Source organism: Dermacentor albipictus, chromosome 1 (assembly GCF_038994185.2).
Source record: "Dermacentor albipictus isolate Rhodes 1998 colony chromosome 1, USDA_Dalb.pri_finalv2, whole genome shotgun sequence".
NCBI lineage: Eukaryota > Metazoa > Arthropoda > Arachnida > Ixodida > Ixodidae > Dermacentor > Dermacentor albipictus.
In genome coordinates this window covers 126,572,750-126,644,838 of record NC_091821.1, presented here as the reverse complement: position 1 = coordinate 126,644,838, position 72,089 = coordinate 126,572,750, and the positions used below count along the sequence as shown (strand labels likewise).

Genomic DNA, 72,089 nt, shown 5'->3' with positions numbered 1-72,089 from the left:
ATTCGACATGTCTATAAAAATTTATTGCATCCGTCATGTCTATGGGAACATACCTTGGGAACTGTACATAGAAAATCGTGCATGTGGACAGAAGCAGTTGTAAAACCTCAAATATATGTAGTCGCGAATCTTCATGTAAGGCTGCATAAGCATTTGTACACGAGCACATTGAAGAAATATTACAGTTGCATGCAATGCATCCGCTTGAATGAAATCTGCTAGTTATCTACAAGTTAGTCTACATTTTCGTTTACATATGGCAGCAAAAAAATTTTGAATGTTTATTATGCATGGGCATCTCTTGCTTCTCAACTGCACTTACGCATACATGTCAACAGCTGAATAATGCTCCTGAACCAGCTGCACTCTCATGTGTTGCATAAACAGAAAAAATGTCGAAGCAATTCCACTAGTGCTGAATCATGCAGTGAAAAAAAGAAAACAATTTATTATTTATTATTTTATTTTATTGTACCCTCAAGACCGAAGTATTACAGAGGGGAGTGGGTAAAAAAAAATATACACAAATAAATAAACAAAGCAGCAATAAACAACAAATGTGGTTAGTTAATTGTATCCGGGAGTAATGATGTCTGATAAAGCCGAACGAAACTTTGAATTGTCCTTGATTGCGACAACTGCGCCGGGAAGGTGGTTCCATTCCTGAGAGGTCCTAGGAATGAATGATTCGTTACAGGTTCTGGTGCGGCACTGAATGATTCCAACCTTGTGCACCGATTCCAACCAATTGCACCGATATTGAGTTCACTCTTTTTATTGCGCGATATATTATTTTCTTAAGATGCAGGCTTTACGCTATGGTAGAAAGAGGCTATTTACAGATTTACAAACTACTTGACATATGACACGAAGGCCTTGACCTTCGTATGACCTTTTCATTGTGCAGCTTAATAAATTTGCTCAAACCACCTAAGTCACTAATCAATGCTGTTTAACAAGTCAGTAGTACTATGCATTGTTTAATTTCTTGACATGACGAGCAATTAAACAGTCACAACTGATGCTCATGCTGCAGCAACAGTACGTTGCTTTTATGGCAAGTTTATATTACACATTAGTGTAATTATCCCAAATGATCTCTATATCAATTACTAAATCAAGGTTACCCAGTTGGACTCTGTACGTTTTTAGCTGGTAATTTTTGCGCGTGCAGAATGATATGCTCAGATGAGTGACTGGAGTATTGACAGAGAAAAGACGGGGAATGCGGGAGATGGAAATTCAAGACGATAAGCAAAACGTGAACAAGGTGAATGCAGGAGCCAACGTTTCGGCAAGTGGACTTGTCTTCTTCAAGGCGACGTATGCCTTCCTCGCCACAGTATATATAGGTGGGGTTCTTCTAAAGGGGAGAGGGCGTGAGGCGGGAGGATGCGGAAACGAGGCAAAATGTGTTAGCGTGTCGAATTGAAAGTGAAAGAACCCTGTGTACAAGGTCAAAGCCAGGGCACATATTATTAGGCCTATATTATAAAATTAAAAGAATCATCATGAAAATCTAGGGCCGAAGTTAAAAGGCTTTCAGTTAGTAAGTGTTTTGTGCCATTGTTTGTGCTCACTAATTATATGTCCGACATCACCAATTGGATGAAATTTTCTCCAACCGACATTTCTAGGGTAAGATGCTTTTGTGAATGTGGACCCAAGTTTCGTGTTTTTACATTTCAAAATGGCCCCGCAGATCGAAATAACTGGTGTCAAATTATTCGCTCAATTTACGGGATTACGCACACGGCACCGCGAACCGCGGCTCAGCGTGCAAAGCGGCTGGCGCAAAGTGGAACTGTCGTTGCGCTTCTCTCTTTCTACGACATGAGGCTCAATCCTGACATTCCAGAATTTTCTTGGAGGCATGACGTAAGCTCGACACGTACAAAATGGCACTGATGGCCCCGTTTTGCTTTCATAACATGACGCAACATTGATGTTTTGCAAAACTTCCTTTTCCAGGCAGAAATTTCAAAGCACGCGACCTCTCAACAGCCAATCGGAGAGTTAACATGGTGGATAACGGCAGCCATGCAGCCGCGATGAGTGTCGAGAATACAGCTTCTGATGCCGATTGGCGCGTTGCGCAGCTCCCGGTTGCCCCGCAGAACGGTGAGACGGACCGCTTTATAAGCACGCTATGGCGAAGCTTTATTTTACGCTGTCCCTCTACGTCACAGGAAGGTTACACCTTGAGTCGCACTTGTCGGTTCCGCGTACGTAATACGGTAAATGGAAGCAATAATTTTACGGCAGCAATTTTGTTCTTCATGGCCATTTTGAAATGTGGATACATGAAACTAGATTTATATGACGATCTTGTTCAACTTGCTGGTATAAACATGTGCCGCAAATTTTTTTACGTAAAAAGTTAATTATTGTGATTATTTTATTTACTGAATGGTTTTGGTTTCTTTTTTTGCAAAAGATGTCCAGCTCGGCAGATAGTTCACCTGTAGTGACGTTATTGGGGTGAATTTCGTAGCTATACTAAAAATGTGTTGGAAGTAAAAAAACACAAAGAACACTGCACCCGTTGTGCACGTTTGAGTTTGTTATATGTAGCTAGTTATGTATAGTTGTGTGTTGTGTTATGTTGCTATGTGTAGCTGCGTCAGTCGTCTCGTCTGTCAAATTGTCCATTTATTTGCGTGTTCTGGCGCTTTTTGTATACTCTCGCTTCGTTACTGAACTGTGCATGTCTCTAAGTGTCCTTTTACTCCCTTCTGTGCATTCCTTCACCCACATATGCAACCTCGCAAACTGCTGTTTTGACTGTACTTCCCTGCTTTCAGTGCTTTTAAGTTTTGTTTGCCCTGCGACGAGGAGCAGCCGGCGCCAGTAAAAGCCCAACCTTTTCACTATGTATATATATATGACAAATATCTACGAAACAAAATCGGAGTGCCACCAAATAGAGTTCTTGCTTTTTTTTTTATTTTTCATCACTCCCACGTGTGCGATCGTGTTACCGACGTCTAGCGACATCGCAAACCTTGTTAGACACGTTAAACGGCACTGTGTCACAGAAGTATAGTAAGCAAAACCTTGGCGCAATACATACGTAGCAGTAACAAGGCTGCCGTGACTTGTTTCACTCAAGCGACTCTCTGCAAGCCCCAATGAAGCACGGCGCCCGGCTAGACTTGATGGCTTTAGCAACCCCTGTACTCGGCGTGTGCACACACGCGAGCGCGCTCATGAATAATGATACCTGACACCATTTACCCGCCGAGAGGGCAGCAACATGGAGAGCATCGTTCCAGGCGGCCCAGCCCACAGTGAAAACACCAGCAAACCGTGCGCTCCAGTGGGCGCAGCCGGATCTTGCGAAGCTCTCGGATCGATTGACATTTAGCAAAAAAAAGGTCTGCTGGTAGGCATGTCAGCTCTTGTAACACGCGTTGTTGTCGGCCTATGGCTGATCGAAAGTCGAAGAGCTGCCAATATTGATTGCACAGGTATGGCTTCAACACGGCATCCATACATGGCACCCACTCCTGATGCTAGCATCGCTTCTCCTGGTATTTCAAGCAGAGATGAAACCACACTGCAGGAAACACGGGGCAACTTGGAGCAATGAAAAGGCAACAGGTATTCAACTTGTTCAACTCCCACTCATACACAGAGAGCTGAAACCAAGCAAGTCAACATTAGACTTAATTCATAAGTAAACATTTTGCAGCATGTCTCTAAAGGCGCGTCTATGTCCTGTTATGCAAAAAGTCCATTATTTGGTTACACCGTTGTCTAGATCAAGTGTGTTCACAAATACAACAGCGCCTGGCTCTCTCTTTTAGGCGAAAGAAAAGACGAATGATCAGTAAGTTTTGAAAGCCTGAAATTTACCTGAATAATTTGCAGAAGGCTTCGCTCGCCACTGTGTTTACTCAGCTCAAATTTGCTTAAAATGTTGATGAACCTAAAATAACTTAAGCTAGAAAGATACCACAGATTAAATGTAACAAGTGCTTGATGGACGTCCACTAAGGCAAGGCATGATGCGCTTTCCCGCTTTTGTTTGGCGTCATAATTTTTTAACTACATAAAACGCACTCCGTCTGCTAGGCGCTAACACTGCTAGGTTGGGGGATGGCAAGAGGCGGCGGTTCGCTGCTTCAGGACAGCGTAGAAGCGTTCTTTTAACCAGACATGTGCTTGCGTATTGTGTGGTATGCATGCGTTCTTCTTGACACCTACTCACTTTCATGCAATGAATAAGAAGGGACCTTCCCTTTGTCACAAATTACAAGAAAGTAATAGGAAAATACCTCAACCTTTTTAAGTTACACAAATATTGCAGCAAAGCGAACATTCACTGAACTGTCTGGCAATAACTAGGACTCAGTGATGCGAAGAATACTATAGTGATATTAACGTCGTTTACCTGCATTAAGTGTTTTGTTTCTGGTTCATATACATAACCACATAGGGCATAAATATTTAACTAGGATAACCTAATACATATACCTATACTGCATCACAAATGTGAATATAAGCTTCGAAGTGCTCCTGAGATATTTTTTTTTAAACACTTTCTAAGATACAAGTATGAGTGTCTATTCAAGCTCCACGCTCATGGTTGCCATGTGGTTGCCCATTTTATATTTTACAAATTTACCTTCAGCATGTAGATTCCCCAAAATTCATTTCGTTAAAATTAACGAATACAAAAAAAACTGTATGGAATGTGCTTACGGCTGAAAATAGGTTAGCTCACCTGTACACTAAGAAGGCCTTCAGCTCTCTCTTTTTTTTCTGAAGCTCTGGAAGCAGTTGATTTTTTTGTTCGCTGACCAGAGATATCATTCGCCCATTAAGCTATACGCTTATATCTGCTCTCGTAGTGACGCATGGTGCAGCCGAATAGTGCGAAATGTACATATTCTTTCAAATAGGTGATAAATAAAAAAACTGATGTAATACGTACTTCCTTCCTTCCATTAAATAGTTGTGAGTAGCGCTTGTCTTTGTCCACCTTTCTTGTTTCCGTGCTTTTATTCGCGCTAAGTTACTATTTCAATGATGTAATAAAGCCGGACAAGGTTTAGGAGAACGTAAGGCTTGTGTAGTTGGTCAGCGCTTTCTTTAGCGCAGCCAACAGACGATTAGCACGGATAAGGAATGCACGAGACATGCGATGGGAAACGCTGGCGTAAAGTCCAAGCCTTCCTTGTAAGTATTACTCGCCTGCCGGCAGTGCTCCTACACTCAAAACCTTCGCGTTTTCTCCTAGATGCGGTGGTCACGTGGTCTGCTATGGCGTACTTGAAACGATGTCCCCGTCGTTCGACTTTGGAGAAGATCGGCTATTGGTCAAAGATAAAGGCTTACGTAGTCTGATGTTCTGTTGAAGTCCATTTACAGGCCTTCCAGTAGGTCGTCTCCGGAGCTCTTGATATGATTATTTGCAAAGACACGCGGATCCAGTTTTATGAAATTTCTCTTGTATTCGCAACGAACACGATGAACAAAGCAGTTGTTTCGTACAAAGCAATAAAGTAAACAATTATCACCCAATATGGCAGACCAACTTGCTATATAAGGCACTTACAAAAAAAATACTTCCTTTCAAGAAATACGTTCGTTCCTTTATGAGGACGTGCGCTGGAGCAGAACAGAGTCGTGTTGTGAAAATCTGGTGCGAAGAAAATTAACTATTTTGCAAAAGCGTTTTGTAGTAAGCACGCTATCTTTACGAGTTGTCGAGAACTATGCCACGAGAATGTTGAAGGAAGTGTTCTCGCAGCAGCAGATTTTGACACGCCTTTCACACGTATCAGACTTCTAGAGGTCTATAACTCAAAACTATTCCAATCTATTTTCATTCGAATCTCTTGATGTCAAATTTACGTAACGACCGACGCAAACATCGGGCGGTAATCCGCAGCGTTGTTTGAGAAGCCCAATGAAACAGGCTCCACGTTTAGAGGTGCTTTTTTTTTTGCTTTCAAAGCGAATAGCATTAGTCACATTGAAAAATTTTGTTATCGAATTAACTAACAAGAGGCCAGCAGCCTGCTGAAGTGAAGTGGGTTTCGATGGGGCCAAGCCAGCACAGTAAATGTGGATAACAGCATGAGAAAGGTGGTGCCGGCGTCTGCGATTGGTCCCTTTTTACCTTACTTAGCTTGCGGTGGCTGGTCTAAAATCATGGCGGCGTGCAACGGAGGGCAAAAATGTCACAAGAACGGTTCGTCAGGAAAGAAGACTTGGCAGAACGATGGAGTATACGTGTCGAAAGTGCTCGATGACGTTATACTGCTGCGCAAAAATTTAAAGTATATGCAAATAAGTCCATGCGTCCCGGCAGTTCCGAGTAGCCAATGCCAGATTGATCAGCGAGCAGCCACCTCCTTCTGTTCCTTTCGGAATGGTGCAGTCCCAGGTTATTGAGGAAAGTTTTCTCTTTTGTTCGACATATTATTGCGTCTTTAATGCGCACACGTCATTTTGACGAGCTGAGTTTTCGCTGTTTTCTGACGTCGCGGGGCAGACATGCGAAGTGGGCGCAGCCCGAAAACGTTTAACCAATAGCACACGGCAAATGGCGAAAAAGGCGTCGAATCAGAAATAATTCTCTTTTTTTTGGTATAATCATGCGTAATCAGCGTGCACACATCATACCAGATGGGGCGTTCTCACGGTTTTCGGGCCGTCGCGTGACAGACAGGCGAGGTGGGGGTGGCCTGAAAACTTTTTGACCGATTATGAGGAGCTGATTAGAGAATTGGAATAGAAAAGTTTGGAAAAGCTTTACGGCATAATGCCCCTAGAAGTAGGTACCATTGCCTGTTTCAAGAGTGGTTGTACTTCGGGAGAAGACTGGCGCGCAAAATAATAATAATAATAATAATAATAATAATAATAATAATAATAATAAAGGTGCCACGGGTTTTGTGGAGACGGGATCACGTTTCATGCGGGGAGAACGTGTGTGTACAGACCAGGGCTACTTTGAAGAGTGTGCGAACACAAGCTGTGTGTTTGCTTCCAAGCGCGAGCGCCACAGCAACTATATAAAGTAGACGTTTCCACAGAAGACCTCGCCGAGATCAATAATGTTCTATGCTCAGTAGGTGTAAGTCGCGTAAAGGACAATATAGCGTCTTTAGAGCATCACTAGGAAAACTTGAAAGATCGCCAGCACTTACTTCTTTCTCTTTTCATTGTCACAACGGGATCATGTGTAATGGCGACAACGGCAAGCACTAAAAAGGTTTTTTTTTGCTTTCTTTATGGTGGATCCAGTAGAATCTAGGCCGCGTGAATCCTTCAGTCTATCGTTATGATTTGCATTACTTTCGAGAGTTGGCTCAAACCACTATTGCGGCAAGGGCACACTCAAGCCTCAACTAATGGCACTTCTTTAAACGGCTTCTGTTGCTAGAGGGGCTCCATGAAATTCTAATACATAAGAACCGGTAAAGCGTGGCGTAATAGCCTAAAATCTCAGATTCCATTATCACTACGTGTAGTTTCAAAACCTTTGTTGTCTGTGTTAACAATTCGATGGGTTTGTAAATCCTTGTCATTTCTAAATTAATGTAGTTTATGTTCTGTACGTATCGGCAGTATTTGTGTATGATTATTTAAAGACATTGTAATTGTTCTATTCTAAGCAGCAGACATACGCTTCTGTTGCAGCAACGCAAAAAGCTCTTTAGTCGAGGCAGCAGCGTACATTTATAGATAACGCTGCATGCCGGTGAGGCACACGTCATTCATGGTACAATCTTATAATACCGCCTAGCCGATACAGAACATTCCTTCCTCCCTAATTAAAGCTACACGCGTTTCTTTCCGCACTCATAATTGGAGGTTTGATAGCGATCAGGAAATTCTTCGCAAATCGGCCTCTTCAGGTGATGCCATTGTTGATGCGGTGATACTTGCAGGCTGCGCTGCGGAGTGTCTTTCCTCAGGCTGCGATGCCGGTTCCTTAGTTGAAGCGGAGTCATCTAAGCGAACATCCTCAAGCTTATCCGCAGTAGGACCACTAATCATGGAGTCAGCAGGGGGATTTCCTTCTGAGGGTGTTGATAGAAAATCTCGCTGAATACGGGCACTTGGAGTGGACTCAGGATGCGCTTCTTTTGCGACGTCCCGATGGAATGAAGTCCTTGGTCCCGAAATCCAGCTGGGTCTCAAGTGGTCGATATGCACAAAACGAAAATGGTCACCGACTTTGATTACAAACGTAGAGTCGCTTACGCATTGAACTACGACAGTTTCCCCCCATGACAGGGTTTCCCCTCTTGTAGTCTTGACGAGAACTGTGTCACCGGCTTCCATCTGCGGGACCTTCCTCAGCCCTCGTTATGATGGGTGGTCTGTCTGTCTTGACGGCTGCGCATATCCTGCACAGAACTTGGCTTCAGGAGTGAAAGCTTCACTCGAGGTTGTCGTTTCAGGAGCAGCTCAGCCGGCATTCTTCCTGTTACGGAATTCGGGGTGTTCCTGTAAGCAAGCAAGAAGTCGTTAAGTCGTTGATGCAGAGTTCTGTTTTGGCCTGTTAGGTTATCGTGAAGCACTTGTTTGAGTAGAGTGGCTTTTGTCGTTTGAACTAGCCTTTCTGCTGCCCCGTTCGATGAAGCATGGTACCATGGCGTACGCGTGTGTCGAATCCCGTGAGAAGAGGTGAAATTGGCGAACTCCTGCGCAGTAAATTTAGGTCCGCTTTCGCTGATCTGTTCCTCCGGGTAGCCATACGCTGCAAATATCTCCTTGAGACAGTCGACTGTTTTTGACGTCGTTGTAGTGCGGATGCATTTTGCTTTCATCCACTTTGAGTAAGAGTCTACTAGAAGGAATAAGTTGGAGCCATCCTTCATGGCGAAATCGACATGGACTCTCTGCCAAACACGAGTTGGTTAAGTCCATGGATGCAATGGTCCTTATGCCTTCGCAGGTATGGTCGTTTGGCACACTGTACATCTACGGACAGTGTCTTCAATGTTCTTGTCAATCAATGGCCACTAAACAAACGACCAAGCAAGCATTTTCATTCATTGCATTCCAGGGTGCTCTTCATGCAGTAATGTTAATACTGCTTCTTTAAGTTCGTCCGGAATGATCACTCGCTGGCCCCACGTGACACAGTCTTGCTCGTACGATAGTTTGTTTCGACGAACGTAAAAGGGCTGAAATTTATCATCGTGGTGCGCGGGCCAGCCAGATAAGGTGAACTGCATGACTTTGGAAAGAAAGCGGTCCATTTTAGTCGCAGCAGCAACTTGGCTCACAGTGAGAAGCGTTGCCTCAAATACTGCAAGACATTCTTCAGTGTCGTCTTTATGCTTTACCAGAAGTGGAAGCCTTGAAAGTGCGTCGGCAACTTCCATGTTTTCGCCGTTTCTGTAGCGCAGTATGTACTGATCAGCTGCTAAGATGATAGCCCAACGCTGAATCCTGGCTGCGGCCAAAGAAGGAATTGGTTTATCCGATGCCAAGATCCCCCAACAGCGGTTGGTGGTCTATATAAAGCGTGAATTTGAGCCCGTATAAGTATCTATGAAACCTGCTTAGAGCAAAAATTAGGGCCAGGGCTTCCTTCTCGCCTTGCGCATAGTTGCCCTCCGCTGCATTTAATGTTCTGGAGGCGAATGCGATGAGTCTTTTTGAACCATCGGGTATGTCATGAAAAATTACGGCCCCAAGACCGTAGGCCGACGCGTCGCAGCTTAAACCAAATGTTTTTTTTTTTCACGTCGTAAAAAGTCAGAACTTGACTCTCAATGAGGCGCTGCTTGGCTTCCACGAATGATCTTGAACATGCGTCCGTCCACACCCAATTCATGTCCTTTTTGAGTAGGTTGTACCTTGATGCAGCTACTGTAGCTAACGTTTTGATGAATTTTGCGTAGAAATTCAGCAGGCCCAAGAAGGCTCGCAGTTCAGTTACGTTGCTTGGCTGAGGTACTTCCGCGATTGCTTTTATCTTTGTTGCGGTTCGAAAAAGGCCATCTGATGTCACTTTGTGTCCCAGATAAACGACGGACTGTTTGAAAAATTCACACTTCTGTTGTTTCACGGTAATATGGTGCTTTGACAGTCGTTAAAACACCTTTTCCACGGTTTCCTGACAGTCGTCTATATTGTCGCCTACGACGATGACGTCGTCGATATAGCTACCCACTTTTGGAATCCCTTTTAAGACTTTGTCCATTAACGACTGAAAGATAGCGGGTGCGCTAGAGATACCGAATGGAAGGCGCTGAAACTGAAATAATCCTAGATGAGTGTTCACCGTTAGCAACGCTTTGCTTTCCTCAGCAAGCGGCACTTGTTGATAGGCTTGCGATAGATCCACGACGCGAAAGATCTTGCCTCCCGCGAGCATAGAATACAAATCTTCCGGTAATTGCAAAGGGTAATGGTCCGTATTTAGATCAGGATTAACCGTGACCTTGTAGTCGCCACATAACCTTAATCCTGTGCCCCCTTTCTTCGCGACCACTACCAGAGGCGTTGCCCAGTTGACCCTCTTTAGTATTCCGGCTTGCTCAAGCTTTTCCAAATCCTTTGCAACTTCCTCTTTGATAGAAAATGGTATTGGCCGTGCTTTTGAGAACACTGGTTGAGCCCCTTCCTTAACAAAGATGCATGCTTCGAAGTTTTTGACGACACCCGGGGTGCTCTTGAAAATATCGGGGTACTTCTTCCGTAAAGCTTCTACCCCCTGCTCCAGTGGCCTATCCGTAAACAGACTGTATACTGCTTTCCGGTTTATCTGCAGTTTTTCCAGTCAGTCTCTTCCCATGGGAGCGGGCATCGGCGCTCCGTTTACCTGCACTAATACTATGGGCAAAGAGATCTCACTTCCTTCCCGTTTGACTAATAGGTTGGCTTTTCCAAGTACCTTCAACTTTTCTCCTGTGTAAGTGCGCAACGACACCTTTGATTCCACACATCTGACATGCGGGAAATACTGCTTATACAACTGCTCTGATAGGATCGTGACTGCTGCACCGGTGTCAATTATCCGCGAAACAGTCTTCCCTTCAAAGTTCAGGTCGACGCTGTAGCCCCTTGAACTTTTGCCCGAGTAGAACACAGTTTGACAACTCAAGTCTTCAGATTCGTTGTCCGTGGTGTCGACGTATCTGATAGCTTTTGCTTTGGCTCCTCTTTTGCGGACGGCTTGCAAATGCCATTTTTTGTTACAATTTCTGCTGGTGTGGTCGATACCAACACTTTTCTCCCGCATGACGCTTTCCGCAATGCCTGCAAGCATTTCGTAGCTCCTCCTCTAGCTTATCTTTTGACCATGCAACCATCCTCGATTTCTTTTGCTTATCACGGTGACGTTCGCTCTGAATGATGCTGACGCGGCACGGTTTTGTGTCAAACTCATGCATTTGCTTCGCCTGTTGTGCAGCTAGCTCTTTTTCTACCGCTGTTTTGCACGCCAGCTCGAACGTCAAGTAAGCCTGTGCAAAAAGGAGCCCGTTGCGTTTCTTCGTCACGCAAACCAGCCACTAGTCTGTAGCTTAAGGCATCATTTGAAAACGTGCCGAAATTGCAATCTCTTGCGAGATGCTTCAGTTCAGTGATGAAATCTTTGACACTTTCTTTTTTTTTTGCTGCATTCGGCGATTAAATTTTCAACGCTCTGCGATAATTGAGTGAGCTGGGCTGAAATGAGCTTCAGAAGCTGTTTAATTTTTTCGAAGGTCTTCTGAGAAGGCAAATTAGGCATAGTTATTTTCTTTAGCTCTTCATATGCTTGCGCGCCGAGTACGTCCCGAAACAACTTCAGTTTCTTCTCTGCAGAGACATCATTTATGCCTACGTAGTTGTCGGAGCGTTCAAAATACGAGCGTATGCTGTCAATTTTTTTGGTTGTATTCTGTCATTCTGCCGAGCTTCGGACAATGTCCGGGTTCTGCCATAATGAGCAAATTTCACTTATCTGCCCAGCCGATTTCCTTGATGTGCCTTGTCCGTAGCGTCGGTTCTTGTTCGCTTGCTCCAGCCAGCCGCTGAAGTCCATGCAAGGGCTCCGTGACGCCTTGCGTCTTGATGTTCTTGCGCTGCTCCAGGCCGCCGATAAAGTCGTGGCATCAAGAGCTCCGTGTCGCCTTGCACCGTAGGTGGTTCAGCCTCGTGACTGCTGCTGGCCGATGGCGGTTTGCTGCAAGCCAGATCCCATCCTCATCGCCAGATGGTCTAAGGAGCAGACAGACGCTTCCGTGGCAGCAACGCAGAAAGCTCGTTATTTGAAGCAGCAGCGTACTTTTATAGATAACGCTGCATGCCGGTCAGGCACACGTCATTCATGGTACAACCTTATCATACCAACTGACCGATACAGAACAGTAATCATTTTCAATCAGGATTTCGGCCCAGGTTTATATTGAGTTATTGATTCATTTTAATGCGCAAAGGCTACGCAGGGTGAGGACAAATGCCATAGTGCAGGGCTCCGACCAAAGCTAACTACCAGGGGTTGTACGCAACACATCAGAGCGCCGTACACGTAAGTTTCTGCTTTCCGCCCCCATAAATATGCGGCCATCTCAGCCGGCAGTCGATCCCGTAACCTTGTACCTGTCAGCAGAATGCAATACCCACTGAACCGCCACAGTTGCGACCAAATTTTCGCACAGAAGGTTATGCCCGTAGGGATTTGCCGTGCCAAAACTGCGTGGACAAAACTGCGGGATAATACCCTATACCGCAGCGACCCAAAGCATAGGCTCAAGCGAAGCATAGGCTCAAGTGACCAAGAAGGTCACACCCGTATACCCGTCCGTCTCGTACAACAACACCTGCCCTCACCAGCGAGGCGGTATCAACAAATCATGGCCAGCAAACATAAAAGCGCACTACCACCACCTTCAGGGTGTGTCAATGGTATTGTAGAGAGTACCGAAGGAAGAGGGGTTCCCTCACACAGTTCCTAGCCGCACGTCCTCACCCACAAGACGTTATAGCACTTCAAGAAGTACATTGCACTGCCACACTCACTGGATACAATGCATACACCGACATGCATGACACCACCAAACATAGCTGCCACCCTTGTGTCCAAACAAATCACAGTGATCGAGCACACGCTCGACAGCTCCCATGTTTTGCATGTGCTCTTAGAAATTGTACCTAGGAATCGATATGAAACCAGCTTGTTTTTACTTAATATCTACAATGCACCCCAATCGCGACGAGACGACTTCGGACAACTTTTTTCGGCCGCCAGTAAACAAGCCAAAAAATTGATTATTCTGGGAGATTTCAATGCATCCCACCCAGCCTGAGGTACCAAACAGAAACTCCAAAAGACCGCTGTCTAGTCCACACCATGAACCTTCATCAATTCACTCTGCTGACAGAACCTGACAAACCAACCAGAACGGGCAACAGCGTAAGCAGGGATACCTGCCCTGACCTAACAATGGTCAAGGGGTTGACTCAATGCTCCTGGAACAACCTAATGGAGAATCTGGGCAGCGACCACAGCATTTTAGCCACAGAAGTCCAACTGGTGGCCATACGCACCGCAGAACGCCCAATTAAAATAACGAACTGGGACACTTGCCGGCGCAACAGAACCAATGCTCAACAATACAACCCGCCATCTCTAGACGAGTGGACACAACAGCTACAAGCAGATTTTAAAGCAGCCACTAAGCAACATACTGCAACAACGGAGACACCGGATGTGGACAGACATCTGCTCCATCTCTGGGATGCTCGAAGAGGCCTGACCAAACGATGGAATAGGCAGAGGCACAACCGTAGGCTGAAACACAGAATCGCCCGCATCACAGCAGAAGCTGAAGAATACGCCACCAACCTCACTAATGGCAATTCGCACAACCTCTGCGACCGCCTTAAGGGCACACTAAGTAGTTCCAAAACGTGGTCTCTCCTCAGAGCACTACTCAACCCAACGCGCACAAAAACGCACAAAACGAACACAGTCCGCACTATCATCCACAAAGAACAAATGGATGACGACGCGCTACTCCAAACACTGCAACAGAGATACATTGCTACAGGCCTCCGACCGGAGAGCAAAGACTATCCACACGAGGAAGAAACCCGATTGGATGGCGATATTACAGAGACAGAAGTGAGGGCAGCCCTACACGGCATAAGACGAAACTCGGCGCCCGGAGCAGACGGCATTCACTATGCACCGCTACGCAACCTCGGCGACCAGGCCATACGGCAACTCACTGCATACTACAACGACAATTGGAAAAACGGAACGCTTCCACAGGAATGGCGACACGCCGATATCACCTTAATTCCGAAACCCGGGAAACCACTGTCCCCACCAAAATCTCAGACCCATTTCCCTGACTTCGTGTATTGGCAAACGCTTCGAGCACGTAGTTCTAAATCGCCTCCAGCCTCACCACGAAGTGAGCTAATTCTTCCCCAATGCCTTATTCGGCTATCGACCAGGTCTTTCTGCGCAGGAAATACTCCTACAACTTAAGGAGGATGTTGTGGATAGTCCAAGTAAAGCTAAAACAAGAGCCATTCTGGCATTGAACCTCAAAGGAGCCTTCGATAACGTCTCACATGACCTCATTCTAAACAACCTTGCATTCTCCCGATGCGGAAAACGCATTTATGATTATGTCCGAGCCTTTTTATCTGACCACACAGCCACCATCGGCCTACGTGATATTCGGTCGGATAGCATAAAGCTTTCCGGCTGAGGGACTCCCCAGGGTTCGGTTCCCTCACCCAACCTGTTCAACGTGGCGATGGCAAAGCTACCACCGCTCCTCGACAAACTTCCGAACGTGCCGCACGCCCTGTATGCCGATGATGTTACAATCTGGGTGACCACAGGGTCAGACGGCGCCATTCAAGACGCACTACAGGAAGCCGTAAATATAGTTAAAGAGTATGCAACAGCGAGAGGACTCACATGCGCAGCTGAGAAGTCGGAGCTCCTGCTTGCATTCAAAATACGGAACAAGTCCGATATTCCACCAGCTATCACATTGCATCTCAATGGCAACGTTATTCCAAGGGTAGACAGACTACGTGTACTAGGCCTTCACATACAACACAATGGGAAGGCCACACATACCCTACACTACACGTGCTCCGCCTACAACTTACCCAAATAACGCACATGATAAAGCGCATTACAAACCCCCGACAACGACTGAAAGAAAAAAACGTACTACGAAATGTGCAAGCCCTCATATTTAGCCGATTAACCTACCACCTCCCCTATCATAATGTGACTCAGACTGAGATGCACCAGATGGACAGCCTCCTCCGTACGGCACTAAAGGCAGCGCTGGGACTACCCCAACATGCGTCTACGCAGCTCCTACAACGACTGGGGGTGCATAACACCATCCGCGAACTAGTTGAAGGTCATCTTAACAGCCAATTGGAACGTCTGCAACGAACAATGCAAGGGTGCCACATTCTATCCCGGCTAGGATACCAGACACCAAGAAAACCACAACAGGAAAACCGCACACTTCTTCCGCTTAGCATTCACAACAAAATTCACGTGGTCCCAATTCCCTAGAATATGCATCCTGACCGTCATAAAGGTCGAAGAAAGGCAAGAGCACAAGCCCTGGCTCGACTCTTTGGCGATGACACATCAAACACACCAGTCCTATACACGGACGTGGCCCGCTACCCACAGAAACGTGCCCTATGTCTAGTCGTACTAGATAGTGCAGACGTTCTGAGGGCTTCGGCCACGCTCAACACTGTGGACAGTGACACGGCGGAAGAGGCTGCTATCGCCCTAGCCATCATACACGCTTCAACCATGCCGGTGGCGGATGGACCTGTCCCAGTGGTCACTGATTCTCAGACCGCCTGCAGGACTTTGGTACAAGGGAGGGTGACACCCTACACACACCGCATCCTTACATCATTACACCCCACAGTGTTACACAGGGTGCGTATCGTCTGGACACCTGGACACGCCTCTCTTCATGGTAACGAATGTGCTAATGCGGTAGCCCGAGAGCTCGCTAACTGGGCGCCATTGGAAGAGCTGTCCCACCCAGACGACGCACCGACAGAACCACTGAACTACGCTGAAACTCTACAATATTACAGAGATACCAGGAGACACTTCCCTCCACCACATAATTCCCTTAATCGAGACGATGCCCTTGCGTGATGACAGCTTCAAACTAATTCATTTCCCTGCCTCGTTTATCTTCACCTCTTCCACCGCACACAATATCCCTCATACTGTTCCTATTGTGGAGCAAAGCCCACAGTATATCATTGCACCTGGGAGTGCCCACACCCTCCGGGCTACTTCCCTATTCCTTCACATTCACCTTCCTCCTGGGAGACTGCGCTGACCAGCTCAGACCCGCAAGAGCAGCGACAGCTGATCCGGCGGGCACGCGGAGTGGCGCGACCCAATGGGGCCCTGAACTAAGGGCTCCACCCTGCGAGGAAGTCGCCCAATCTCATGTCAAATAAAGGTTTTCTGCCTCTCTCTCTCTCCGAATGCAACTGAATAGGAAAAATGCAGCCAAATATTAAAAAAATCATTTGGCATATTGCAACTACTGCCGCCTCATTTCTGACCTCAAGTATTCGATTGATGTTGAATGTTATGTCCTTCGAAACATGAACACTTATAAGGAAACGCGCCGACAAACCCTAAAAAAATCGGGGGCGTTGGTTGAGCCAGCAACCACCCGATACAAAATAGGACAAGTCGCTACACGAGCTAAGTAATTATTAACCAGAAAAAGACATGCGGATAAAAGAAAGAAATAAGGAAATAATAGGCGAGCATATAGGTGTTCCTGGAAAGAACATTACACCTTAATGGGGCGGTAAAACAGGCTACAGCTGCGGCAAAAACTGTACGGTGAAAGCAACGAATACCATTGAAAGAACGATGCTGGATAGCCAGGAATCTGCAAAACACTTCGCATAATTTTTCTTCCCACGGGTAACCTTTTATTTATTTATTTATTTATTTATTTATTTATTTATTTATTTATTTATTTATTTATTGGTACTTCAAGAGACCCTAGTTATTAGGGCATTGCGATACGGACGGGAAAAATTTGTTTTCTATGCAGTTTCGGATTGCAGCATACATTGTAGACTGGAACGTCGCGGCAGTGCTTCGATGTTTGTGCTAAGAAGGAATCGCCGTGGTGGCACAGTGACTTTAGCGTTCTGCTGGTAATCCCGAGGGTGCGGCATCAAATCTCGGCCGCGGCGGCCGCATTTACATGGGGGCTGTGAACCCGTTATTGCTTTTTAGTAGGTACGGGTTTCCCCCTTTTCTTTAGTTTGCTTTATTATTTTGGAGGGAACAGACAAAATCCGGGGCGAAATGCAAGAACGGCCCTGTACCGTGCAATGGGTACACGCTAAAGAACTCCAGATGGTCAGAATTAATCCGGAGTACCCCACTACGGCGCGCTGGAATAAAGCGCGAGTGCGCTGGGAATTAACACCTTTGGTGTGGCCTGCTCAAGAATAATTGTGATGAGCTGGATGACTAAATGATAATTCACAAGCTTTGTGAATGACAATGTTTCTGAAATCGTCAAAGCCTACGTGCTTCACGCGTAGACTCCAGAATCACAAAGGTGCGAGGTAGCTTATGATCTGCTGCACGAGTCTGATGAGAAAAGTCTTGAGAAAATAAATCTGGCGAGGGTGCCACACCTAATCACATGTTATGGGAATGTCAGCACTTAACAAACAAGTCGGGATGTGCCGACCCTGCCGTCTGTTCTACCGCCAGCCTCTGCTCGCGCTGGAAGACCGCACTGCTCTGCTCGAACCTGACAGCACAACTCTGAGCCGTCCAGCGAGCCGAGGAAGCCGCTTCGAGACAAGGTCTCGGAAGCGAGTCCGCGGCGGATGCCTAGACCCACTAGAAAGACGCCGGACTCAAATCTTATTGATTTGAAAACAAAGTTTACGCTGCACGAATCTGAATAAGTTCAACGACCTCTTGACCAGTCAGAAAGGAGGACACAGAGTGCGCATATATGTACTCCAGTTTGAGACGCACTAGCTAGTGCGCAAAGCTATGGATAGAGGCGCAAAGCTTAGCTAGAGACGCAAAGCTATGGATTTAACAAATGACGATGTAAGACCCACTTTGTGGCGCGTGTAGCATAGAATTTGGTTGTATTTGTTAGTGATGCGACCCATGTGTGGAGCCTAGCTGAGATTAAGTGTAATGTTAAAGTATAGGCACTCATGTGAGGATATGGGAGAGATAATCGGCGTGCCTACGGTGTACTGCGGCGTTGTGCAGCTACATAAGCAGTGAAAGTAAATTAATGATATCTTAGTAGTACCTTACGTTTCAAGGCATCAGCCACAACTGTCACAATTTCTTAGCTCTGTCGAGGTCTCACTGAAGGACACCAGCCTGATTATTGCATGTAACCGAGCGATAAATGACATAATTGCCTGCGAGATTACAAATTGTAGAAAAATTTCCCACAGAAGCGACATTAAAACGGAGCTTGGCCACTTTGCCACCACGCGGCGCACCATGAAGTTTAAACCAGTAATAATGAAATGCAGCAGTAATGAAACATAGGGCACTTCGGGGCTACAAAAAATATTAAGTGGTGCGTAAGGTCTGAAAATGTGTCATGGTGTCAGCGGTAGCGTTGGCAAATGCCATTCTGTGCCTAGAATCGGATATATTGTCACGGTTGGAAGTTAGCCAAAGTCGATGGGCCGATTGGCTTTGAGAGCCCACGGCGAACCCACAAATGAGGCAGTGCAAGGGGACATGGGTTGAGCCTCATTTGAAGTCAAAGAAGCGCAGAGCAAAATTAGTTTCGAAGAAAGACTCAGCAACATGCCTCAAAAGAAATGGGTGGCGAAAGTGCATAAGTACCTGTACCTGAAAAGCGTGGCCACACAGAACGGAAGAAGAGGTCAAGAAAGTTCGTAACCGAGTACAGGTTAACTTAAAGTGTAGATGGACAACCAAGAGGAATCAGAAAGAAAGTGCGAGAAACAGAGACAGCGAATTGGATGCAAACAATGGAAACGAAAAAAAAGACCATGGAGGTTTACAAGACTAACACAAATAAATTAGAAAGAAAAATGTGTACGCTAACACGAAGGGAAGTGCCTTGCTATTTGAGGCACGAGCTGGTTGCCTAAGAACAAAGCATACCGCCCGCAGCCAACATTATCATTTAGATGAGTCATGTGCATGCTGCAGAAAATCTGGAGACCGCCGAGCACATAATAATGGAACGCGAAAGGTTTCATACAGCGAGACCAGTAAGCAACGTACACTTTCCAGAAGCGCTTCGATTTAAAGTGAACGGAAACATCAACCGGTCAGCAGTCGAGATAACAAGGGACGTTTAGTGTATTGGTGGAAAAAAGCAGGGAAGAGATTGATATGACCAGATTTTGTACCGGCATAGGTAGCAGTACAAGGCAGATAGACAAGTTTTGAGGAAAAGAAAAGAGATTAAGGAAATGTATACCAAAATGGTAGGATGAAAAACATGTATAACATACCTGATTAAATCAAGCAGGCTAGGTGACTATTTGTCACCGCCCCGTTTCGAAGGGGATGCCAATAAATCAGCAGCACAATCATGGATAGATTTAGAATACCGCACGAAGACCTATATACGTACATTAAACCAAGCACACTGACAGACCTAATTGTGAATGTCAGTTGAACAATTTCAGTTTATTGCACGGGAAACATAAATGCAACGTAAATAAACGCATGTGCAGCCATTCGGAGGCTGGTGTCAAACCTGTTCGGGTCAAGACAATCCATTATCATCTAGCCTTCCATTTCTATTCTGACAGTCCTGCTAAGTGTTGGAAATTGAAGGAATTATCGTGTCGTTCCTGACTGACACTAGACCATCGGTTTTAATCCCAGCCAAAGAACTTTACCGACGTCATTTTGCCACTGTATTTCCTGTGACATCAATATCCGTTCGGCTCCTCAATTATTCTAAGTCAGCAATCCTTATATAAGGATATTTCATTGCTTCAGTTTCCTTTCATAGCCGATGCACTTCTGTTCTTCTGTACGTTGTGCCTAGAGTAACAACAACTCTTGGTTTAGATGGTATCGCGGCTCTGGATGTGAAGATTCAAGGGTCGCTGCTCATGTGTCTGCTATTGACGCAATAAACTCCTGTGCTACCTCCTGAATTACGTTCCGAGTTCGAGCACTTGTTTGAAGAACTACTAGGAACTGTCAAAGGTTTCACTCACAACGTCAGAGTTCGCGCGTCTGTTGAACCAATGGCCAGCAAGCTAAGACGAGTACCACTCGTCATTCGTGAGCAAGTCTCGGCAGAAGTGCAAAAATTAGAAGAGCAGGACATCATCGAGCGCGTCGATTCTTCAGAGTGGGTCTCACGCATTGTCGTAGCCAGAAAAAAATAAGAAAGGATGGCTTGATTCGCATGTGCGTAGACCTACGAGAGCCAAACAAAGTTATAGTAGTGGACAGTTTTCCCCGGCCACAAATTGAGGAACTTTTGAACAGCTTGGCTGGTGCACAGCGATTCTCCTAGCTGGATTTAGCTTCTGCATACCATCAGTTACCACTAAGTCCAGAAAGTTGCGATCTTACGACGTTTATAACGCACGACGGACTATTTCGCTTCAAGAGGGTTTACTTCGGACTGGCATCGGCACGGTCAGTGTTTGAGAAGATGATGGATATGAGCCTCAAAGAATGAAATGCGTAATATTTTACATTGAGGACATAATCATCTATGAGCACTTCCGAGAGGATCACTTGGTGAAGTTGACTTTACTAGGCCATGTTGTTAGCGCCACAGGGTTATGTCATCAGATGTCATCTATCGAGGCGATAACCAAGGCACCATCACCTGCAAATATCAATGAAATTCGCTCGATGCTGGGACTTACAGGCTTCTACTCCAAGTTCATCTCGCATTTTTCTGATGTTGTGGAGCCAATGCGTGCTTTGCTTCGAGGAAATGCGCCTTTCGCTTCGACTTCGGAAACACAAAGCGGCTTGAAGCAGCTGAAAACTTTGATAACGTCATGCCAAGTTCTTCACATTTTTGATCCTCAGTTACCTGTGTACGTTACAACTGATGCCTCAGGATATGGATTAGGTGCTGAACTGCAACAGGATAACGGAATATCACTGCAAACTGTCGCGTTCGGCTCACGTACTCTGCAACCGCATGAACGGAAGTACTCAGCTGGTGAATGTGAGGCACTAGCCTGCTTCTGGGCTTGCGAACACTGGCACGTTTACCTGTGTGGCCAACCTTTCTTCTTGCGGACAGTGCACGCTGCTTTGGATACGCTCCTTTCAACGAAAGGCACAAGTCACCCTCCGTTAAGGATTGCGCGCTGGTCATCATGGTTGCTGTGCTACAACTACGTCATGGAATACAGGAAGGGTAGCGAAAACGTCGTCGCTGACACACTCTGCTGGCTGCCTGTACAGAGTTTTATCCACGATGCACCCGAAGAAGAATTTATGTCTCTTGTCTCCAGTAGTTACCATGCAATATCTTCAAGAAGCAAGGGCCATCAATCAGGCTATCTCTCAAGTTAAGCTGTTTACCACTACATTTTGGCTTGACAACATATCCTTATCAGAAGAGCTGCTACCTTACTTTCGCGTGCGATCTGAACTCTCTGTGGTTAGCGACATTCTGTACCGGGGTGACAGCATTGTCGTACCTACAACTTTGACACACCATCTTGTGGATCTGGCTCATGAGTCACACCCAGGAATTAGCCGCACGAAAGCTCGTCTTGGAGACTCGTATTGGTGGCCATGCATGGATAATCACATTGAAGAACTTCTGCGCACATGTGTAACCTGCCAGTCACGTGACAAATGAGTGAGTGAGTGAGTGAGTGAGTGAGTGAGTGAGTGAGTGAGTGAGTGAGTGAGTGAGTGAGTGAGTGAGTGAGTGAGTGAGTGAGTGAGTGAGTGATTAAACTTTATTATTACGTACGTGGTATGTACGTGGTGACGTGACAAATCACCACGTACATCTGCAGTTCCAATGCAACCCGTCAATCTTCCCGAGCAAGTCTGGGAAAAAATTGCTATCGACATTGTGGGACTTTTCACGCAAGCTTCAGCCGACTGCCGTTTTGCAATTACAGTTATTGACTATTACAGCAAGTGGCCAGAGGTGGCTTTTGTACGGGATACAACCACGTCTACAGTGAGAAAATTCCTACTTGAACCTTTTGGGAGAGAAGGATATCCACGTGGTATCGTATCCGATGATGGACCACAATTTTCTTCAGCGAATTTTGAAAAATTTCTCCCAGAGCGTGGAATCACCCATTACAACTCTTCTGTGCAAGCTAATGGTTTGATTGAAAGATTTAACAAAGTACTAAAGTCATATATCCAATTGGCCCTGTTAGAACGCCGGGATATAATAACAGTGATTCTTGATTACATGCAAACATATCGCTGTACGCCTCATGCGACTGCTGGTGTTGCGCCCACTGTTTTTCTTCATGGACGCCGACCTCGAACCAGATTCGACGTTGTGGGATTGCCTGACGAATGTTTCAGCACGGACCCTGCAAGGGCACTACAGCAGTTGCGAGGGCGCATTAAGAACAAGCAAATGAAGTCGAAGAGTTACACCAATGAAAAATGCGGTGCCAAGGAACCCAACTTTGTTGTTGGTGATAACGTGTGGGGTAAATTACCTGCAGTTCATGAGACGCTATCTCCACAGTTTTATGCGCCGAAGAGAATTATTTAGAAGCGCGGACCGCCTCTTACCTCTTGGAAGATGGGCGTGTGTGGAATGCTTCCAAATTAGCGGCCATTCACCGTGAAGCTATCAGCAGAATGAAATCCAGTACCTCTGCCGTCATGAACCAGTCACCGGCATCCGATTATTCAGTTATTGCAGCTGTAAATCATCCATCACAACCTGGCACGCCCCCCGAACGCGGATAACTATGAAAATGCACCCCTGGACCCTGAACCACCTGCTGCAGAGCGCACGCAACAAGCTTTATTTGATTTGCCAGGATGCGAAGCGCGCGTAAGAAGAAACGTCCGTAACAAGAAGACACCGAAGAAGTTGCAGGACTACGTTAGACCGTAATGAATGCGTTCTTTTTTTTTGCAAGCGGGTTTATGTTATATAAGGCGTCGCACAGGACTGTAGCGCCCTTATAAGGCGCGTGCTTCGAGCCGCCTGTAAAAAGAAAGAGTATGGAATAAAGGTTGAGAGACTGAGTAATGTCTCCATCGATAGCGTATTGAATACTATGCACAATACAACAGAAGCCATAGAGTATCTTCGGGGCATCTGCCCTCGCTGCAACCTTCAGAGACTCTCTCGGGCCTCTGTCAAATAGGCTCTACTCGAAGACGTCTTCAGAGGCACCTACCCTCACACCGTGCCTTCAGGAATATTTGTCGCTGAATTGAACCCGAGTGCTTCTTGATTACGTGAAGCTGAGGACCCTAGTGACCGCACATGTATCCGGGCAGTGTATTGCGTGCGTGGGTTTTCCAGCGCTTCTGTCGCCTCTTCTACTTTCTGCGCCTCCTGCAGTAACAAATCGGACGTGATTGTGGTTGATCACCCTACCTTTTCTTTTCTTTTTCTTTCATTTCTGTCACTCCCAGTTCTCTCCACATTCCCATGCAAATTGCATCACGCACCCCTCAGCCGAGTCATAACATTACGAGGACGGTGCCCGGTAAAACTGCTTTATGCTCAAAAAACCACCCACATAGTTCACGCATGGTACTGAAATCTTGGTACTTTGCAAGAATGGACGGAGCAAAAACAGATGACGCAGACATCTCAAGATGGAAAGGCAGCGCCACCTTTACCGCGTAACCAGTTGTCCCTCTCGTTTGGAGAGCTCCCCCCCCCCGTTCCCCACCTGCGTTGGTACCCATGCAATCTGTATTTTTTGAGAACGAATTTATGCGCATGTATCGACCAGCCGAATTGGGTTCCAGAGTAGTACTCACTCAAGCAAGGATACGACATTGCCTATTTAGGTGAGGGAAGTAGAATGCCTCTTCAAACGGATAGGGTCTCCGTGCTCAGATTCAAAGCTCCTGTTTCGCTGATGAAATGCATTGGAAAAGAGAAGTCGTTCGCCGTGTTTACACAAGGAACGTGGTTCACGAAATCAGTCTGAAAGCGTGACTCGAAAGGAGCAGCAGTTATGGGAACCTCCTTTGATGGAAGGAAAGCAGTCAACGAATTGGGAAAATAGAGGTCCTTACAGGATAAACTCAGGAGTTGCCACGTTATCAGCGCTGAGTAAGAAAATAAGAAAAAAATGGAAGGGAGACGTGGAAGCATAAAACAGCATCCGCGCCTCCACCAAACAACTTTGAAACAAGGAGCAACTGAATTTGTTCCCGTATGCAAAGAAAGCTTGTTTGGCACGCAGCGACGTCCTATTTTCTGCCAGCTCACCTCGTTGCCCATCTTCTGCCTTTTTCCTTTCTTCGTCGGATCGTATTTTCGTGCTACAAAGTGACAACAGTAGAACCTATCTGTCGACCTGGATTAGGACATGTGGGGCGGGGGACTACGCATAGGCATTCAAAATACTGTTGGGAGAAAGTAACGGTGGCGTAATAATCTCGGACGCACAGAACGAGAGTGACGAGTGTGCCCAATGTTATTACCTGTGTTTTTTTTTCAATGTTAGGCTGTTTTTAGCCGGTACAGTGGGATCAGCGTCCGTATAGTCATTAAGTAGAGTAAAGTAGACTGAAATACAGTCAAGGTTATGTCAGCTTCTATACGTTCTATGCATCCATAAAATGCTTTTTAAGCCCTCTACTGCCATTCTTACCTTTTCACCTTGGCGGCGGTGGTATTCATGATGATTTCGCTGCAGGTGGGGTTAGCTTGGCATACTTGCCCGGCAATATTGACACGTGTACTTATCTTTATCGGGCGACCACGTTTCGCCGCTTAACAACTGTAATCGCACAGCAAGGGACGCATCCGACGTTTCTGGAAAGTTATCAATGCTTCTACCCGGCTGTCTGTTGTCGCCGAACCTTGAATTATCTGATTTCATCGCGTAACGCGAATGGTGTAGAACTTTGTGGAAAGCACGCGGGTCCAAACGATTAGTCTGGAACATTCGACGACTGCTCTATAAAAGCCGACGCGCGTGACCCGCTGATCAGATTTTCGACGATCGCTGACTGTGTTCGCCACTATCGTTGCGCTTTAAGTGTAGCCTGTTTTGTGGGCACAGGTTCGCCTAATAAAAGCTAGTTTTGTCTTCACAGTACTGCTACTGTGTTCTTTACCGTCACTACCACGTGACATCTGGTGGAGGTGCTTGTGCGTTCATGTACCGAACGCCCCCGCAAAGCCGCGATCCAAGCCCGAAGCCCGACGACCAAACCAACGTCGCCCAAGACCAGCGTGCTAGCCGCCGACTGCAAGGACTGCCCCCGGAACACGGACTTCTACCTGAGAAGACCAAAAATATTGTGGACAAGGCAACCCCAATGGCAGCCCCAGCGTCCCCCATCATGCTGCAGCAGCCCAGGGACCCTCCGACGTTCCGCGGATCAACATTCGAGGACCCGGAAACCTGGCTCGAGACGTATGAGAGGGTCGCTACGTTTAACAGTTGGGACAGCAACGACAAGCTGCGGCATGTCTATTTCGCACTGGAAGACGCCGCCAGGACCTGGTTCGAGAAGCGAGAAGCCACTTTAACGACATGGGACCTGTTCCGAAGCGGCTTCTTACAAACGTTTACAAGCGTCGTACGAAAAGAGCGAGCCCAAGCACTACTAGAAACCAGAGTGCAGCTGCCAAACGAGACGATCGCGATCTTCATGGAGGAGATGGCCCGTCTTTTCCGGCACGCCGACCCGGAAATGTCAGAAGAGAAAAAAGTCCGCTTCCTGATGCGGGGCGTCAAGCAAGAACTTTTCGCAGGACTTATTCGTCACCCGCCGAAGACCGTAGCTGAGTTTTCTGCAGAGGCATCGACGATCGAGAAAACTCTGGAGATGCGCACCCGGCAATATAACCGCCAGGGGCTTACGCCGCAGTACGCCATCCAAGGACTGGATTCCAGCGACCTTCAGGAGACCATCAGGGCCATTGTGCGCGAAGAACTGCGCAAGGTCCTGCCTTCGTCGCAGCCCCAAGTGACTTCGATCGCCGACATCGTGAAAGAAGAAGTTCAGCGATCGCTCGGAGTTCCCGAGTTACAACCACATTCATCGCAGCCCTAGCCAGAAGCGATGACCTACGCCGCCGTCGCCCGCCGTCAAGGTCCCCCTCCACGACCGCGCCAGGGCCCTGCAACGCCGCAATTCCGCCGACCACCGCCGCCGCCATCACGCCCACCCATCGCCCAGCGCAGCTACCCGAGAAAGACAGACATTTGGCGAGCCCACGACCACCGGCCGCTCTGCTATCACTGCGGAGAAGCCGGCCATGTGTATCGCCGATGCCCATACCGCGACATGGGACTGAGAGGGTTCGCCGTCAACGCGCCGCGTCCAAAGCTTGGAGAGCGCCCACGTGACATCGCCGACTACCTCGCCGCTACTCAATGGAGCTCTCGACGACCATCGCGTTCGCCATCACCAGGCCGCTACCTGTCGCCGCAGTGCCGACCATACACTGGCCCAGCCCGGGGCCGGTCAGCGAGCCCATATCCGGAAAACTAAAAGCAGCAACCGATGGAGGTGCGGTTGCTGTTCGTCGAACTGACGAAGATCCTCCGCCGCCGACGAAGACACCGAAGAAACTACCTCGACGACATAACGACACGCCGCCGTCCCGACGAAATCGGGAAGCCAAGACTACACCGATGAAAGACGACTTGACGACGCGACGTTCCAGCTTCAGTTCAACGCGGCGCAGCCGTGATCCGACGCCAAGACCTAACTGTAACGCAAGATAAAGAACCACCGACCTCGACCTGCTTCTCGACGGCCACGCAGTCACCGCCTTAGTAGACACAGGAGCCGATTACTCCGTCATGAGTGGACCCATCGCCGCCCATTTGAGGAAAGTGAAGACTGCATGGGAAGGCCCTCAAATTCGGACCACTGGAGGACACCTGATTACGCCGACAGGGATCTGCTACGAGTGCTTTTGTTTGTTACCTTGTTTGCAGCATCGGGTCGATGCTTTTTAAGAGGGGGGTATTGACACGTGTACTTATCTTTATCGGGCGACCACGTTTCGCCGCTTAACAACTGTAATCGCACAGCAAGGGACGCATCCTACGTTTCTGGAAAGTTATCGATGCTTCTACCCGGCTGTCTGTTGTCGCCGAACCTTGTGTTATCTGATTTCATCGCGTAACGCGAATGGTGTAGAACTTTGTGGAAAGCACTCGGGTCCAAACGATTAGTCTGGAACATTCGACGACTGCTCTATAAAAGCCGACGCGCTTGACCCGCAGATCAGATTTTCGACGATCGCCGACTGTGTTCGCCGCTATCGTTGCGCTTTAAGTGTAGCCTGTTTTGTGGGCACAGGTTCGCCCAATAAAAGCTAGTTTTGTCTTTCACAGTACTGCTACTGTGTTCTTTACCGTCACTACCACGTGACAATATTTACAGCGAAGCTTTTAAGGACTACTTTCCACTCTATCATCTCCGTATGTAGAAAAGGAATCCCGAAGGTAGTGTAACGCAAGGCCGACCCGCGGTAGAAGTGAAGCAGGCGGTAAACACTCGCCATACGTCAGCCGATCCCAAATATAGGCCGACCCGCAATGGAGGTGCAGTTCGCCATTGATGGGCCCACATACACAGCTTCGCTGGTCATCCTTCTTCACAGAGTGGAAGGGCACTGAGGTTTTTCTGAGCGTCTCTTTTTGTGCCAAATATTCCACCACGAGTCAATCAATGCAAACACTCCCTCAAATGTGGGAAGAATCCATGGCACTTCCTTGTCCACTGTTTGCGATTCTTCAGGGAAAATTCACTGTTATACACGTTGGTGAGGAAATCTTCTTCTCATGATGTCCAGAAGCCCTCTCATTCAGGTCAGAAGCGCGTGCAAGACCTGATAAAGTGCTCAGTATCACCCACTTCGTTTCAACCACCGCATGGTGAAGAAGCGGGGCCGATCTATGCAGGAATGTATAGGGCGATCCTGTTCTTGCTCTCTATAGGAGGATGAAAAAAACGATAACAAGGTAAAAGCGGGAGCCAACGTTTCGACAAGTGGACTTGTCTTTTTGTCTTTGAAAAGGACAAGTTCACTTGTCGAAACTTTGGCTCCCGCTTTTACCTTGTTCTCGTTTTGCTCATCGTCTTGATTTTCCACCTCCCGCCTTCCCCTGTTTTCGCTGCAATGGAGGGTGCGTTGTGAGCGAATAAGTCCCTTTACAACACAAGGCTGATGCGGTAGTTCCCAAATCGAAGGTGGCGACGAATTGTTTTCTTAGGAAGTTGGTGATTAACCGGGGCTCTCATCGTTGGCTGCCCTGAAAACGCTTCATTGGCGAGAGCATCTGCCCTTTGGTTGCCAGTAACACCAACATGCAAACGTGTGTTGAAGTCTGAAACCCTGCACATCAGTTCTAGTACTTGTGCCCACGTTTCTGTTGTGCACCTTCGTTACTACCTTACATTATCTGTCCTTGCGCGGCCCAGGCGTAAACATTCTCTTTCAATTAAGCCGTGTCAAGTACGATTGTATGGCCGTCTACCAAGGAATGGCGTGGGTGGTGTTTTGTATCTCTTGGTTAAACCATGTTGGCGAGTTAGTTAATTAGAATACATGATAGAGTGTATAAGCGCGACTGAACGAAGGACGTAGAAAGAAACAGACACAAACAGAAGCGCTGTTTCTGTGTATCTGTTTCTTTCTACGCCCTCGATCTGTCGCACCTACGCACTCTATCATGGGTTTTGTATTTCGTTGGTGTTCGTGCGACAGTCTTCGCGTCCATAGCTTAAAAATAATTAAGGTAAAGTACTGCTTACGCTCGACTAAGAACAGGAAGATGCGTTTGCAATCAGGCGTATTCGATATGAGGCCTGAGACTTACCTTGTTGAACTCCAATAATATAATTCAATGGTTTAGAATCTTGATTAACGTATCACTAATTCAGTATGAGCACACAGTCATGCATTGCTTTCACCCACAAGTGGGGCCGGTGAGCATGTCTTGTATTTTGTTTTCCGCTTGCGTTTTTCTAGCTTTCCTGGCTGTTACTAGGAAACTTTGGGTCTTCTAAGGTATAGCTTTAAGTAGTTGACATCGCCATCACTTTTTCATTCTACATAAGCTGGTAACCCTAGGCAGGCGTCCTCTGTTACCCGCTCGCTTGTGCCAGTGTATCACAGCCAACGCCACAAACAACCTCGGCGAGAGGCAACGAAGGCTGGCGCGCTGCGAAGGGAACGGTAATTACACGAGAAGTTGTGTGGAAGAACTCCGCGTAGCAAGCGTCCGTAAGCATACCTTTCGCTCCCGCAATGCCACCATTCCACGCGAAACGCAAAATGCGGGAAATAAAATAAAACAAATATTCAGCATGGACCACAACAACGCAAACAGTGCACGTGCGTCGGTGGAGATGAGCTGAGCCTCCGGGTCTTCATCCTGCTGGCGGCAGGGCTGCGAGGGGTGGCCGACGCGGACTACGTGCCTACAGCAGCGCACGTTTTCCTTTCATTTTTCATTACCTTTCCTCCGCTTCGGGCACACAGCTCGTCCCCAAGGCACCGGCACGTCAATAAGGACGCACTAACTTGTGGAACTGCAGGGCAAATCTTTTGGCTTTGTTCTCTCCCTTCTGTTACGCCCCTTTCCTTGACTACGTAGTGTGCGCACCAACTTACTTCCCCGTGGTGACTGCACGAGCGCGCTCAATCAGTGCCTCTTGAGCTTATTTTTATTTTCGTACTTTTTTCGCTGCCGCGGACGTGCTCAATCAACGCCTTCTCGCACTATATTTTCACTTTCTATGTTTCTGGAGAAGGTAGTTGGTTAAACCGGCTGGGCACAAAGTTGGCGCCGTTCAAACGAATAACGAAAGAACATGCGCCATGCGGAGCTTCCCGACAAAAGGTTAGAGAGGAAGCCTTGTGGCACTGTGCTTACCGGGAAGGTAAGTCTTCCTTGGCACCAGTTGGGTGCAGTAAAGGCTTGAGTAGCTGCGATTTCGTGGAATTTCTCATAGCTTTAGTCGTGCTCACATTAATCGGAGAAAGGAGAGAAACTTGTGCGAAAAAGCTGTCAAAAATGTATGCGCACTTTTCTAGCGTAAATTGGTGCAAGGAGCACCCAATATATACTCTGGCACGTAAGTTTATTGATTTTGTGTAAAAGCCGATAGAAAAAAAATGGCAAATTTGTCGTAACGTTTCAATTTAGTAGAGACGCAATAAGACAGATTTGATATCAGGAAACCACTAACAGCACTTACTGAGGACAATTTCCCCCAATGGAAAAAAATAAAAAAGCACTTTCAGCAAAAAAAAAAGAAAAAGAAAAGAAGATAGAAATACAAAACGAGAAGTAAAACAAAGAAACAAAACATGTGCGTCTTTGACGGCGCACGAGTGGGCCTTATGCGACAAACAAAGACGCAGACGGGGAAAAGTACGAGTACAGCCCGAGGGTGTAGGTGGGATCAAGTGACCTGAGAAATGGTTCTTCAACGAGCAAGATGGAGACGTGGAGCGTGGGCCCTGGGAAACCTCTATTCGTGGCCGTAAAAGAGAGCGTCGTCCTGGCAAACCCTATGAAATTCGAACGACGTGGAAGATACAATTCCCCCCATAACGCTGCAGTGGAGACGTCAGAAAAACATGGTCATTTGGAGCCGCCGTCCAAAGAAAGCACAGTATAGCACGGTGATTTAGAGAAGAAGAAGCATAATGAGCGGCAAATGAGGTCACGCAAGAAATGAGTTACAGCAGTGCTTTAGCGGCACGAGGTGCCTCACTGCTGTTGCTCGGGGCGCAAACTTGATTACGGCTTTCCATCACGCACCAGTACAAGACGAAAAACGCGTCCATTTTTTCTAGGGGTTAAACAGTTTCCTGCGCAGAACTTGAAATAAGAAATGCCAGGGCTGCTCCTTTTCTTTCTGATCTACAGGGAGAAAAAAAGTGGGGTCAAGGTGGAATAGTCAGCTGCTGTGACTCTAATAATGCCTTTATAATTAGGCGGCAGAAGTTGCCGTGCTCTTACAGTGCACACTGCACGGTTATTACCGCAGGTGTAGAAGTTGTAAACGTGGGTACCTCTAAAATACCATTGGGTCTATTCGCTAGTAAGAGACAGTAGATGCATATTTCAAGCGTATATTTCACTTGAAAAGCCCTTCCAATGCCCAGCGATAAAACCACGCAGTTGGCATGCTCCGATATACCACGGAAACCGCCACAATGATAGATGTAGAGTTTCGCTCGCTGAAAGAATATCTGAATCGTCTAGTTGCATACTTCTGCGACTTAGGTGCTAGTCTTTGTTTGGAATTCTGCAAAGCAGGCATGATTGCGTTACTTCTCGGCTTCAGTATTGCGATTTTAACGTGTTTCCTAAGATTAATATTTAAAGTGTAATGAGCTTACATTTTAATTAAATAACTGGACCTTACTCTTTGTAATGCGAGTAATGCCCACCTCGAAAATCACCTAAACAGCCTGAGTTTCTATATCTTGCACAGCTTATTTATAAAAAGAAAATTACCTCGCTCTCGGGAAATCTCCGATCTGAAAAAAAAAATAAGTTAAATTATGGGGTTTTACGCGCCAAAAGCATGGTTTGATTATGAGGCACGCTGTAGTGGGGTACTCCGGAAATTTTGACCTCCAGGGGTTCTTTAACGTGCAACTAAATCTAAGTACACGGGTGTTTTCGCATTTTGCTCCCCATCGAAGTGCGGCCGCCGTGACCGGGATTCGATCCCGCGACCTCGTGCTTAGCAGCCTCATACCATAGCCACTAAGTAACCACGGCGGGTAATTTCCGATCTCCTTGTCCTTGCAATACTCAAAAGAAATTAAGAGGGATATTGGGAAGAGCAAGTTGTTCGAGGTTAAGGCGGTACATTCTGGCATAGCCGTATTTCTCATGTGCGTCCGTCTGGCATCAAGAGATTGCTTTGCCCGAATGATGTCATACCTGAATTTATACTGCAGTGAGATATGATGAACGCGTCACAAAACATTTATTTATTTATTTATTTATTTATTTATTTATTTATTTATTTATTTATTTATTTATTTATTTATTTATTTGAAAATACTGTAGCCAGTTGGAAATGTCGCGGATGTTGGCCGTAAAAAACGTAATAAAATACACTACGCACATGCACCTTCCGTACAAAGTTCAAGGTTAAAAACGATACGCTAACATACCATAGATGCAGAAATTATAAAATCGCTATCAAGAAATGAATCATTACTCATGGCACGTGAGAATATCTTGTAAAGGGAGCGATTGCGTTTCACCAGGCGAACAGTTTCAGTGCTCAGTGGTTCCCAGGAGAGAGCTATACTAAAATGAAACAATGTTATCGTTACGGGGTGAAATAATAACTTTGCGGTTGTTTCTTGTTGATAACATATATTCAGGGGATAAGCAGTTATTTGGGGAAGCATATTAGTTTGGGTTAACCAAGGTGAGCAAAATATTTAAGCTTCCTACTCGGCGCCGGTCGAAAAGCGAGTTGAGTACTAATCAAGGAAGTAGGCAAGAAATTCCATTCATTACGATGACAAATAAAACATCCTTTTTTTCCCTGATTCTACGTGACCAATTTCGGACTTTCTAAACAGATGTCATATCGTTGAGCCATTCTCTAACATCGGTCTTAGGAGTGTTTTACGTGTCAAGATATTTTATATATGGCTCAGGCAAAAAGCCGTTTCTAAGTTCAATTTTCTCTCTCGATGTCTGTCTCTCTCATTATGCATCGACAATCCGAGGTTGCAGCAATATTTTCCAAAGTTGACACACACGTATAGATAGCAGAAACTTATGTATATGCAATGTAAATCCACAGGAGTTCCTCAGTTTTTGTATAATACTCATGTATTATTAGTGGCCCGAAGTGTTCATGCATGCTGATTTTTGTTGAATTCTTTTTAGCGAGAAATATATTAATCAAGTGTAAACTTAAAATATAGAAAAGTGGTGCGCATAGTCTCTAGTGAGACATTAAGAAATGCAGCCATACAATAATCTTAGGATAAAGAATCTGAATAATTAAAATAAAGAAACTAGGACCTCTTTCGAAACTTTCACGTTGTAGCCGTTTTGTGTATCGGATAAAGTTGTAAATATCAACACAGGTGTCCGTCATCGATAGCTTAACGAAGCCGTCCCAAGGGGTAGAATGACCGTCGAACTTGAAAGATGCCAAAACTGGCAAGATGGCACTTCTAAACAACTTATTAAGGCGAAAGCCTGAAGTGGCTCATTGCATTGGCTCATACACGAAAAAATTTGTTGTTCTACTGAGTGACTGGGGCGCGTACCCACAGTGGGGGATTGGCCATGAATCGGGTGGTTAAATTAGTTGTATAAATAAAATAAGGGAGTTAACAATTTGAACGCTGGAGCTTCAAAAGTAAAATTTTTGTCTGCGGAAAAAAAACAATTAGAAAAAAACCGGGCATAAAAAATCTGATAATAGATAAATAAATAAAAGAAAGCTATGGTGTGGAGGGAGGATGATCAGTCTATCATGGTAATCGATTGGTTTCAATTAGGCAACGCGAAAAATGGGGCCTCTCCTTCAGGGATACAAAAAGAGTAGACGAGTGAAACAGAAAATATCAGAATCAACAATGACTCACACCCGTAAAACACGGCGTCTAGTTCAGGGATGCAAACAATACGATGAAAAAAAAATACAGTCATCAGGTTTGGCTCATACCCACGCAAGCAAGCAAAGGTGCAGCGGCTAAATAGTAATGAAGAAATGAAAGGAAGAAAGGTCGAAGGAAAGAAGAAAAGAACGAATGAACGAAAAAACGAGAGAAAGAACGAAATAACCATTAGGTAGTGCATTAGGTGCTCGCATGTGTCGTTGAGGAGGTCGAGCTACAGCGCCGCACGTGTACTTCACACTGCGGCTCGTTATGTATCGCAAGCAGTATGACCCCTCCGATCGTATAACATGAATGCATTAACACGTGTGCAGCAGGCTTTCGCCTTCATGTGTTATAGGAGTGTAACGTGCTGCTGAATATTTGTTTTATTGATGCATTGTTTGTATTAAAAATTGACTGTAGAAATAAAAAGCAACGCTCAAAACACGCTCAGGTACCTTGCAGAAATGACACCGAAGGGACACTGCCACGCCACAGATTGGTAAATATGTGCCGAATTCACGAAGATTTTTGTTCGTAAGTCGAGTTTGCCACTTGGCGGCGTTCTTCGCTCATATGTCCAACGTCATGATTGGCTGGAAGATGCACATGAGAACCGTTCACAGCGCAGAAACGTTTTTCGTGAACATGGACCTAGAAATATAGAGGTGAAGTACGACAGCGCAGCTTTGTAAGTGAACTTGAAATTGTCATGACGAAAATTTCTCTGCCAAGCCAGGATGACTTAAACCGAAGCCGACACAATGGATATAACAGGGCTACCGAGAGATGCTCGTGCGAGGGATCGAATCCGTTGTTTCATTTAAATGCAACTCGTGGTGACGACGCACGCAGAGCAAGCGAATCCATAGTTAGGTTTGATGAAGCAATGAACGGTGTGTCCGACAAATGGCCAATTTTGAGGATGCTGTAAGTGTTGTGTACACGGAAAGAGAGTTAGTCACAATAACCGCTAATGAAGCATTCAAGGGAAGTTTTCGTAAGGCTAAGACAATAGCTAGTAATTCTTTCTGTCTAATTGTGCCTCAAGTAAAACTGCAGAAGAGGTTCAGAAAAGGTCTTCACACCTGCCTTCTCACTGCACGAAGAAACGTAAGTAGCGATTACGTTGTCGGCAGCAAGGCGCGTTGGATGGTCCTGTAAAATGGCGTTTATACCACGCCTGCAGGGTAATAATTTATGATGATTTGGACAGATGCGTTCGTATTCAGTTATGAGAGTTGGCAAGACATGTCGTTCGCAGAGTACTGACTTGACGAATACGCAGATCTACTGTTCCAATCATGCTTCCACAAAAACAGACTTAGGTATGTGTAACCAAAACTGCACCTAAAAATAATACATGGATGGTTCGCTTGTAAGAACGTTGTCACCGTCTCTGCAAAGAATCGCAATCTCTATCTCTTTGAACCGTGAGGACGCAGAATCTACAGGCTAGAGTAAGCCTGCTTCCTTATACACTGTAAACACAAATGAGCCCATATGGGCGTTTTAACAGTTGATATGCCATTTTTCCCCTCTAGCCTAAAATGACTACTACCACGAGAAGAAGTAAAATAAGCTAGAACCATTATTATACTCCCGGCCCCATTTGAAGGGCCATTGCGGTTGTAAAATGGGGTTTTTCAAGGAATAACGGTGGCGTACGGCAAAGTGGGAGTGTTGAAATACACCCATATCTGAGACGAGCCAAATAGAGAAAAGAATAACTCAGCCGTGACCAACAAGGCAGGCAGCCGCAGCGACAATTTCAGTAGGATTATTTCTGCAGTCAGATTCGAAATATCCCGCGCAATGTGTGTCGGCGCTGTTTTTCTGTTCGGAGTGGGCGCGCCTTGGTGCTGCAGAGGACGCCGAAAGTCAGAACTACGCGCGGAGGAACACAAGCCTTCGGAGAGCGCGCGCGCGCTCGTTGAAAGCTGCGATCGAGCAGCCATTTGTCAGCGTCTGCACATTCTTCTACCGTGGTTGATGTTTCACACTGCTTTGAACCCTCAAGAGTCCACGGTGAGTGACTTTGAACGATTATTACACGTTCTATGAGTGTGCATATGTTCTAAGTGAGGAGACGCGCTGATATGACTTATTGAAGGTCTCAGTACAACATGGCGCGACAGTTGGCCGTCTAGAACGATTTTGCACGATCACTGTGTTTCTTCGAGCTTTGTCGTAATCGAGGTGACTTGAGTGTTTAGGGTCAAGCGAGTGTACTTAAACATTAGAATTTTACATGATGAGGGACTGTGCCGCGTCTTTAATAGGGTGGATGTGAGCATTCGACATGTTCCCCGAAGCGCAAGCCACTACCATAATAGTTATGTGCAATGCGAGGTGAGCTAAGGTTCGCCGCCTAACCGCGGCCTGAAAATGTGGCGGCTCGTTAAGGGTTTACTGCGGTGCGCGTGTGCGAGTGTTTGTACAGCGATCATTTGAGCGAGAACCGGCGACGCTTCTTTGTGCGCGGTATCTGCTAGCTGGCGCGTACGCGGCGCCAGTCCCCTAGCTCGTGCGATTGTGCGCAGGAGGTCGCTCACTAAGCGCGCATTTTGCAGATTTGCCAGTACGCTCCGTGCTATCGTCTGTGTCTTTTCGCGCCCACACCGCTGATTGTGCAGGGAGTGTGCGACTGCGGCGTGTAGCATGTAGAGCCTGCGCCCGTCGACTTTGATCTACGGGCGTGAAATGTCGGCGGCGCGTTTGTGGTATTAAAAGCGTGTGGTGAGCTTCCAACGGCACTACGGGTCAACGCCGCATGAACTGCCGGTCAGAGTATAAGAAACGCTTTATAGTTTATAGTTAGCGTACTGCTTGGCGGTAACAGTGTCCTTCTTTGATTCAGATTACTGGATACGCCGTCACGTGAACCTCGGCGGCCGGAGCAGGTGAGTACCAGTGGCGCCGGCACCTCGGCGGCCAGAAAACGATGCCTGTGCTCAATTTACGCGATAGAATTGCCGGCGATGGCTCATACGGGCGCGTCGCTCCATGGCTGTGTTCTTTGCTGGAGGCCGCCACTACGCCTGCCGTGCACATACTACGCTACATCTATACAGTCGATGCTTGTGCAGTGTTGTTATTCAACAGCTGGCGCTGTGCGCTGGATACCTGGACTTGTTTAATGTTTAATTACTTTGCTGCTGTGCCGTTGCGTATGGGGTACAGATATTGAGTTTTGAATTATAGGTGCCAAATTCATACAAAAAAGTGGCGCTTTTCAACTCAGGATCATATCACACATCATAGCATCATCCTATATTGCACGAATATTAATAACAAAATTTCTACTGCTGGTGAAAAAAGAAAGGCAGACCGATCAACCTGTATCTGTGAGAAAAATGTGCTTGAAGTCTGCCATCGTCTATTATAAAAAGGTAATACCTTGGTATTCAATGTCAGTAACACTCATAAGTTATGCATCCTTTTGTGTGAAATAATTTGTCTTAGAAGCCATTCATTGTAAGGGATCAGTAAACATCTCATAGCTTAAGTAGTGCATAAGTGTATGAGTTAGGCAAAGGTTTTAGTTTGTAAAGAGCAAAGCCATTAAGGTATAAAATTTTGGCAAGCTTAGTTTAACAATAAGCTGACCAATATACAAAACCTAATGTAGCAGCAGATGCTCTCCAAGATAAACTGGCGACCAGCTTTTTCGTGTTCTATGTGATCATTGTAGTGTCAACTTTTTCTCTTTTATTTCAGGACTGTGGTTGCGGTCGTTTCGTTGCCAGCTGTGAGGATGAAGCAGCTTCATAACCGGAGATCAGTCGCCTCCCATCAGTTTCCCTTTTCAGCAATAGAGGTCTTGGTATGCTCTTACCTAGAGTTTACTTTTATTACCCTATATGTTTTAAGTGCAATGGCTAGTTTAGCGGCATCACTTAGAGTGATTGGGTGTGACACCTGTTCCATGGGACGTATGCAGGTTATCCCACGTAACTTTAGGAAACTTTAAAAAATATGCATATGCCACCTAGCTGCACAGAACCTAGGTAATGTTATTTCCTGTCTCTTGGAAATACTTAGATTTTCTGCATTTTGCCTAATTACCTAATTATTCTTAATCAAATAATCAACTCAGATATTATAATTAGATAAAAAGTCTCAATTATAAAATTGTAGTGCAACGTGAACATTTTCCAGTACAGCTTTCTGTGGCTCAATATGTGCTACATAACGTGTTTGTAGGAGCATGAAAAAAGCCTGAGAATCCCGCAGAGTGCCTTGAGTGTGTGTGTGACAGCACCTGTGTTGTGTTCTTCCTTCGGTCCTCGTCTTTTGCGCTGTACAAACATGTCGACCTCAAATGGCCAGTCCCGTGGCAGCTTTGCATGTATTTGAGTGTGTGCCCTGTATAGGCATGTGTGTTCCAGTAAGAAAAAAAAATACTGAAGGAGCCTAACGTGATGTATTTCAGGACAAGTGTATGATGTAAATTACTATGTGAAAATAAAATAGGAAACCGAAACAAGACTTCACAGTAGAGATATGCAGGTGTGTGCATCAGCATAATGACGAAACCCTCATGCAAGTTTAGAAAAATATTCATTAAGTTAGTTTCTGTCATTCTTCTCTGTCACATTATTATTGCAAAGATGTGCTCTCTAGTATTGCACCATTAAAAACACAGTTCAAATACATCATTTGCTGGCACCTTCACATTCATAGCAACATAGAGAGGAATGGTTAAAAATTTGCTTTGCTTCTGTGACCTTCATTTTAGGCCCTTCTCATGTTTGCTGAGCTTCTTAATGTATCATAGACACCCTCCAGTGTTTACAGGCAGCTTGAGCACATTATGCCAGATTGTGTAGAAACTGCAGAGGTCGCAGTGTCTATAGCGGTGCCCGGTATATGCAAGTTTCTTGCATGATGCATTATGCTCAGTACCAATATTGTCAAGACAAAATGGCTAAAGTACATCCTTAAGAGTCTTAAGCGCATTTGGATGACTTTACAGCATGTAGCAAAACAAGAATGGGAACTGAGGTGCTTAATTTTTGTTCATTATTACCATATGGCACCAGCATGCAATGAAGACAAAAGAGGAAGAGCCATGAAGTGCACCAAAGGGCAACTCTATCCTGATGGGAGCTGCATTCACATCTGCATGGTGCATGCAATCTGAGTTATAGCAGCAGCTATCCACCTGTTCACTTTGTTGCACATTTGTATTGTTTATGTACTAAGTCTGTCCCTGGAAGTGTTAGGCAGTGCCACTTGTGGCGTTGGTGTGGCATGCAACACATCCTTCTAACCACAGGTGTCATGTATTATGTGAACCTAAGTTCAATTCATGTAATGCACAAAAGTTCCATTTGAAAGGATGTGCCATATTTGTCACCATTGCCATGAGTAGCACTGGCTGACAGTCACAGGGCGAGACGTTAACCTTGCTCAGCTATTATGCAAAACTATTTTACATACAAATGTAGTAATTAGTATACATGCCAAAAGCCTCACAGAATAAAATTTTTGATCCGCATCTTACAACGATTTTTATTTTGCTTTACCTCAGGATGCCTTTCTACCGGTGTTGCATCCTGTGACTGACCACTCCAACGATCTCGGCAGAATCGTTACGCAGGTGTGTTCTTTTGCGATTCTCAGTACTGATATTTTGTAGTTTACGTTCGATGTAAATGCACAGATCGAATGAAAAACAGGTTAAAAGATGAGCTCACAGGCACTGTGTCCAAACATTTGTGAGGAAGGAAAATCTTTGTTACAAGTTGTAATTATAGTAACACAAGAGAGTGTGCACATCGAACCATTAGTACCTAGCAAGCCTTATACACAGCATTATACCGTAGAAGCCAAAACATCAGGCGAAAACCTGTACTAAACTAGGGACTGTATTAAAACGTTTTGGAGGCTTGAAGTATTTCTTGGGTTACTCGGTCTAATTGCTTGAACTGAACTGACGTGTCCTGCAAAACAGTTTGCATTTGCATTTGATACAATCTGCAGCAAGATCTGAAAAAAGGGCTGCAATACTGTAAGGGCTTCCTATTGAAGTAGCAACCAGTCTTCCCAGTGTACTGCAGCCTCAGGAAAATGGAATGTGGTACACTGCACCACATGCACACAACAACAAATTTTAATTTATAAGCATCTTTACACTGTGCTTGTGCAGGACTGGGCAACTGGCTGTTTGTTTGTGACCGAAACAACTATGTACATCAAGACTGTACTGGGAAGCCACTATCTCTTTCAGTTAGTGTAACTGTCCATAAACATATGCATTTACATGAACATTTTGTCTGCCACACTTTTCATTGTCGTTTTTTTTCGCTCTTGCTTTGATGGCTGGGAGACATTTCAGGCTCGCTGAAGAGACAGGTAGCCCAGTAGCTGCCCTCACAAAGTTGTTATTTTGATTTTTAAGAGCCAACTTGCTTTGGACAATGCTGAATAACACATCAAAAGGCCCGGGATTATTGACGAGGTTAGAATGACTTTGAAAGAAGTTTATGAGTGTTCTTTTTTAACTCTGATCTGTCTGCTGAGACCAAATCATGTCAGCTTTTAATGAAGCAACGTTCAGGTTGGAAAACTGCAAGGCTGTGTGGGTACTCAAACAACATCAATGCTTCAGCTAGCTGAAGTTGCTCCATGACATCAAGGCAGAAGCAAATGACATGGCAAAGGAAAGGTTGGTGGCAATTATGTAGGTTCAAGGGCTATTGCACTGAGTAAGAAAATGTGTTCCCGATACAGCGTGAACATAGTGTTAATGCTGAAGAACAAACTGGCACCATCTGCGTAGTCCTACACAAGCACGTGCACAGAAAGGGATGCCTGTTGGCCTTGAGGGCCACCACTAGAGAGATCAGCTGCTATCGCTATGACATAGAATGTGACATCAGATGACTATAGTTCACACCTTTGCTGCAGCTCGCTGGCTGGGCAATTGAAGCCTTGATTGTAAGGTTGAAAAGTTTCAATCTCAAGGTGGCAATTTAGTTGCCAACTCTTACAGCATGGTTCACTACTCAGTGATGCAGTGCTGGACGTATTCGACCAAGCCTGGTGCGAGTTCTTATGAGTGCCTATGTTCAAGCTGCCGCTAGATACTTAGTTGATAAAGTCACTGAAAACGAAATATGGTCATCGAAAGAGCCTGAAAACGATGCACGCAAGGTTTGTAGTGTGCTCACTTGGTATGACATTAGTCAAAACACCCTGTGTAGATGTTCCAAAAGGACTTCTTCTTGGGCAAGTTGGTGCTTAGATTTCCTAGGTATACATTGTGGCGCAAAATACGTTTCTTGAAAAGGGATAGAAGAAAGGAAGACAGTGAAGTGCCAAACTACCAACAGTTTAATGACAGCCTGAACAAACGTATAGAAGAAAATACAACTTCCGCTCAAGCGCAGGGAGCCTAGGTGCGACAGAGCAGCATGGTCGCGATAACATACTTTGGATGAAGCACATTTGAAGCACAGGGAAAATCAGACATCCACCCGTTCGTAGCAATTGCTACAAAGGAAACCCATACGGATTCCTCGAAAGAAAGGCCTCATAGTTGAAGAAAAATTCGTCCTGGTACCGGACTTGAACCCGGGACCACTGCCTTTCCGGGGCAGCCGGTCTACGATCTGAGCTAACCAGGATTTTCCCTTTATTCATTACGTCTCTCCACCTTGTGGGTTTCCGCAGAACTACTACGTCAAACTCTTGCCTTTGCTTTGTGTTGTTGACAAATTCGACTTCGCCCTGCCATCTGCTAGCCGCCTGGTTAGCTCAGATGGTAGAGCGGCTGCCCCGGAAAGGCGGTGGTCCCGGGTTCGAGTCCCGGACCAGGACGAATTTTTCTTCAACTATGAGGCCTTTCTTTCGAGGAATCCGTATGGGTTTCCTTTGTAGCAATTGCTACGAACGGGTGGATGTCTGATTTTCCCTTTATTCATTACTTTTCTCCACCTTGCGGGTTTCCGCAGAACTACTACATGAAACTCTTGCCTTTGCTTTGTGTTGTCGACAAATTCAACTTCGCCCTGCCATCTGCTAGCCGCCTGGTTAGCTCAGATGGTAGAGCGGCTGCCCTGGAAAGGCGGTGGTCCCGGGTTCGAGTCCCGGACCAGGACGAATTTTTCTTCAACTATGAGGCTTTTCTTTCGAGGAATCCGTATGAGTTTCCTTTGTAGCAATTGCTATGAACGGGTGGATGTCTGATTTTCCCTTTATTCAGGAATGAAGCAAATTCACTCTTTGCACTAGCCTATTGCAGAAACAAAATATGACAAACTGAGCTTTTAAGGGGGCCCTCAGTGGGGCCCAGTCCATGTGTGTCTTCATTTCTAGCGCAGCTGAGCACATCTGCAGCCTGCACACCCTGTTCTAGAGGTGATCTGCTGCGTGCGGAAAGAATAGATGTGCTCATATGGCGTGGTATTACGTGCACAGTCTTCCCACGTGTTTAGTACTGGGGGTTGCATAATCTGTAGTTTCAGAGATGCATTGAAATGAGACAGACATAGCATTCGCCTCCACTGCCAGCACTTTTCATGATAGTGTCGTCCCACTGCGTGTGACAGTATCAAAGAGGACAGAGTGGATGAAAAAGCAAGGCTGGGTTTGCTTCATACTACCTATGTGAAGGTATCGGTGACACACCGTAAAACCATATCTTTATTCGCTGACTCTCAAATTCAAAATTTGAAATCGTACTAAATGGCTTTGTATTACTGAGAGTAAGGGTAAGCTGCAATGGCAGGATTGAAAAGACTAGGAAATCTCTTCAGTTAAAGTTATTTCACAGCATATACTGTTCCAAACATGTAGAGATAGGGAAATTCATATCAGGCTATCATCATACCTCACAAGGAAGAGATTACACTAAACAGGTTTATTAATTTCCTTAGTGGTGATGCCTCACATTGTTTTTTCCTTGGACCAAAGGGACTGCAAGGTTTTTCCGCCTGCAAATGATTGCATAGTTTTCAAAGATAATTCCCTCCCTGCTTTGTTTGTTTGATTTGACTGTAAGTTACATTACACAGAATGTATATCCCCCTGCAACGCCAGTACAGGTGAAGCAGGTACTAAATGAATAACCATGAAAGGATTTTGGGGCGAGCAAAAATGGCATGTGCAATAAAGATATGCACAGATGTCCCGTCAGTGTTGCTGTCAAACAAGAAATTGTGATATTGAGCGACTGAGCAAAATAACTAAATGTGTGCTTGCCGAACTATAGCTGGCATTTGCACCTTGATTGTGACTTAGCTACCAGAAGAAATTTGTTTTGTCTTGTTCTTTTTCTGTTAAAATGTAGTTTTTTCTTTGTTTACTTTCGTTTGGGTTTTTGTAGCTATATCATGTGCACATGTGACTAATAATGCCGTCTGGAAGTTAGTGGTTGTTGGTATTTCTCACTGCCTGTCGTTTGTTCAGTGTGTACTAAAGTCAAAAGAGCACCGACCAGTATAAACCAGTGTGTTGAATTTGTTTTCTTGTGTTAGTGCGAATGATCTGACTGGTTATGTGTCCAAATAAACAATTAGATTATGAAAACAAAGTTAATCAGAACATGTCATTCGTTTTACTTATAATTACCTTATTTCAACTGCAGAACCCACATGTTCAGACATGTAGATTTAAGTAGAACAAGTCTTTTTGCGATTGTTACTTCTGAACAGGTGAGAGCAGCGCTAAGGACACAAAGTGAGTCCACATAGATAAATGGCATGGTGCACTGTGCATGGACCTGATAATTGATGTGTTTTTGCAACAGACCAGCAAATAAATATCTAGTAACACCTTGTCAAAGGCACGAAAGCACATAAAGAGGCAGGGGTTGGCCACATACAAATGTGCCGTGGTTGTAGGTTTGTTAACAAGCATGCCACTTTCCTTTAACTTCAGAATATAGGTGCTGCACTGACACATCTCTTTTTTATTATGCGAAGCATACTAGCCGCACAACCATGCTCTTCCTTGCTGCGGCGCGCACGGCCGCGTAGCTACCATATGACGTCATAACAGCTGCAAAAGCGGAGGCTCAACTTGTGCGCTCGCTTGCGGCCGCGTAGCTACATAGCCGGGTCTCAGCTCGTGCGCTCGCCTGCATGAGTTGTTTCTTCGTCTAGCCGAACCAAATTTAGCCAAGCAACAGCAGTTCACCAGTCTAAACAGTGGTTCAACAACTAAAATAAAGGCTAGTATGCTTCGCATCCTGGCCTTAACCTTAGCTAAGCCACAGCCACTTTTTTGTGGGATTTGATTAGTTTCGGGGTTAATGGTTCCTGCTTTCGCTAACATGTTGCACTTGTGATATTCGGGACATCATCTGTATTATTTACAGTGTATGTACCCTAATGGTCACATAGTGGTGCTTAATCGTGAAGGCTCTCATTCAAATATTGCCTGGTGTACATATGCTTTTCTTCATGCAAAAAAAATAAGATATACTACGTTTGTGTCAGAAGGAAAGAAACTGAGTGGTGTCTATTATTGCACATAAATCTATGCTTAGTTGCGTTAACATTTTGCATAATTTCAACAACTTATTTGCTGCATTTCTGTAACATTCACACTCTGGCTTATCCACTTAGGTGCAACGAATAATAAAGGCAGAAAAGTAAAGCATTGCAGTGGATTTAACCTACTGCTGTTGATTCTGTTACCTTTTCGCAGCTTTTCTTTTTGGAAAAGCATATGTACAAAAGCACGTTTTGACCAAATAGGCTGCTGTTTGCGAGGCTTTGCAAGCACCACTATAACGTGACAAAAGCAGTGTGGCCATTTGGTTATACAAATTCTGGTGTGTTGGCACCACAAAAAGTAAACGAAGAAAGATATGTACGCATGACACAAGCACCGGATCTCACTTCAAGCTTTAAAATAAGGAAACGCAATATTTAATAACAAGTGGAGACATTATGTGATGATATCTGTTAAAAGAAATTCTTTATGCAGTGCAACTAATGGATCACTGATACATTTATCATTCTTTTTAAATGTTGCAAACCACAATTACGTTGCATGTTGTCAGGTCATAATATCTCGCTACAACGCAAGTTTTGTGGAACACAGGACCGCGGTCACATTCTTTGCAGCATTTATCATTGTGTGAGGGAGGGTTGTTTCACACAGATGACTCACACTGCCTCAATCTCCCTGATTTCGCATTAATAGAGCATCCCATCTGTCCAATGTAGGCACGGCCTTGTGATGGCAGCAGACTACGCAACGCTTGCAGCCTAGCTCACTAGATGCATATTGTGGTTCAAGCCACAACCAACCTCTTCCTTTTTTTGGCTTCTGCCTTTTGTTGCAGCACAAAACTCTCCTTACAAGGGCCTGAGAAAAAGGATTTGCGCAACTAAATAAGGCATGACTAGGGAATATAATGAATGAGATGATGAAGTAAAGAAGTGGTTGCAGTTGTTTCGTATGCATTTGGGATTTTATTTTCGTGAGTAATTGTGTAGCTGATCCCTACGGGCAAACATTTTTTTTTGTATTAAACATGTGAAGAGAGATTTGCTCTGATGAGAAAAAAAGACTGAAGCCAGGAAAACAAACTAATTAGTTTGTTGCGTGCAGCACAATTTGCAGGCGTTGCACTGTGCAACGGAGGTTATGTACAGTCTGCCATTGCTATCCAGTCATGCTTGCATTGCATAGACACGCATTGTAATAATTTGAGATTGAGGCTAATGAAGTTTGTGTGCAACAACTTTCATCCGCACATTGTGATGCATTGCAAAATAGAGTGGTTCGTTCCAGTGTTCTTCGAAACTCGTTGCCAGAAATTATGAGCAAATGTACATAAGATAATTAAGCTTTGGCAGATTAGCGTGAAAAGGACAAATGCATCAGTCATTCTCAATTAAATTGCATGAAGAATTTGTTTTTGAATTAATAACGTCACTTCGTGTCACTACATGTTGTATATGTCTGTTTTCTTATTAAAGCCAGAGTTGAGGTTAAGCACTTGTGTCCTGCATGTCTTTGTCTTCGTTTGCTTCTGTGGTCCCATTACACCAGAGTAAATCCATGACAGGAGCTGCCAGTCCATGCCGTTATACTACATTGGACTTAGTACGGCTGGCAGCCTGAATGTGACGAGTGCGAAGTAGCAGTAGGAACTTCAAAAGGGTAGAATTTTGTGTCAGTTGGTGGCGCATATTATAGTATGGTGAAGCGCTATAGATGAAACAGTGCGAGACGAGACAGATGGGAACGTACTACAGAGAACTGTGAAAGTTTACTGGAAAGTTTTGCTGCAGCAGGACAATGCGTGCATTATCCTGGTGCAGCAAAATTTGCCAATCTTCGTAGTTGTCAGTAGCACTTCCCCATCTACATTACACTTCACCATACACTAATAGCAGTAACAACAGCAGCCAACTGACCCAAGCAATAATCAGTGCCCACAGAATTGCCAAATTGTAGGAGAAATGTTTCAGTGTAACACGTTTTGTTAACTGACAAGTAAATGGCACACATATCTGCAAACCGATGGTCAAGTGCATTTTTCATGCACATACATTATTTCGTACAACTGCTTCCTTCTTTGGTTTTTTATGGCTTTTAGGAAGCATTCCAAAGTACTTAACTGTTTGTCTGTTCTAATATTAAATCTGTAGTCAGCCAGCACTATGTGTCATTACTGTATACGCCCTTACTTCGTCAGTGTTCTTCGCACTGTTCCCAACTAAATATGAATAACCAAATAACAAATTTTTAAAATTTTTAGGTTATGAAGAGAATACTCTTAATATGTAATTAATTAGAAAAATTTTCTCAATTTTAGGAAGAAGTCCGGCTGGCCCCAAGCCTGGTGTGAAATGAAGAAATGGCACTCCACATCAATTCATGTTTACTTGTCGTCATAACCAGTCTGTTAGCTTAATTTTGGTTCTTCTTATTGAATTCTCAAGAAAGGTACCAACTCTGTCATTCATTGAAAACGAATTTTTGCACTTGGGGACGCAGCCATGCACAAAGCCTTTGAGCTCATTAATATTTTTATTCTTAAAGAAAGTGCAGCTCCTGCGTGGAGCAATGGGTTGAATAAGACGAGGGTAAATGAAAAGATGGCGACATTAATTGTCAACAGTTGTCCAACAAAAAAAGTCTCAAGCTGGAGCCAACATCATTGCAAGGGAACCAAATGGCTCCAGCCTGAGACATTCGTTGTTCAACCTGGCAAGTCTCCTTGTCGAAATATTTCCTCTAGCCTGAGACCTATATCCACCCTCGACCAACGATACACCCATACATTTGGCAACCCACGGCAAGGTAACAAATTCACATTCAAAGAAAGAGAATGTAGTGTGCACCCTGGAAGGTAGCATGAACAGTATTTTATTTACTTAATGAAATGCAGGTTTGCTATCCAACTACTTTATTTCGATCCCCATTTTATAACTGGACAGCATGGTTCCTCAGAGAGAATATTTGTTCAAAGCTCACACAATTTTGCTCCTGTATGTCCGTTAAATCTGTCCTGGTTGCTACACTACCAGCCCTGTCTGCAATTTCATAGCAGTGTTTTAAGTATCATCCCAATTCAAAAGAATAGTTAGGCATCTACCTCAGAATGTCTGCTACTGCGTTGCAGCTCGAATTCTATATCTAGGTGGTGACTGTGATGCCATGTGCTTTTTAAATAAGACCAATATGCTATCTGAAGTGCAATTAAATGAAATCTCAAATGACCTCAGCGCGGGGAATGACACGACTGGAAACCAATGTGATCAGGAGGATTTGATTTCTGAAAACAAGGCACTTAAACATGAGAAACCAGTACTAATCTCGTCTAAAGATGCTGTTATTGGGTATGATAGGGGAGTTACTTGTTCGTGGCTGCATTTGCAGCATGTTACATTGCTGGCTTTATATATTGCACTGCGTACAGTGAAATGTTGCTGCTTGCACAATATTCAACTAAACATGGTAGCCATGCTAAAGTGTCCATGCAGAACACAACTCATCCACTATTAAGAACTGCAGTGGAACCTTCATAAACGAAAATCGCTTAAGCGAAACTGCCGCCTAAACAGGACACCATCCTGATGGTTGGTTGGCTCTCTGCAATGTCTCGCACTAAATAGAATTCCTGGTAAATGGAACCAATTTCCTCGGCCCCTTGAGGCTCCATTTAAAGAGTGCCCACTGTAAAAATATAGGGGGAATCCTGTTCGGAACTTTCGCATATCTAGTCGTAAACAAAACTGCATTTCAGTGGGAGTGAAATGCAAAAGCACCCGTGTACTTGGATTTAGGTGCATGTTAAAGAAGCCCAGGTTGTCCAAATTAATGCGGGGTTACTCGCTACGGCATGTCTCATAATCAGCAGGTGGGTTCTGGTTTGTAAAATACGGTTTATTTTTAATAGCCTACTCGGAAATACAGCCCAATAACTACACTAAATTATGTAGCTTGTTTGTGTGTTGAGTCCCAATTTCTTAATTTAGTACTTTGACATTTATCATATTTGTGTGCTAGTCCATGCAAAATACCACTGATCAGCCTCATTATACAAGCCACTGTTAATTTAGAATGGCTTAGTCAAGCAACTTAAAATTACAGCACAAACATCTAAGACGGACCACAAAAGGAACACACGACACATCGAGGCTAACAACTTCTTTATTTCTTCGTCGTCGATGCAATATAAACCCTAGACCACACAACCGTGCAGGCACTCAGATTACATTACAGAGATCTGCCAAATTATCACATAAGCAAACGTAGGAAGTCAAATTCAGATGGGTGCAGGGACAAAGATATCTCACTGATGCAATTATCGCCTTGCCTTTTTATGTGGTAGGCCTCTATGGTAAGCCGCGCATGCTCATTCTTGCTTTTGCCTAGAATCGACGTCCCGTCAAGTTGTGCCTCACAATTGTTGCAAGAGTTTATATGCGCACCAAGGTGCGCTGCTCTATCTACATTTTTGTTTACTTTTTGCGCATGTTCCCCGAGTAGCTCATTGACGCAATGCCCTATCTAGCCAAGCTATATCTTACTACATGAGAGTGGAATGGTGTAAACCACGCCGACAGCGCGCGACACGTATGAAGCACGTATGCCGAATTTGGCCTCCTCCTCTGCTCTCTCCGCAGGTGCGTGAGCATAGCTTTAAAAGCTTGTTCGGCGAAGAAAAAGCCAAAGGAACACTATGCCTGCAAGCAACTCCCTTGAGTTGATAGATGACCTTATGTATTTAAGGGACCACGCAGGGAACATGCGCAAAAAAGTAAACAAGAATGTAGGTAGAGGAGTGCACCTTGTTGCGCATGCAAACCCTTACAACAATTGTGAGACACGACTTGATAGGACGTCGATTCTTGGCAAAAGCAAGAATGAGCATGCGCAGCTTGCCTTAGAGGCCTACCACATAAAAAGGCAAGGCGATAATTGCATCAGTGACATATCTTTGTCCCTGCACCCATCTGCATTTGACTTCCTACGTTTGCTTATGCGGTAATTTGGTAGATCTCTGTAATGTAGTCTGTGCGGTTGTGTGGCCTAGGGTTTATATATGCATCGATGACAAAGAAATAAAGAAGTTGTCAGTTAGCGCCAGTGTGTGCCGTATCTGCCTTTTGTGGTCCGTCTTAGGTGTTTGCGCTGTAAGTTTAAGTTCAGAATTATGTACCAACTAGGCCCAAGTGGAGTTTTACTGTTAGTCAAGCAAGCTCAATATATAGTCTGTGCAAAAGTGTGGAGTGTCAGTGCAAAGTAACAGTTCAAACACATGGCTATGTAGTTACAGTTCAGTATGAAACGAGATAAGATTTCATAGCATTTCTTTCATTTGCTAATTTCATTGTGTTAGGACATGTAGAATACTAGTAACTGGCATGCATGCTTACAATGTACAGTATTCTTTTTTAAAATCAAGACAATTATTTTACTGGGGCAGAAATTTGCTTTCTTTTGGGCCCGAAAGTGAACATATATTTCTTACATTTGGTGTTTAATAAATTTTCTTTGCTGTCAATGTGTGTCTCGTGCATTTTTCCTTTCAGCAAGTAGCAACTGCTCTCGAAGGCGTTTGCTGGCCTCGGAGGCACTTCCGGTAACTAGCATTTTCGATTGGACGATTGTATAAGAGCTTTGCAACGAGGGGGGCTTTGTGATCAGCGAAAGGAAAAAATGAAGACGGGCAGTGACGGGTTCATTCACCATTGGACCACGTGTGCGCGTGACTTGGTCGATTCAGCGGTGGCCGTGTGCCGTCGATTGGACCACGTGCGGCGAGTCTGCGGCGAAATGCTTCGTGGCGGTACGCCGCGCCTATGCAGCAGCAGACGGAATACCGGAGGCCACAGTGTCGGACGCCGGCGTTCGCTCCGAGCAGGTGCGACGCCTGCTCGGGTGGCAGCTCACGGACGGACGAGTTCCCTTGAGCCTTGATCGCCGGCGTTCGACATTTTGGCCTGCGGCGTTCCGTCTGGTGCTGCGTAAGCGCGAGACCCGCGCCACCAAGCATTTCGCTACGTGCTTGCCGCACCTAAACTAAAATGCCTTTAATTCCTTCACAAAACTCCCATTGTACCTCCCCGTCAAATGGGGGTAAAGGGGGTGAAGTGGGCGTATTACGGTACCCCCGTTTTGTGCCCAATTAATGCCCATGGCATGGGAGTTTTATCGTAGGCCCATTCAATGGGAGGAAAAAGATGTACAAAAGGGAATGCGCTAGAGGACAAGCAAAAAACGCCCATCTGGGTGTTTTTCTGTTTACAGTGTACTAGGTATTCGTTTTATTGCGACAGCAACTATATGGACACTGCAGGCGAAATTTTACTGTCGCCGTCGCCGCGATGTTCCGTATGTAAAGTCCAAGGGCACCGTCGCCGCGCGTTGTATGCTGGACGTGGGAGTGAAAGCACGCGAGGGAAACCGGCGACTGCAGCTCAATCTGGCGCGCGCGAAGGAGCAAAGCGTAGAACGCCCGTCTTCCGTCGTGCGAAAGGCCGTGGGGGGATGGGAGGAAGGGAAGTGGGAGGCCAGCGTTGTGCTGCGGCAGTAACTGCGTACTTCGCCATCGGGCGCAAGGGAACTGACTATCGCACATGGAGGAAGGAAAAAAAACTGTGGAGAGGCCTTACCCTCTCCGCGCGCTAGGAGAAAAGTGTCGAGGATCCGTGAGTAGGTCATAGAATAAAGAACAAACTTAGAACGCCACATGACGTTGCTCAATCCGGAAGCGGAAGTACACTTTTTTTTAGAACAAAATCTAATATGGCCGCTTTTCGCCGGTCGCGTACGCTGGTACGCGCCGTGGTTGTCCTGCCGGCTGTGCGGCATGCCTCAATGCCTTCGCTGCCGCTGTTAGGAATGTCCGTACGGGGTGGCAACGTGCCAGCTTTCAGCCCGCTGCACGTGTTCCAAGCCCACCAGACGGGGCGCCCTTCAGAGAACTGCGGATGACCGGCAGCCACGTGGCGCGCGGTCAGCTCAGGAATGCGGTACTCGGCAGCGCCACCGGGGACGGAGCAGAGTTCCACGAAGCCCTCTGACGTCGGCTCCGGACACTCGAACGTGTGAGCCTTTGTGTGTGTGGGCCGTCCTGCGGGGGGCGGCTAGTTCACAATGACTGGACGAACGTTTCCGTCCGCTGAGGCTCCGTCCACGGGGCCTTCGAACGGTGACGTCGAACGATGACGTCGAATTATGACGTCGAGCGGGGAGCTTATAAGCAGCGTTTGGCGGCTGCTAGAGTGTGATCGTCGTCAGGAGCTGAGTGCTCGTTGTCATGCTCAAAATGTAGTAGTGAGCTGTGTGCTCGTAAACTGTTTGCTGTATGTTAGTTTTGTGGGCTCCATATGGGAGTCGCGCTAGACTGCCGATGTATGTCTTGCCTAAAATGTAAAATATGTAAATAAATCCTGTTCACCGAGTTCCTCTCTACGAACTTCAACTCCTTCAAATCGTGGCAGCGGCGAGATAGTCCGACGACTCCTACATCTGGTTGACAGCGGTGGGACTATCCGGCGAATCTAATACCGCGTAGCTGCTGCGTTCTAATTGCCAAGAGCCTCTACTGACGCCCATACAAACAAGCCACAAGTAAGTGAACAGAACGTGCGACTTTATTGGCAATAGCAGAAATAAAATTTGCATGTCGAGATACGCTGGAATCATTGACGCGAGCTCGTAAACGGCTCACCGTCGTCGTCGCACGTGGTGGTCAGGTTAACGAGTGACAACCAGCAGCGGAAACAGATTGGACAGTGTGCCACCTGTTTGCAGTGACAGTCGCCGTTAAAAATGACCAAATTGCATTGCGAAGCAATTGGGTGACGCAGGCATCTGCTGCCGCAGCCTACACAGCGACATGGACTACCCCGGATTTTAGCCGTTCACTCCTTCCCAACCTGTACGTTTCTTTTCTTTCGGGGGCCGCTAATGTGTGGCTCACGCTTGGTGTCTCACATTGTCTCAATATGGACAAGTCGCTTTCGTGGGCATCGCCTTCACCAGCTACTTTTGCGGGCCTTTCCAACCATGTGGCTATCAACTTCATGGGCATCGGACTATGTAAGCACGTAAGCTGGTCTCCATTCATGCCTAACCGCGGCCGAGAAAGGCCAGAAGCACAATTTGCCCATGGCTGCAGCAGGAAAGGGCGAACGGGGAGCACGAATCACGGTGCATGAAAATTGGCAGTCTATGTGTCTGTGCAAGCTGCAGGAGCGAATGCTTACTTCGAGAGACTGCTTCCCAATGCAACTGACCAGGCCGCCACATTCGAGAAGCATAACATGGCGACCATAACCAAGTAAGATAACATCGAAATTAAACAGCAATCAATCACCACATAAGGTTCAGAAAATACATTATACATTGGCTACGAACCATATGGCAACAGTGAGCATTCACATATACGGGTCTCTGACGGTACATTCAGCCGCCCACCTACAGGCGTAATGCTTGCCTTCGTTGCACGTGGTGGTCTAGTAACGAGCGGCAACCAGCAGCAGAAACAGATTGGACAAAGTGTCCCACCTGTTTGCAGCGACAGTCGCTGTTAAAGATGAGCAATTTGCAGTGCGAAGCAATCGGGTGGCGCAGGCATCTGCTGCCGCAGCCTACACAGCGACATGGACTACCCATCATTTTAGCATTGACTCCTTTCCAACCTGCATGTTTCTTTTCTTTCGGAGGCCGCTAATGTGTGGCTCACACTTGGTGTCCCACATTTTCTCAATATAGACAAGTCGCTTTCGTGGGCTTCACCTTCATCAGCCACTTTTTCGGGCCTTTCCACCAAACTTCATGCACGTCCGACCATGTAAGCACGTATTCTGGTCTCCGTTCGTGCTTAATCGCAGCCGAGAAAGGCCAGAGGCACAATTTGCCCATGGCTGCAGCAGGAAAGGGTGAACGGGGAGCACAAATCACGGTGTGTGTAAATTGGGAGTCTATGTCGCTATGCAGACTGCAGGAGAAAATGCTTACTTTGAGAGGCTGCTTCTCAGTGCAACCGACCAGGCCGCAACATTCCAAAAAGATAACACTGCAACCGTAACCAAGTGACATAACAGCAAAATTAAACAGCAATCAGTCACCGCATGAGGTTCAGACAATAAATTATACATTGGCTACGAACCATCTTACGGGCATAATGCTTGCCTTTGTCGCATGTGGTGGTCTGGTAACGTGCGACAACCAGCGGTACAAACAGATTGGACAGAGCCTCGCACCTATTTGAACCAACAGTTGCCGTTGAAGATGAGCAACTTCCATTGCGAAGCAATCAGGTGACGCAGGCATCTGGTGCCGCAACCAACACATAACATGGACTACCCGGCATTTTAGCGTTAACTCCTTTCCAACCTGCACATTTATTTTCTTTCGAGGGCTGCTGATGTGTGGCTCACACTTTGTGTCCCACTTTGTCTCAATGTGGACAAGTCGCTTTTGTGGGCATCACCTTCGGCAGCCATTTTTGCGGGCCTTTCCACCCATACGGCTATCAACTTCATACACTTCGAACCATGTAAGCACATATGCTGGTCTCCATTTTGAGCAAATCATGGCCGAGGTAGGCCACAGGCACAATTTGCCCATCACTGCAGCAGGCAAGAACGAACGGCGAGCACCAGTTACGGTGTGTGTATACTGAGAGTCTATGTCGCTTTGCAGACTGCAGGAGCAAATGCTTACCTCAAGGGACTGCTTACCAATGCAACTGACCAGGTACCCACATCCGAGACCTGTAACACAGTTACCACAACCAAGTGGGGCAGCAAAACCAGATTCTGCAATCAATCACTTCAGTGTAGCTTGCGCAAAGAACCAGGCTATCGAAGAAGAAGAGCAATCATCAACGAGACTAGGAATATGGAAAATCAGAAAGCTTGCATTCAAGAGAAAAGCCACTCTGCTCTGCAGGCATTGAAGGCTAAAAACATCAAGAAAAGTAAAATGCTGCATAGCACATGGTGCATAGGTTAATGCAAGACACATGCCGATGCTGCATCAGCTATTTCAGGAGAGGAATTGTGCATTACAACATACACTAGAAGATACTGCTACAGATATGTTAGGCTACTAGACAGTGACTGGTATTAAGTATCAGCGAAGAATCGGTTGACCTCTATGTTTGGATGAGGATGAATGATCTCTAAGAAAAATGGGTGATGAGAAAGCTTGTATTTATAGAAGAAAAATTACACTTGGCACAAACGGAATTGACATGGCTAGGAAGCTGATTAAGGGCTCACTGACGGAACTCGATCTTGTGGCCAGCGTCGTCTATGCTTGGTCAGATGTTGCAGGTGCATCTGAAGACGAAGAATTTCTAGAAAGTCCTTTTTGAGTTACCTGGATGACTCAGCTAAATGTCCGTACGGGTGGAATGGTGGCTGAAGCTCTTTTCAGTCTTGACACAGTCCTCTGCAGACTTGATATCTCATCCATATTCTTCTGCATGCGCTTATTCGTGGTGTAAAAGCCTTGCAAATTCGGCTGCAGCCCCTTCCTGTTGGTGCAGATAGGAGCTCCAGGGATGACCAAGATGTGCTTGGCATAGACTCTGTTGGGGCAGAGCGGTGACACATGAGATACAGCACAGATTAGCCAAACTCATGTGTGTTTTCTTTTATGTCCGAACCAATTATACTGAACCATAAATATGAACAAACATTCATATCTGCTACAAACAGCAAGCTGATACAGCATATATCAAACATATTTATTTCTGAACCATGCGTTGATTACCTTTCAGTAGTAGCCAACGTCCAACATCGCAGGCAGCTGCTTCTGTTTAGTGCGTGGAGTGTGTTGCTTTATACTGGTGCCGTCCTCATTACTGCATGTCTGGAACAGAAATTTTGACTGAATCAGAATTTTGCAATATGAAATGCAAAAAGGTGTGACATATATATTGTAATGGTTTGTGAGTAAAGAACACATGCAAATGTACACTGTCTGTTCTAGGGTGCTTAAGCAGCATGTTAAATAAATATTGCTATTGTCCATAAAATTGATATCTGCCTAACTACAATGCATGTCAACAGCTTAAGTATTATTAAGATCACAAATGAGAATATTTGTGCGTTCATATATACATTAGAAGAGATCACACTGCTGATTCCACAAGCAAATGCATGAAAGTCATGAAGTTATTAAAACTGATGCATTATTTTTCTGCACGAACGTGATGCACCGCTTCACTACTGCAAAAATAAATGCCCTACGGTAAACCAAACTGAACAGCAAGAACATTTGGAACCAACAAGTAAAAATATGGGTGAATTATCATGCTTGCAACTGTTTAATACACTAAATTCTGTACTTTCGCTTAATTTTACCATAGGATTATTCGGTTTTGTGGACGAAAGAAGTTGCCGGCGGACTCGAAAAAAAAGTTTGATATGTATATTGATAAGGCTACTCAGTCACCTACGACCACGGCTACAATAAGATGAAAAATGAGACGCGCGTTCCGATATCGCTCTTTCTTTCCTGGTTGTGTGTGTATAACGACAGCCCGCAAGTAATGGTTTATTTATTAAACAGCAACAGGGGATCCCGACTGCCATATGTTGTGCAGGATCTAGTTCGTTAGCTTGTCTCCACGAGTAAGTTAATGAGACGAATATTATATAACGATTCAAGCAGCGGTGTTAAACGACTCACCGTTATTGCCGTTGTCAGCCGCAGCAAAATCCAGCTCCCCTTTCGATGCAGACGTGTTCCGAATGGCCCACGACCGAAACGCAACTTCCGGGCTTACATGTCCGCTTGCAAACACGTAACTTCACCCCAAGTTAAATAACGCGAGACATCGAAGCGCAAGAAACTAGTTTTAGAAGCAAAGAAGTAACCAGACGAACGAATGAATCCGCGCCGCCGTGCACTCGAAAATACCGGTAAAAATTTTAAAACCAGGCCAGAGGTCACGTGAAAGATCGATGATGCTGAACGCTATTTGCGTTTTTAATGACGAAGAAACAATAAACTTACTAACAAAGAGTACAATATCTAATTAGTAATGATAATTTTGCCCTGTTTCTTATGTAACAAAAATGCTTCGGCAATTCTAAGATAAAGTTTGTAAGATAAAATTGCGCTTATTACGATGCCTCTATCAGGAAATGTTGGAACTAACGAAAGCATCCTGAAGTGATGCTACTACGCTGGCTTTCTTAGCAGCGGCGCGCGGTCGATTTTTTCGCCCTCTGTGGCCATTTGTTGAACTTGAGAGTGTGCTACCCCTGAGGAGGTTCCGTGAAGCTTCACTTGTAGTGGAAAGAAGGCACCTCAAGCCGCAGTCAGTGTATCTAAACGCGCAGTCAGCAATGATGTTCTTACTCATCGCCGGCGCGCTGCGGTAGTGATGCGCGGCCACCCGAAATTTGTTCAATAAAGCACGACGATTCCTCAAGTCAGAGCGAGAATGCGTGTTTAAGCTCGAGGTGGATCACAAATAGGTCGGTGTGTCGTACGTGTCTCGAGTGCATTCTTGCAGTGCAATGATCGAGAATGCGTACATAGTTTTCGTATCTCGAGACGTCTAGCTCGCAAGTCCGTCAGAGAGCCCAGAAAAGCAACTAGGATGTGACCTTGTTTAGAAACACGCAGGAACCGACTAGCGGCTGGTACCTGCTGTTGATGAGACGAGTTCAGTTGGCTGGCCTGATAAAGCATGTTTATATTCCTAAAAACCGGTAAACCTAGCCGATTCGACCTCATAGCCTGATTTGCGAAGTTGGTTATGAACTTCTTTCAACATAACTTCGGCAACGGTAATGCGATGAGACATCGCGATTACATCCTTTGGTTTACGGTTGCTGCGGAGCGCACGCGTCCGAGCTAGTGTTCCTGTATATGTTCCCCGCCCGCATATACAGGCACATTAGTCCGAGCAGCCCAGTTGCGCACTGCGCGCTGTGGTTTCGCGAGAAATGTAAGCAAGAGAAAAGGACAGGCCCGACATGATGACGTAGCCACGCCAACTTCCGGCTTCACTTAGCTTCACAAAGAGTGGCGTTAGGGCCGCTCCTCAGTTTTAGCGCGACAGCGTTAAGGAGCTCGTGCCGCAGAAAAGCCGGTGTCGTCCACGTCGCCGGCCGTGAGCGAAAATGGCGGAAGGCAATTCATAAATAAAAACAACATGCAAGGTTGGCTGGGTGGGAATCGAACCAGGGTCTCCGGAGTGTGAGATGGAGGCGCTACCACTCAGCCATGAGTTTTTTTTATTTATTAAACTCAGCCATGAGTTCGATGGTTCAAACGGGACAAAAGCGTCTCTAGTGAGGCAATGCAGTGTTGCCTTAAAAAAGGGCCGTAGAAAGGTATACTTCGGTGTATATCGGTAATTATGAGCATGTAAATTACAGAAGTCGCAGTTAAACGAGTAGCGAAGTAAATTTCCGCTACATTTCTTCTGCGTTTGGCGCCCATGCAGAGCCATCTTGCGGGAAACACAGAAGACCGCCTCCTTGCAATGTATGGCGCTGCCCCGACAGGTGGCGCGCCACTCGCCTGCTTCTCCCCTTCGTCGCGTTTGAGCGCATTGGGGCCGTGCGGGGACCGGTGCGAGGATGCCCCAATACCCTTTCGTTTAATAAGTTTTCTCGCTCTCTCCCCTTCCAACTTTCAGCGTGCGTCACTCGAACCCTCCTCTTTAGGCGACGCGGCTCCTCTTTCCGCTCACAGCGCGATTCCTAGGTGCAGCGTCCGATGCGGGACGCCTCTAACGTTATCGCTGCGCCGTAGCGTGTCTGGTGGGAAAGCGTCCCCTGCGATGTGGGCCGTGCTGCTGGCGAGGAGTCATGCGCCTGCGTGGTGCTCCCAAGCAAGATAGAGGACGATCCCATCGAGGTGTCAGCCCCATGATCGCGTCCGCCTTCATGACGCGTCGCAGCCCGGCTGTCCGGGCAGATCACGACGTTTGGCTCGCGTAGATCGTTTCTCCCTCCGAGACACCGAGTTCTTTGATTCGTTCCGCTTGCTCAGGCGCACGTTTCGTTGCCGCGTCAAACGCTGCGTTGCTCAGCGCTCACCGTGTGAATGATGGGTGCAAAGTCCGATGCGGGGATCCTCGTAAGTGGTCGCTGCGCCGTGGCGCATTGTCTTACACCCCTTTGCTGGTCGACGGGAACGCTATCACGTTCCACTCTTGAAGGCGAAGCTTAAGCGTCCTCCATTTTTTTGCTTCCGTTGGATCGGGGCTCAATCTCGCGCGCAATAGGAAGGAGAGTGGGCTGTCAGCACGGGAGGGAGAGGGTGCGGCTTCAACTCTACGAGCAAGTCTACTTTGCACGGCCGCGCGCGGTCGCGCGCACCGTATTTTGAAAGGGATCTGCAGACGGGCACATACGTTTGCGCGCTCTGTGTCCTCGCCGCTCTTCCGTTCAAGCGATCGACCGCACGAAGGTCACTTCGATCGTTGCTTCCGCCGCGCTTGCTCACACCAGCGTTTTGACAGCGAACGTCCGCGCTAATCTAGTGTGTTGTGTTCATGTTTGCTTGTGCGCGCTGACGCTACGCTTCCTAATTCTGTTAGTAAATTAAGCTAATGTTCACAACTTTATATCGCCGAGAAAACTAATATCCTAACTTCGTGTAGCTGTCTATTATTTTGCTTCACCTTTCGGCCCGAACTGCGTCTTTTTTATGTGGAACTCTTTCATTTAAAAGAAAGTCGTACGGACTTCGTCGTACTTCGGGGTGGAGGACGAGAGACGGACTCTTTTCGCAGACGAAGAAGAAACAAAAAACTTTATACAATATATACAGATAGTTCATGATAGCGTAGATGTAGCTGCAAGAGCGCATCAGACCGACTGGGTGACTCGAGGCGATTCTTTCTCTTCACAATGGGCCGGTTCTCCCTTAAATCTCTTTGGCGACTTCTCGTCGGCAAGAACCCGTCGGGGCCGGTGATGTCGTCACCCGCGTACAATTCTTGTTTCGTCGCGGATAAGTGCGAGCTCCCGTCGCCTTGATGATAGGCACGTGGTATGGCACTAAAGCCCCTGTCGTTTTCACATACATGCTACTTCTCTAGGCAGACGTTAGTAGGAAAAACATAAACGATAATATGGCTAATTACTTCACATTCGCTAATTAAATTCTTAATTACCTACTTTAGGACACATGTCATTGCGAAATTAAAGCCTACAAGTATCGAAATCACGTCTCCTTAGCAAGAATCCTAAAGGTGTAGCGCCGTCTTCAAGATAAGCTACCATCAAATCTGGTACGAAATGCATTATCATTCTAGTTAATAGTTTCCAAAAAAGGGCGCTTCTAACAGTTCGGGATGATCTTAACTGGAACACCGAGAAACTTTTGTAGCAGATTTTTGGGACGGATATCTCAAAAGTGGTGCTAGTCCTAGGTAGCTGCTCAGGAGGCATGACTTCACTACTCCTTGGCTTCAATTCGCAACTCCAATATGTGTTCTGAACTGGACAATAAGAACAATAATGAGCACATTTAACGTGATTAGGAACATTACTGACAAAATTATTCTTGCTGCTAATGACCGCCTCGCTACGTGGCCTATCTGCAAGAACGGCAAGGACCGAGAAAGTAAAGTTTCTTTTAAAAGAAAGGTGTCCTGCATAAAAAGAACCACCTGGTATAACACATTCTAGGGAACACAAGTTGATGTTTTCTTTCTAGAAGGGATAAGGGGCTTCATGTTACAGGCGAGGCCAACGGAAAATAATACGCAGCCGAAGTCCAGTAGGTGTCAAACGTATTCAATAAGTAATCAGTAGAGTACACTTGCATAGTCAAGAGCGACGATGTCTGAAGTGAGGCCGCATACGAATAGTACGTTCTACCTTGGATGCAACATGTTCAGTGCCATTGCGCCAGTTTTGCATGCAGTCATACACCAAGCGTTTCTGCAAAGACCATCTCAGATTGTTGATAATCGGTGATCTGAGATAAAAATTCAATTTTTCCTAACCAAGCTTCACGTGTGTAGCGCACATAAGAAATTGTGCGATAAACTCCTATACGGTTAATAATCAGGAAAAGTAAACTAATTAACTTCTTATTGGTGAATTTATGTGGCATGTTGTTGCAGAATTGAATTCAGCCAGTACTGAAAACGAAGCATTTTGCTAGAAAGTGTCGCGAAATATGGACTGGTGTCGCGAAATATGGATTAAAATCTGCATTGAAACGCGTGGCTGTTCCAGTTAATACGTTTGCGGAGTCTGAAATAAAGTTAAAGGTTACGCTTGTGTACTGGCTGATTACTGTAGCTGAAAATGTGATGCCAGCTACTGCTATAAATTTTGGTTATTGAACATCATGATTTTGTCCCCAATCAGCGTTTTAGCAATCTGAAGCTCTTGTCGCAAAAATACGTGGCATATCACAAAAGCATTTCGTCGAATCAACTTGAGGAATTATTTCTTGGCAGTTGTAGTTAACAATATTACATTAACATTTAAAGAAAAAAACTAGCAGAACAGTATTATTAGAATTCAAATATGTACATAAATTATTAAGGCATGTCTCAGCATATCAGTAATAACTGACATAAATGGCGTACAACGTCTGCAGCATATAAAAAATGGAAAAGTAATATCGTCCGCATAAAAAGCATACATCCACATTATGAGATGTATAAATAAAGCTTATCTAAATAATAGCAAAGTTAAACACGAGAAGAAACGGCATCCTGTGGGCCGCTTCATGTCTTGCATTTATCCGTCGAAAAATGAAGAAAACGATATAATTTGATGTCTCCCAAAAACTTCTGTATCCAAGTTTATCATTATACCTAATAATACCTAATAACAGCAGTGTGGCAACGCGGAACATCTCTGACCGTGCCGTTGGTGGCTTCGCAGGTGGTGCTAGCTGCCTACCGGATCAACATTTCCGTGCCTGCTGGTGCGCCTGCGCTCACAAGTGTCCAGCCGTATCGCGTTGGGCTTTCACCGATGGGATTCTGACGTGGCTGCCGACGACACACTACTGTCCTTGGATCTGCGCATATGCTTCACTGCCAGCCCGGCTATACAAGTTTCCCTGAAGCAACCTCATTCAGCAGCAGCAACAGTGTAGCAGCAGTTTCGTGTTTGACCGTGCCTTTGTTGGCTTCACAAGTTTGTGATTACTTGCTCTGGCTATATACTCGGTTATAGATTATTTTTCAGCTGCTGCTACTTCTTCTTCTTCTTCTTGTTTCATGCACCCTTTCGTTTTATCATGCCAACTATTGCTGAATTGTCTAAACGTATACTACTGTCGTTTCCAAGCTTGATTCTCAGCCTTCCCTGATCATTAATGGCCTGGAGGATGAGATTGAGGAGTTAAAACACAGACTTTATTATTTGAACAAGACAGTTGAGTCCCTCAGATCTGAAAAGGAGCAATTATGCGAGCAACAAATTCCTGATTTCGCGGAACGAGGTCTTAGAAAAGCGTATCAATGACATCGAACAATACTCAAGAAAAAAGAATGTGGAAATCAAGGGCGTCCCGTTCAGTCTGAATGAAAACTGTACGGCTATTCTCCAAACTATTGCCTCCAGAATTGACTCCCCTATTTCGGCTAATCATGTCGAGATCATTCAGCGCGTTCCGCCTGGTCCTGACTCAAGAATTTACTTGTGCGATTTAACTGACGTGCGCTTAAGAACGCGCTTATTGAGAAAGCTTGTAAGGCCCATCTACATGCAAATGATATCAGTTTCAGTAGTTCACGTGGCTAGCTGTCTTCGTCAACGACCACCTCACCCCTCAGAATAAACAACTAGTCAGCATGGCTTTGCGACTTAAGAAAGAAAAGAACTGGCTCTTTCTGTGGACTGATGATTGCGTCATAAAGGCGAGTCAGTCAGCAAACAACAGGGTCTTTCGAATCAAGATTAAGTCTGGTCAAAGGGTGCTTCCCTATTCAGCTATTGCTTTTTTCTCTTTACCATTATGTCATACATTTTCGTTAATGAAAATAAATCCATTTTTTTTCAATAGCTATCATTCAGTGGTTAACTTGAATGCACGTAGTCTGCGTAAACATTTTCACAATTTTCAAGTGCTGTACGTTGTCCTCATGTCTCGATTCATTCTCAATATGTCCTTCAGAGACAAAGCTTATTGATAGTAATAGGAATCTTTACAGCTTTCCATCACATAATGCCGAATATTGCAAGCATACTTCATCACAACGCGGTGGCTTAGCCATGTTTGTTCTTTCTGGGTTCAGATATAGACGAAGGCTAGATCTTCGTCTAAACATCTGTGACTGCCAGCCAGTTTGGATCGAAATTAATAACTATCCAGGGTGAAGATAATAAAAATGTTGTTTTTCGTTCCATTTATCGATAACCGCATTCTTCAATTCCGGCTTTTTGTGATGAACTCGCTACCAGTCTTGACATTATCTCGAAAGAAAACAAGTCCGTTGTCCTAGTGGGTGACATAAATATTAACCTACTTGATGCTTCTTCCTCATGCATTCTCCAATACATTAGCTGTTTTCACGGTTACGGCCTTGAATCTCTTCTTTCTCTTCTTACTCGATGTTCTGTTGATGGCTCAGGAACACACAACGATCATGCGTTGTCCAACCTTGTCCTTCCTCCTCCTTCCGCATTCTTTCTTCAATATCACATTACGGATCACTTCCGCATAGATCTCTGCTTTCACAACAGTCTTCGCAATCAATAACACAAGTGTTGTTAAACACATGGTTGATCGTGTCAGACTTGTACTATAAATATCTAGCTCTGACTGGTCTTATGTTACGCCAATCGACTATGTTGAGCCAGCTTAACGAAATTTGGTATCAATAATAACCAACTGTGTCACTTCAACCACAACGTCAGTTCAGTGCAATAAAAGGTGTTCCTCTCCCAGGAATCCTTGGATAACATCAGGATTATTTAATAGCTTACGTAAAAAGGGTAACTTATACAAAAAACTAAAAGGCAACAATTCAATCTGCGCTTAAAAGATCGCTACAAACAATATTGTGACACCTTGAATACACTCATCCAGAATGCGAAGAGAAGCTATTACCAAAATGAAATTACTCGTTCTGGTTCTGACATAAAACACACTGGCGTTTGATCAATTCTTTTCTCAAAAAACCTATAAATGGTATTATCACTGATATTACTCACGAACCATGTATTATCTCTACCCCAGTTGACATCGCTAACGCATTCCGTGAATAATTCTCCTCCACCATTCCTGTTCCATTTGTTCCCCCAGACAAACTTCGTCATTGCAGTCATTCACATTTACAGCGAAAGCTGTATATGACCAACCTTCCATAGTTTTTTCGGCGTCCGGCAACAGAAACGGACTTAGCAATTTCCAACAAACCCATACGGGCGCAGTGCGGCGGTGTAGATGTCAAAATGCGGAATAGATTAGCAGACTCGCGAGAACAATAGCGTGGCGCAAAGGTTATCGCAGTATCTAAGCAGGAGAGGCATGGGCGCTAAAAACAGCAGCGATATCGATGGGGCGGTCACGTATAGTTCGTACGCCCGAAGAACAACATGCGTACGAGGAGTGCCGGAGGGAACGGGAACGAGAATGTAAACGGCGCCGGTGTGAAAAGACCACCGACGAAGAACGTTTCCGTGATGCTGAAGGAATATTGCAATCGCGAGCCCGGGGCACCTCCGAACGAGCAACGGCGCCAGACTCGCAACGCAAAAAATGACAAGCATTCCACTCTGTAAAGACGGAATGGCATCGAAGCACTTTCCTTTCCATTTGAGAGCTTTCACTGACGTAAGCTTTCACTGCATTCCATCTTCACAAAGTGGAATGGTTGTCATCCCCCCCCCCACAGCTTCGGAAGAGATAAAGAGTATAATAATCAACCTAATATGCTCTAGTCCTGGTGTAGACAATATTCATGCTAATCATATAAAATTGCTTGCTGATGTCATTGTGAATGTGCTCGCTTTCATGATCAGTCTAATTTTTCAAAGAGTCATATTTCCCAGTGCATTAAATATAAGCAATGTAATCCCAGTATTTGATTCAGTAGAGATACCAAGTCATATCGGCATTATGTAATCAAGGAGTACAGAACGCTTACGTAAATACCTTGGAAAATATCTCCAGAGGTTCTACAGCTACCTTAATTCTTCAGAAGAAAAGCAGGAAGATACCAATAAAGAAAGGCGTCAGACAGGGAGGCACAATCTCTCCAATGCTATTCACTGCGTGCTTAGAAGTATTCAAGCTATTAAACTGGAAAGGCTTAAGAGTAAATATCGACGGCGAATATCTTAGCAACCTTCAGTTTGCGATGGAATTGTCCTATTCAGCAACAATGCAGATGAGTTACAAGAAAGGATTGAGGACCTTAACAGAGAGAGTGTAAGAGTGGGGATGAAGATTAATATGCAGAAGACAAAGATAATGATGAGTAGCCGGGCAAAGGAACAAGAATTCAGGATCACCTGCCGGCGTCTAGAGCCTGTGAAGGAGTACGTTTATCTAGGTCAATTTATCACAGGGAACCCTGACCATGAGAAGGAAATTCACAGAAGAACAAAAATGGTTTCGATCGCAAATGGAAGACATTGCCAGCTCCTGACTGGAAGCTTACCATTATCATTGAAGAGAAAGGTGTACAATCAGTGCATTTGACCAGTGCTAACATATGTGGCAGAGTCTTGGAGACTGACAAAGAAGCTTGAGAACAAGTTAAGGACCGCGCTAGAAGCGATGGAACGAAGATTGCTAGGCATAACGTTAAGAGACAGAAAGAGAGCGGTTCGGATCAGAGGGCAAACAGGTATAGACGATATTCTAATTGTCATCAAGAGAAAAAAAATGGAGCTGGGCAGGTCATGTAATCGCCGTTTAGATAACCGTTGGACCATTAGGGTTACAGAATGGGTACCAAGAGAAGGAAACCTCAATCGAGGATGACAGATGACTTGGTGGAGCTATGAAATAAGGAAATTCGCGGCCGCTAGTTGGTATCGGTCGGCTCAGGAAAGGGGTAATTGGAGATCGCACGGAGAGGCCTTCGTCCAGCAGCGTACATAAAACATACTTACGATGATGATGATGATGATGAACCCCGGAATTTAGATATGTTGATAAGTCGCTAGTTTTCTCCTGAATTTCTGTGCCTTCTTTTAGTAAATTTATTGAAGAACTAATGCACATTCGTCTGTCTAGCTAGCTTGAAAACTTTAACTTGTTGCACCCTAAGTACTTTGGATTGTGTCACGGGTATTCAACTAACCTTGCTGTTATTTACTTCACTGATACATTCAAAATTTAAATTGACAAAGGTAACTTCGTTGGTTCTGTTTTTCTAGACTTCACTAGACCTTTTTATACAACCATTCATGCCATTTTATTATCTAAACTTGCTTCTTATGGCATTGAAGGAACCCCTCTAAATCTCTTTCGAAGTTACTTATCGTACCGTGAGCAAAAATACATTTCTGGCGTTTATTCTAACAAAATAATAATTAACATAGGTGTTCCACAGGACTCCATTCTTGCTCAGCTTTATTTTTGTTATATATTAACGATCTACCCAAATGTCTAACTTCACCAAGAGAACGCATCTTATATGCCGATGACACGACTCTATTACCTTCGGGTAACTGTTTAAGCAATCTTATAAAACTATATAAATAAATTCATGGGGTTTTACGTGCCAAAACCACTTTCTGATTATGAGGCACGCCGTAGTGGAGGACCCCGGAAGCTTTGACCACCTGGGGTTCTTTAACGTGCACCTAAAAATAAGTACACGGGTGTTTTCGCATTTCGCCCCCATCGAAATGCAGTCGCCGTGGCCGGGATTCGATCCCGCGACCTCGTGCTCAGCAGTCTAACACCATAGCCACTGAGCAACCATGGCGGGTTAAACAATCTTATAATGACCCTTAATGTTGAACTTATAAATATCTCTACTTGGTGTGCTAAAAACAAACTTCTAATTCATTCTTCCAAAACTAAGTTCGTAATTTTCATATCCAGACCCAATAATGATTCGCAAGTTCTGTCAATTTTTATTGATTTGCGTGCCATTTATCCCACCAACTACTGTTCATTCCTTGGTGTCGAACTTGACTCATGCTTAAAATTTAACTTTCATATTCATGAACTACAAAGAAAAACTTCACACGAGATTAGAATTCTAATCGAAGGTAGGTGTTATTTGGTTTACATACTCTGCTTACTCTATATTACGCATTCATCCATAGTTACCTAAACTACTGCATACCTTCCTGAGGTCAAACCTATCACACTCATTAGTCATCTTACGACATGTCCAAAATAAAGTCATCCATACTACTACTAAGACTAATTGCCGATCACATGTTACAGAACTGTACCGCGATCTTAATATACTCTGCATCAGTAATCTCGAGAAATTCAATATTTATATATTCGCATATCGAGCAATTAAAAACCATCCCTTTCTTAAATTTGTTTTCATGTCCAAGAACTTACCAATACAAATCACACACGTTTTTTTTTTTTCTCAACAACAATTTTTTGTACTTCCAGAAGTCCGCTCTAACTAGGGTACCCAAAGAGTTGGTTTTGTTTTAATTAAATCGTGTAATTATTTGCCTCATAATATTAAAGCTGCTGTTTTCGTGTCATCATTTGAACCTTTGCTTCGTTATTTTATTGTTAACCCATAGAATATGGCAAATGAAATAACCTGTCCTTTATCGTTTTTTTACTAAATAATGACTATGTACTCATTCACTAGAATTGTTTAATTAATGAAATAACTGTAGTTGCTTAATTATTTTTAATATTTCTGTTACTGCTCTATTTTATTGTAGTTGATTTTTATTACTATTTTTGCTTTTAAGTGGTTCTTCATGTTATGTAACATATCATAGGAGGTCTCCGTACAGTGTATTTTAATACGAAACCACCTTGTGTACAATATCATGCCCAACTTTGGTTTTTGTCAGAATAAACTACGAACTTCAAAGAGCTACCGCGCAAATTTAATGCATGAGGACTACTCTTGCGGCCACAAAGCGTCTGCATACGCTCAAAACATGATACAACTCATCGCGCTCTTGCTCACGCTACACAGTCGTGATCGCATCAGTCGCAGTTTATGCCAAAAGTAGGTTGTGTAGGTGATGTTTAACCGAACATGGTGTGGATATATACGGTAACGTCTTCAAAGGTGGACCGCAGCTCTGCTATCTTATTATGAGACTCTACGGCCTGTTTTTGGCTGCCCCTTTGTGTATTTAATTACTGTACAACTATCTCAATGATTCCGCTATAAATGTGATTTCATTAAATGCCTCGGTGCTGAAACGTTCGTTGCTTTTATTATTATAAGGTTATGTGCTTCATAACGCTTTTCTACATTGTTATAACAATCAAATGTGCAAAAAGTCGGTCGACAAAAGTTTCCCTCATTTCGAATATTATAAAATAAATAACTCCGCGGCATGTGTAGGCACAGGTTATGAGCAGCATTAGTGACACGTACTTCGCTTTGGGCAAATCGGAGCGGTATGCTCATGGTGACAGAGTGCGATAAAAAGAAGGCAATGCGAACACGTGCAGTGCTACCGTTGCTCTACCAACTCAAATTTTATTTCCAGAAATAAGCTGTTACAAATGCCACCCCTTTACGCTACAAAGATACAGGGGAATTATTTTTATAGCAATACCATAACTGAAGCCCAGTTGCCACCTTTATAAATAAATGACACGAACATAGACACTTTTGGCATCTCTAAATCATCTGCTGCAGCAAGCAGTTAGCGGCGCACAACAACGATGGTATAATCAGTGACAGATAAGGGTGCAGGGTGACGGCGGCTGCTGCGGTTCGAAGATGAGAGCGGCTCAGCAACGAGAATGACCGCAGCGGTCTGATGCCCGCGCTAGCACAAGTGGGGCAACAGCGATGATGCCACTTGATTAAACGGTATCTAAGAAAGGGAAGAGCCCGAATTCTAATTGTGATCTCACCGATTGGCACTCGGAACTTTAGCCCCTTCTCTCTCTTTCTCACTCTCTATATTTTATAGGAAGTTTTGCCTATTCTTCAACATAAAATAATATGGCGTCAGGATAATGCGGTGGCACCTCTACCTGCTATGACAGGCTAGTGCCACACTCGCCAACTTATCAAGCACCAATGTGAAGGAATCAGAACGACGCCAGTGGTAAAATCCGGAGGAAAAGGGGAGTCGGGCCTCCCACTTCCACGACCGGAGGGCGCCTTCTCCGCAAATAATAATATGTTCTTATCGGCACAAAATTACTTTGCACGCGCCTGCGAATGTTCTCCATCCGATACTGCATGAAACGGAAAAACTCTGGCCCACAATATTGTGCCGTCATGAACGCTACACCAGAAATACCATGGGCCGGGAGAGATAGGATTAGCTGGCGCCTTTACAGCTGATCGATAAACCAGCACCCAGATGAACGAATTCAAACGAAGCGAGTGGTAAAAAGGAACACGCAGAATAGGAAATAAAAGGTATAAAAAGCCCATATATCTCCATTTTACCACCGGTAAATCTGTACAAATGGAGCAACATGATGACATCCGCAGCCTACTGTGACGATACGACGTGCACCAGCAACCACTCGGCGCAAACAGCTGGGAACGAAGCATGTGCGGCTTTTTACTTAGTTGAAACGCTGAAGTGCCAGAGCACCCTTAAACACTGTGAGGTGTATCGCTCGCACATAACAGCCTTTTAGCACGCCCAAATAATGACTAAATGCCGTAAGGGTACACTAAGGGTGTTGTACGAACTTGTACAGTGGTTATATAAAATTTGAATAGAAATAAGGTTGCAAAATAGGTTACAAAAAGCACGCAGTTTTTTTTTAGTTCGTGTTCATCACTTTTTTCTCTTTTGCGTTCATGTTTTATCTTAGCCCCATTGGAAGCTACACTACCAGCTTAATAATCCGTACCACGAAAGCCTAATAACGCTTATTTTTGGGCTAGTTTGTGCATGCTTCATTCAACGAAAACGACGCAACAGACCAAGGAAGAGACAGGCCGCACTCGCAACTAACTGCATTCCTTGAAAACATCGCAACATGTAGTCAAGCCATATATGCGCAGCAAGGTTTCGCGCATGATACCACCCTAGATGGGTCAACATAAAGCATTTGCTAGTTTAAAGGAAAACCTGCTGCTGTTTTTTTTTTTGCTAATGTGCTACCTAACTGGTCGGGTTACGCACTGATTACGCACTCCACCGCTTATACCGTCGACTAAAGTCAGCTTATGCACTACATCCCCTGTTGCCTGTACGAATTGTTTTGCATGAGCTTCACGCGCACAACCTTTGCCTGGTTCGTGTGGCGGACTAAAGTAAAGCATATCTCATTCGCTTCCAATATATGTTTTCGTTATGTTCGCCAGACGTCAGGGCTGCGCGCCCATCTTAGAGCGATCTGAAGATGTGCGCTATGATTGACCACTATTCGCAATGCGTGGTCTGAAGACATATGCGACGAGAAGGTTTTGCTTATCTCTCTCGCTTAAAGTAAACAGCGCTATATTATGTTTCCATACGTAAAACCCACTGAGTTAAGCTCGCGTTATCTTTCTGTATATTTTACACTTTTTAATATATGTTATTATTCATGGCATCCCGAGTGTTTACATACCGCAGCTTTTTCATATATTGCATCCAGTTAGAGTTTACTCCATGTAAAAGCGAAATGAAATAGCAAAAGTAGATTTTCCAGCCTCCTCTTCAACATACAGCATGCATTACCATGTCCCAAAATACTATTCACGACCAAATTGCACAAAGGATCAGGGAGCCTATTAACCTCCCATAGTCGCTATTTTTTAGTTTAGGCAAAGACTGCCGTGCTCAACACAAACACAGCTTAACTGATATCTAACAATTATTCTCAAGGGGTTCTCAACAAGCATGCAAACACCGCAATATGATAAAAATCATGTTGTAGGATTGTATTTACGAGTATTAAATCTATCTTAGTAGTCACGGACAAGAAAGGCCAAGGCACATGCTGTAGAAATAGGCCTCAGCTTCTACGGAAAGAAGGTAAATATTCCGAAAGCGGGGCCACATATATCCTTGGACTGAGATGAGTATATTTCATTTTATTTCATTTTATTTCCTTAAAGACCCCGTAGTAGGGGTATTACATAAGGTGTGGGAATAGAAGATATACAAGCAAGCGTTATAATGCATTCAATTCTTTAATATTTCGGTAGTTGCGCTTAGAACTTGACTGCACTATAATACCACAATAGATACGTTGGCTGCGAGAGAGAAAGAAAGCTTTTTATTGATTTACGGCTACGAGAAAATTAACTTTGTTCACGGCTCATGTGCTTACCAAGCTTCGGTGGAAGATATGACACTGTGATAACTGAAATCCGTTAGGTCAGCGATAGCTGGCTGATTCAGCAGAATGTGTCTGTCGTCATTTAAGAAATGTGTATTTAATTTTCCTACGAAATAAGTTAATGATAAAGTGAGAAGACACAATGAAGTTGTCTTTTCCCATTATGCTCGGCCAAACTGGAGCCCCATACAGTAAAAGCTGGGCTAGTTCCTAACTGAACCTTGCATGAACTTACGGAAAGAAACAAAACGCCAGAAATGGAAAATGCTAGAAAATTCAGCGAACACGCCAAATGAAATTTCCACAGAAGTATAAATGCATATACAATGTAGTAACTACACCAATTATATATTTTAGCTGCTCACGACAGAAAAATTGGTAGTCGACCTTCGAGTCAATCTTTCTTGCGAGCTTTATCATTCACGACCCGCACTATATCTCGGTTGTCACCAGGACGCGCACTTGAGTGTGCCTCCAGCGGAGCTTTTGTTTAAAGCAAAATGTAATGTGCCCTTTGGCGCCATCATTTATCGTGCGAGACTTGTGATGGAGATTGAAGCGTTCGTCGGCGCCCCAAAAGAGGTCACGCAGCGCTTAACTTCTCAGCGCCCTTTGGTCGCGCCGAAGGAGAGGCGCCTCAAAACATTTCTTGCGCAGAACGTTGAAATCTGAAAAGTTCCTTTCGGTTGACCTTCTAATGATGTTTAATGGTACTTCGCTAACTTACCCAGGTGGTGGAAAAATCACTTTATCAATGTGTCCATTCACGTTTATTTTTGGCAGTGTCTTCTAACAATACAAAGAAGCTGGTATAGCATATTACTAGGGTCACTCGTCATACGTAACGCTGTGCCGATGGATATTACGCGTGTATTTTTTTTATTATTACACTCCAACCGCCCCTGCTAGCAACTGATCGACGTCCTAGTATGAAACGTCATTCAGGCGCAAGCCTGATGCCCATCTCAATAAAGCTTTGGTTTCAGTTTATTGATAAATATCACATTACGAAAACTACATGAAAATAGTTATCAAAGGAGCTCCCGAAGTAAAAACTTGTCGGGGGTACCTCCTGTAAATCTAGTATGCGATATTATTAACAAAAACACAGGAGACTTGCAAAATACAAAGGAAATAATTTACAGTGATTTCAGACATTTTATACAAAAAAAGAATTTAGACAATTATCCATTTTTAGACATTCTACAGATTGCAAAAGAACAAAAACTGACAAGTTTACAATAAAAAGTGCTACGCAATGTAAGACACAATGTATGTTGTTTAAACTAACAAGTAAAATTAACTTGAAAGAATTATAAGATGGAGATAGTTGGTTACATGACATGATGCTAGTTGAAAGCGATTTCCAAAGGGGGGTTGGCGGAGTATATGGCGATGAACTTTCCGTGATTAGTATTTATTCTGGGTAAAAATAGGTTACCTTGTGAAAAATCTCTTGATATTTGTGTTTGTTAGGGGTGCTGTGTTGAAGCT

The 72,089-nt window shown here is 45.0% G+C and overlaps 1 long non-coding RNA gene and 1 other non-coding gene across 3 annotated transcripts; both read left to right on the top strand.

The window, feature by feature from the left end:
• The first annotated feature begins 36,425 nt into the window (after positions 1-36,425).
• On the top strand, positions 36,426-49,770 carry LOC135917583 (uncharacterized). 2 transcript variants are annotated; one of them, XR_010569341.2, is made up of 5 exons: positions 36,426-36,572; positions 36,649-36,691; positions 37,509-37,614; positions 39,325-39,393; positions 46,573-49,770. It is a non-coding gene; the product is annotated as an uncharacterized lncRNA (long non-coding RNA). The 2 variants fall into 2 exon arrangements; XR_010569340.2 differs by having other exon boundaries at positions 36,426-36,691.
• TRNAS-GGA (transfer RNA serine (anticodon GGA)) lies at positions 41,823-41,897 on the top strand. Its single transcript has one exon. It is a non-coding gene; the product is annotated as a tRNA-Ser (tRNA).
• Positions 49,771-72,089: the final 22,319 nt, after the last annotated feature.